The 72,089-nt window shown below is 41.8% G+C and overlaps 1 long non-coding RNA gene across 1 annotated transcript; it reads left to right on the forward strand.

Moving 5' to 3' along the window:
• Window positions 1-4,925: 4,925 nt before the first annotated feature.
• On the forward strand, window positions 4,926-58,061 carry LOC119874576. Its single transcript, XR_005370982.1, has 3 exons — window positions 4,926-5,251; window positions 52,793-52,923; window positions 57,709-58,061. It is a non-coding gene; the product is annotated as an uncharacterized LOC119874576 (long non-coding RNA).
• The last annotated feature ends 14,028 nt before the right edge of the window (window positions 58,062-72,089 follow it).

A 72,089-nucleotide genomic window follows, 5' to 3' on the forward strand; every position in this document is an offset into this window, starting at 1 on the left:
CATCTGTAAAATGAGAACAATAATTGTACATAGCTCACAGCATTCTTGCAGGGTTAAGTTTTACAGGCATACCTCATGTTACTGTGCTTCACAGATACTGCTTTTTATTTCCCCCACAAATTGCAGGTTTGTGGCAACTGTGCCTTGACCAACTCTTTTGTCTCTATTTTCCCAATAGCATTTGCTCATCTTGTGTCTCTTGTGTCACATTTTGGTAATTCTAGCAATATTTCAAACTCCGTCATTATTATATTTGTTACGATCATCGGTGATCAATGATCTTTCATGTTACTATTATGATGCCCATATAAGATGCAAACTTAATTGATAAATTTTGTATATTTTCTGACCACTCCATTGACTGGCTGGTTCCTCAGTCTCTATGCCTTTCCCCAGGCCTCCCTATTCCCTGGAACACAACAATATTGAAATTAGGCCAATTAGGAACCCTATAATGGTGTCTACATATTCAGGTAAAAGGAAGAGTCACACATCTCTAAACTGAAAGCTAGAAATGATTGAGCTTAGTGAAGAAGGCATGTTGAAAGTCAAGATAGGCTGAAAGCTAGGCCTCTTACACCAAACAGCCAAGTTATGGATGCCAAGGAAAAGTTCTTGAAAGAAGTTAAGACAGCTTCTCCAGTGAACATGCAAACAATAGAAAAGCAGAACAGTCTTACTGCTGACGTGGAGAAAGTCTGAGTGGTCTGGATAGAAGATCAAACCAGCCACAACATTCCCTTAAGCCAAATCTTGATCCAGAGCAAGGCCCTACCTCTCTTTAATTCTCTGAAGGCTGGGAGAAGTGAGGAAGCTGCAGAAGAAAAGCTAGAAGCTAGCACAGGTTGCTTCATGAGGTTTAAGGAAAGAAGCTGTCCCCGTTAACAGAAGGGTGCAAGGTGAAGCAGCAAGTCCTGATGTGGAAGCTGTAGCAAGTTATTCAGAAGATCTAGCTCAGAGAGTTAATGAAGGCGGCTGCACTAAACAACAGAGTTTCAACGTAGATGAAAAAGCCTTCTATTGGAAGGTTTGCATAACTAGAGAGAAAGTCAATTGCCGGTTTCAAAGCTTTAAAAGACAAATTGACCCTCTTGTTAGGGGCTAATGCAGCTGGTGACTTGAAGTTGAAGCCAACACTCATTTACCATTCCCCAAATCCTATGGCCCTTAAGAATTATGCTGTATCCCTTGCTTATGCTCTTATCAGTGGAATAGCAAAGACTGGATGATAACATCTGTTTATAGCATGTTTGCTGAATATTTTTGGCCCACTGTTGAGATCTACTGCTCAGAAAAAAGATTCCTTTCACCATATCACTGGTCATTGACAATGCACCTAGTAACCCAAGAACTCTGATGGAGGTGGACAATGAGATCAATGTTTTCATGCCTGCTAAGCCAATATCCATTCTGCAGCCCATGGGCCAAGGAGTCACTTTTATTTCCCAATCTTATTATTTAAGATATACATTTCAGTAGGCTGTAGCTGCCGTAGTTAGGTTGATTCCTCTGATGGACCTGGGCAAAGTAAATTGAAAAACTTCTGGAAGAAATTCACCATCCTAGATGCCATTAAGAGCATTCAAAACTCATGAGAAGGGTCAAACTGTCAACATTAACAGGAGTTTGGAAGAAGCAGATTCCAACCCTCATGGATACATTGAGGGTTCAGAGCTTCAATGGAAGAAGTAACTACAGAAGTGGGAATAGCAAGAGAACTAGAATTAGAAGTGGAGCCTGAGAATTGCTGCAATCTTATGATCCAACTTGAACTGATGAGAAGTCGCTTATTATGGCTGCACAAAGAAAGTGGTTCCTTGACATGGAATCTCCTCCTGATGAAGATGCTGTGAAGATTGTTGAAGTGACAACAAAGGAACATAAACTTAGTGGATGAAGCACAGCAGGGATTGAGAGGATTAACTCCAGTCTGGAAAGAATATCTACTGCGGGTAAAATGCTATCGAACAGCACTGCACACTATAGAGAAATCATTTGTGGAAGGAAAAGTCAAGTAATGTGGCAAATTTCATTGTCTTATTTTAAGTAGTTGCCACAGCCACCCCAGCCTTCGGCAACCACCACCCTGAGGAGTCAGCAGCCATTGATATGGAGGCAATACCCTCCACCAGCATACAGATTACAACCTACTGAAACTTCGCATGATTGTTAGCACTTTTTTAGCGGTAATGTATTTTTTAATGAAGATAGATACATTGTTTTTTAGACATACGGCTAGTGCACACTTAACAGCCGGCAGTAGAGTATAAACATGACTTTTATATGCTCTGAAAACCAAAAAATTCATTTGACTCACTTCATTGTAATATTTGCTTTACTGCAGTGGTCTGGAACCAAACCTATATCTCTTAGGTATGCCTATCTAAATGGCACTTAGAGAAAAACTTGGTAATAATAAAGAGCTTCTATATTAGCCATTATCATCATTTTTAATTTTTAAAGATTTTATTTATTTGACAGAGAGATAGAGAGAGCCAGAGAGCATAAGCAGAAGGAATGGCAGGGGGAGAGGGAGAAGCAGGCTCCCCGCTGAGCAGGGAGCCTGACGTGGGGCTCCATCCCAGAACTCCTGGGATCATGACCTGAGCCAAAGGCAGACGCTTAACCAACTGAGCCACCCAAGTGCCCCTGCTGTTTTCATCTTTATTACTATTGTTATTATATTCTTCATTGACTCAATGCCCATGTAATGGTGATGCATGTAGCTGCAGTTTATTTATTGCCACTGACATACAGTATTCCACTATACACACACACACATACATATATACATATATATATGTGTATATATAGTAATTATTGTGTTCATTTTAATGCTGATGGACATTGGGAAGCAATCTGTTTGCAGATTTTAGCTAACCCATTTTTAGCACACCCATTACCAGTAATGGGTATTACTGGTAGGACTACTTCTGTACAGGTCCTATTGCATAAGAGCAAGAGTTGTTCTAGGATTTTAGGGTATATTCCCAAGAGAATTGCTAGGTCATAGGATATGTGCACATTCAGCTTTACTAGAAATGTGAAATAATTTTCAGAAGTGATTATAGCAAATTACCCTCCCACTAGAGTGGGTATGAGTTGCTTCATATCTTTACTGATACTTGAAATTGTTTTGCCAATCCCTGGTGTGAAATGCTATCTCTTTTTGGTTTTCATTTCATTGCCTTGATTATAAGTGAGATTGATTCATAGGAGCTGTTTACACATTCTGGATAGTAATCCTTATGTGTCACTTATGTTGCAATTGTCCTTTCTTAATTTGTGGCTTGTTTCTCAGATTGTTTGTGATATCTTTTGATGAGCAGAAGTTCTTAATTTTAATGTGGCTGAATTTATTAGGTTTTGCTTTGCGGTTACGTGATGGTGATTTTATATGTCAACTTGACTGGGCCATGGGATGTCCCAATACAGACTTTCCTACCAAAAGTGGTTCTAGAAGAATGGAATTTTAAGGATGAGTTTCCTGAATTGGTTCCGGTAAAAATTCAAGTTTCCTTAAATTGGTTTCTAGAACTGGCTCTCTAATCCGATTAGATTTAAAGATGATAATGGCTCTATTTCTAGCAGTAAAGAGAGTACTAGTAGTTCATGGCATAATCTGTCAATATAGATCTCAAAATAGCACCATTGGATGCTCCTAATCAAACACTTGTAAAAAGCAAGAAGCTGAGTGACTGTGTATATAAAGCTTTCAAACATTTTTGTCAAACTAATGAATAGGACAAGATTGGCTCATTGTCCCTAATGTCACCAGATAAAGTAGTGAAAAAAAAATGAGCTCAGAGATTTGAAGTCTCAGTTCAAGAAGCACATAAATTGCTTGAAGGCTTCTATGTGTGCCTTGAAAGAGAGCCTTATTTCCTGTAGCCACAAAGCTGGGACTGCTGAAAGTCAAATCTATAATCTCATTTTGTAGCTGGCTGAATTATAACACAGGATGAAATCCCAGCTTTATAGGGAGTTCACTTTTAAAATGGGGGCAAGTTTCACTAGAAGGCTGTATGCCCTGCATCAGCACGCAACGCATGATATTTTTCTCTTATAGCCAGGATTCATAGGTCCAGGGATGGTGAAGATCAGAGTGGCACCCCTTATTGTTATCCCTAGTGACCTATTTCCATGACTTTATTGGCCCATATGGCCTTTATATGGCCTTCCATGCTCTGTTGGCCTATAGGATGAGTATGTCTGGAATACAGAGATTCCCTAGAGTAACTCTTTGTATTATCTTGCCCTGTGATTAAGGTCAATGGAAAGGTACCACAACCCAATCTAGGTGTGACTACTCATGGCCCAGACCCTTCGGGGATAAAGGTTTGAGTCACCCCATCAGGTAAAGAACCATAACCAGTTGAGATGTTTGCTCTGAGGTCAAAGGGAATATGGGATGAGTAGTGGAAGAAAGTTGCTGTAAATACCTGCTACAACCATGTGTCCATTTACAGAAACAAAGACTGTAAGAGTATTCTCTCCTTATTTTCTTATGAAAATGTTTGTGTACTATATAGAATACATTTATATATATATATGTATATATAGGTGGTATTTTTGTTTTTGTTCCCTGTCTTATTCCCTCATCATGTAACATAAGATATATTGACTCTTTATCATAGTATTTAAGCACTGTTAATTTTATATCATAATATTTAAGTCCTAGAGTATCAAGAAGAGTAAACATCTCTCACAGACTTTATCTCCTCTTCTGGGGAAGGGGTTAGTGTATTGTTGGTTGTAGGCAGGCCAGTTGAATTATGTTAAGTTGAATCATAACCTCGTTATTGTCTTTATTTGGAGATTAAGTACCATTTAAGGAGATGCGTATGGGTGCCAGACAAGGGGTGGACTTGTAACAGATGAGTTTATGTATCAGTTTGACTGGCAAAAGGGTGCCCAAATATTTGGCTGAGGATTACTCTGGGATGTTTTTGGACGGCATGAACATTTGAATAAGCAGACTGAGTAGATTGCCCTCCCTAATGTTAATGGAATTTATCTAATTAGTTGAAGATTTGAATAGAACAGAAGGTTGGCGCTCACATACGAAGGAACTTCTGGCTATTGCCTTGAGGTGGCACATTGGTTCTTTCCTGCCCATCAACTTGAACTGAAACAGTAGCTCTTTCTGGGTCTCAAGCGGACTGACATTCAGAGTGGAACTTACATGAGCAGTTCTCCTGGGTATCCAGTTTGCTGATTGCAGATCTTGGAACTAGTTGGCCTTAATTAGGTGAGCCAATTCCTTATAATAAATCTCTCTTTGTATACATACATCCTATTGGTTCTGTTTCTCTGGAGAACACTGGCTAATGCAGTTAGCCTTTGTTTTGTTTCAAGAAATTATTTGTTCTCTCAAGGTCTTGCAGAGAGTTTTCTATATTGTCTTCTAACAGTTTATGGTTTTTCCTTTAAAAAAAAGATGTTAATCTGGCTCAAATAATTTGAGTGAATGGTGAATGGTGAATTTTGGTGAATGGTGGGACGTATAGATCAAATTTCATTCTTTTCCATGTGATAACTGGTTTATCTAGAATCTCTATTGAAGAGTCGATCCTTTCTGCACTAATCTGCAGAGTATGCTCTTTCATGAATTAAATTTACTTCTAGTCGTTGGGACTGCTTCTGCATCCTATAACCCTTACTTTGGTCAGTTTGCCTAACTTGATTACTGCAGTATTAGAGTAGAACTGATAACTGCTTTGTTTTCCTTCCCTTTTATTTCTTCCATTAAGTACATTACATATTTTATTATTTATTTGTTAATTGTTTATCTCTTTTCATTAGAATTTAAGCTCAATGAGGGGATCCCTGGGTGACTCAGCAGGTTTAGTGCCTGGCTTCAGCCTTGGGGCATGATCCTGGAGTCCCGGGATCAAGTCCCACATTGGGCTCCCTGCATGGAGCCTGCTTCTCCCTCTGCCTGTGTCTCTGCCTCTCTCTCTGTGCGTCTGTCATGAATAAATAAGTAAAATCATAAATAAATAAGTAAAATCTTAAAAAAAAAAGAATTTAAGCTCAACGAGGGCAAATACTTCCTATGCTTTATTAAGCTTTATATCCCCATAGTCTAGAAGAGTGCCTGAAACATAATAGGGACTCAATAATTGTTTGTTGACTGACTGATGTCAAAATTGTGCTAAAGGTTTGACATACATTTCATCATTTAATTTTCTGAATAGTGCTTTGTTTATCCAATTAATATTTTTTTATCCAATTAATATTGATTAAGTATTTATTGTTATATCCATCTCTCAGGTGGGAAAATTGAGGATTAAAGATGTTAAATGATTTATCTACAATCAAGAAGCTAGTGAGCAACAAAACTATTTGATTATATCTTATACCAGAGTGTTATTAAATATTTGACTTTTATTGTCATTTCATGGAAGTAATTCAGTATTATAGGATTCATTCATAAGACTTCACCCAAATTTACTAGAATGATCTGATCTCTAAAAGTTATGCATAATATGTCTTTAGAAACTATCCAATTATTTGAAGAAAGCTAGTTTACCAGAGCACAGCCTGAAGTATGACCAGAGAAACATAAACCATAAGTGCTGGAAAAAGTCTAAGGTATCTTATAGTCTAACAACCATTGGTCAACTTCCAAATTTGTTCTGACATAAGAAGGGGCCACTTGTATAACACACATTCTTCCATGTAGATTTATATCCATAGAAAGTGTAGGAAAGAGTAAAGAAGTATGAAGAGTAAGCCATTGGTGAAAAATAATAGACTGTGATAATGACCAAAAGAAACAGAGGAAGGTGCCCATAACCAATGGTGGACTAGTAGCTGAGTATGGTAAATGGCAAATGCAAATAAAGTATTACTGAGGCTGAAAGGAGCATAATATTCATTCTGGTTGAAGGGGTTAGAAGAGGCACGGTGACTGGCAAGTCACAAAAGAAGTGAACAGTCCAAACACACATAAGGAAAAGGTTTTGACTATTGATGATGAATTAAAATGAGATGCCGTTTTCCATTTATCAAAATGCCAACTATTTTACCAGATGAAGAAAGTAATGGGTCGGTAAGAGCATAGGGGAATGGACATTCTCCTTCATGGCTGGTAGAGTTTAAATTATTATAACCTTTCAGAAAGAAAATTTGCTATCATCAAAAGCTATAAAAATGTTTTTCCCTTTTAGCCTCATAGTTTCACTTCTCAGAATTCACTGTAAGGAATCAGCTCATATATTTTTATCTATGGGTATTTATGATGGGATTATGTATAATAGCAAAATATTTGAAATAATCTAAGATAGGAAACTAGATGAATAAATTACTGTATATACATATGAGAGAATAACCTTAGACATTAGAAATGTAGAAGATTACAAACAATTTTGCTGTTATCCAATATATACATTTCTGAATAACCTGTATTTTACAATACCTCTCACAAAATAAGAGGGCCTGGAAAAAGTAGCAGTAGAGCAGACTATTCAAAACCTATTGTGTCAGCTGGGGTCAGATCCGAAATACAGAAACCACACCAGCTATTTTGCAGAAAGAATTTATTATGAGCAATCGCTTAAACAAGTATTGGAGAACTGAAAAAGTAAAAAAGGGGAAATTGGGATGACACAAAACAATAACAGAAAGACAGTGCTCTGATTCTAGGTTTGGGGTAACAAGAAAGGAAAATGGGCTCATCAGAAATGAGAAGGGACCCAGTGAGGTCAGTACAAAACCTTGGAGTTGCAGCGCTAGCCCACCCACGGTGGGGTCTCGGGAGCTCGGAGCTGTCCCGTGGAACAGGGTTTCAGATCTCTGAGGGGATACAGTGAGGTGGTTTTTGCTGCAACACTGCAGACTGAACCCAGCTGCTGCCCCAGAGGAGAAGGCTGTCGCCGGGGCGATGCTGACGGGAACAGCGAGCAAACAAAGAAGAATAAGACCTTTCTCTTCCGCAGCCTTTCCGTCCCTTCCTGCCCTCACCGTCAGAAACTCAGAGGGCCAGATGGCAAGGGGGACGTGTGGTTTGCAGAGCTTCAGCTCCGGCATCAGAAAGCAGAGCACAGAAGGATCCTTCTGCGCGACCCGCAGAGTTGTGAGCTGGGCTCGGGGGTGGGCTGCAGGTGTGGCAGGACCTGGGAACGTCATGGGACAGTGGCCCCTGCACTGGGTTATGTTATATGGCAAGTAGGGATGGGATATAGGCCCTCCTCGGAGTGCGGTGCAGCTGTACAGACTCTGTCGTGGCCAACTGGAGAGGGACTAGAGATCAGAGAGGTGCCCCCGTGGGCCCAGAAGAAGGAAGCATCCATGGGGTGAGCTGCCTACAGGGACCACGTAGCAAGGACCTGGGGGCAGCCTACAGGACCTGAGACTGGCCAACAGCTAGAAAAAACACAAGGGCCTCAGTTTCTCAAAGGCAACCTGACAACACCTTGAATGAACTTAGAAGAAGAGACTCCGAGCTCCCGAAGACAACCACAGCGGGGCTGACACCTTGGTAACAGCCTTGCAAGATCCTGAGCAGAAGGTCTAGTTCCGCCCAGACACTGGGCACGTGGAAAATGTGGAGTCCTAAATGAGTGGCGTTCTAAGGCACTGAGCTGGCTGTTAGGGAACAGATGCAGGTGGGTCTGGAGCTGAAAGACAATAATGTCGTAGCCCGCACGCCTCTCTAATGTGTAACCAAAGAACGGACAACCACCACAGAAAATGATCTCAGATGATAACCTGAGCAGAGCTGGCTGACTCAGGGTGACTGGGAGCTGCTTTGGAGACACTCAGAAGGTAAAAACCGGTGAAATGTAAACACTTGCTCGTGGTGCCAAGATACTAGAGGTGGAAGTGGAGTTTCGCAGAGCAGAGCTGCCCAGGAGGAAGGGTAAATCCGCCCAAGTGTGGGGTGCAGAGATGGTGTGAGGCTCCCTGACCGGGCAACTCGGAGGATAACTGCTCATTTTAAGGTTTCTTACGGTAGAGCTGGAAAGGACGGTAAACACTAGCAGAATGGATGACTCTTTCTTTTCCAGTTGAAGGTTATCCAATCTCTGAGGAAAAATTCTGCGTACGAATCCCCACAACGTCCAAGTTATATTAACATCAATGCCCGATTTACCAAATGCTTCTGAGCTCACTGATGTGATAGGGTAAAGGGGAGAGGAAGTGGAAAGAACAGGAGAGGACGTCTTTGGGCCACCATGCTGATGTGACACCTGTGACAAGAGGAAGGAAGGAAGAAGGTTGGGGCAGGTGGCGTTTCAGGCTGCAGGGTGGCTCTCAGTGTTAGCTGGGCTGCTGGGCAGCTCCCGAGCAGACACTGTCTGTCAGGGGAGTCCTGAGTTGTAAAGACCCAACTCTATTGTCCCAGCTATGATCAGTCATTGGCTGATAGCAGCCTGAGGAGAAGGTGGCTTCAGGTGACAATTCCAGCTGATTGGAAGATGTGGAAGCTGGAGCTTGTCTGCCCAATTACCTCCATCTCAGCAGGTTCTCTTGAAGGGACGTCAGAGCAGAAGACTTCCATGGCTAACACAAATACCGTTTGTATCTTTGTGAAAATAATTTAACACCCAGGTTCCTTCCCATGGGAGGAACTAAGATAGCTGGTGACAAAGTTCCTAATGGAACTGATGCCCATGATTTGTGACAAAAAAGATCCTCTAGAAGGGAAACACACATCTGACTTTGACTAGTGGACTTTTCTGGAAAGAAGGGCATGTTAGGTTCCATATTGATGATTCAGACCACACAGTGGGGGGTAGCAGAGCAAGGGTCTTAACCCATCTGGTAAAAACTGAATTAAAAATTAGAGCCAAGAGCAAATGTCTATTTTTAGTTCAGTCAAATAAATAGAATTTGCTCTTGATATTGCTTGGGTTTCTAATAAGCTGAAGCAGAAAAGCCTGCTGACGCAATAAATTTTCACCACCAAGCTAAAATGCAGCTGCCCTGAGACCAGAGTGATCAGTCCTTTCTGACCTTAAGAAAAGAAGTAAGTCATGATCCTGTTTTCAGACCGGTGAGCCAATCTGGAGGAAAATTAAGTAAACAGCTGTGGCTTTAAGTGACACATTGCAAATCTCCGAAAATGAAAAAAATTACCATTTCTCCAGTTTTACTTTTACCAAAAAATCATTTTCCAGGGATTCTATAGCTATCCAGAGTGCTTAAAATAATCTTTTCTTTCTGATTCTTTCAAATAGGTGTTTCTCCTTAATCGTTCTACTTTGATTTACTCCATATAGTACTTTAATTTGTGCGTGTGTGCATTGGTGCTTGTGTAGGTACAGCTTATCAAATTAAATACAATAGTACTGAAGCTTTTCTTTAATATTTTAACCTCACACAACATAGAGGTGTACAAGCTAAAGCTTTTAAAGCTTCCTTCCCATGCCCAACATCTAATACTTTTCAAGACATGTGGCGTTTAAAACAAGTAAAAACAAAACTCTTAAAAACAAAAATCTATGCATATACTTACAGCTTTAAATCTGGTTCTATGTTTAGTTTGTGAAACAAAGGTAAAAATTTTTAAAAAGTCATCAATTATATAATTTTAAAATAAAGCATTCCATTTTCATTAAATAATGGTTGGGGCGCCTGGCTGGCTCAGTCAGTGGAGCATGCAACTCTTGATCTTGGGATTGTGAGGTAGAGGCCTACATTGGGCATGGAGCTTACTTTAAAAAATCAAGTAATGGTTATCTGCATATATGCTTTATCTCACATTAATGTTATTCCCACGTGATTGTACACCAGTCTAGGAACTGACCAGAAACTGGGGTGCCATAATTTGTATGGTAAAAGCTATAGAATGAGCTCATGTGTTCAAGATATGCGGAGGAGGCCAGCGTGGTTGGATGGAATGAACAAGGAGGTGAGTGGTAGGAGACAGCATCACAAAGGTGAAGAGGGTTTAAACTCTACAAGAAATTATCATGATTTGAACCACTGGATCAGGATTCTCCTAAAGGCAGAACTACCTCTGGAGCATTACTTGAACATCTTGGCTCTAAAACTAGGCATTATTCCTCTGTTTCATAGAAAAGACAACTGTGGGGCAAAAGAGAGACATAACATAGATGCAAAAGAAAGAAAGATGGGTTAATTATAAAAGAGAATATATAAAACAGTTATTAAAACATTTGGAAGGAATATGCAAAATGCTGTTGTGACATTTTACTCTGAATTAAAGAAGTCAATGCAGCACAAATCTGAGGAAGGCAAACTGTTATGTATTTATTCATTTTTTAAAAAACATCAAACTTCTTGCTTCCATATTTTGGGATAGCAGCAATTAAAAGGGGCTACTGATAAATCTTTGCAATTCCTATGTTGTTCGAGTTGCCGAATCTAACCATCACTCCTAATAGAGTTTGTTAAGTTTGTATCTTAAAAAGCATTGGCTTGAAGAGCTCACATGATGACTCAGGGTCATAAATAATCTTTGCCTAAGAAAAACAGGATAAATAAAAAGCTATTTTCTTTTCCCTTTAAGTTATCTTAATTTCCTGAAATGAAGAATAAAGTCTCACGTGTCTGTCTTCTAGTTAAACATGGTGAGCTTTGTGCACTTATTTTCTTCCCTTCTCTTCTTAGGCAAAGAATTAGAGAAACAGTACAGAGATACCAGCCAACCCTTGACCTCCCCCCTGCCCCTCCAGGCCTGAGATTAGGTAATTTCCTGGGAGGACTCAACTGGCCTAAGGGAAAAGTCTTGGTGGTACTAATATTTGGGAGCCCCCTACTAAGAGAGGGATTTTAGCCTGAAAACCCTTCAGTGACAGCTACCTGTTAACAAGCAAAGAGCTTCTATTTGAATTTTAGCATCTCACTGTTAAGTGTAAATTCTCACTAGACTGTCAATGGTACCAGGGATCTGAGAAAAGGCTCTTACAGAAAGAGGAACCAAAACAACTAGGAAAAAACAGGGCTTTCAGAAACGGGAGATAATGCAAGTAAGAGAACAGAACTAAAACAGAAAAAAAAAAAAAACCCAACCAAACAAAAAACAACCACAAAACACAAAAGCTGTTCTCAGAGAGATAAAAGAATGTAGCTTTCATGACTGAGAACAGAACAATAAATAGCAAGTTTAGAAGCAGAACTTGAGGAAATCTTGTACAATATGGACAGAGTTGAAAACAGGAGGGAAAAGATAAGAATATTCGAGAATCAGTCCATGAGGTTGAATATTTAAAATGGAGCCAAAATGAAAAGGAGAAAACGGAAGGGAGAAAATCATCAAAGAAGTAATATAAGAAAATTCCCTAGGACCTAATAACATTTTTTTTTTTTCCATTCTGAAAGGGTGCATGGAGTGCCATTTCAAAGAAAGCCCACATAAAATGACATTGTTCTAAAATTTTTGAGCCTGGGGAAAAAAGACAATGTCCTAAAACCTTTGAGAGGGAGAGAAAAAGACCCAGAGAGAAAGGTCAAATATGAAGGACCAAGAGTCAGAATGACATTGGTTTTTCTTAACAGCAATATTGGATGCTCACCAACCATGAAGACATATATTACACAGTAGGAAATCAGTTGATAAGGTCAAGAAAAGAAAACAATAATAGTATAGCATTAGAAATAGAGAAGTAAGCAATGCAAAAGCCGAGTTGCCAGTGGCTGCCTGAGATCGTAGACGCAGAGGCAAGAAGAAAAGGCAGCTCTGAGAACTGTCTCGTTAAAACATTGGTCACAACTATAGCTATGTGTTACTGTGCTAAATATTAACCTATAAAAAAGAATAATCTGAGATATTTCTTCCCCAATTAGTTCCTTTTAAATAAACATTTTATTTCATTAAGCTTTTAGACACATTCAAAATATTTTCTTCGGTGATCCCTTCCTTTATCAAACATCACATCATCTGTCTGGCCATCTAGTTCAATGCTGGGAGATTACTGTGTAATCATTTGGATAAAGAGTTGGTTTCCTTTCTCAGAAATCGTGTCTTTCTTTTTTAAGAATATTTTAGTATAGTGGCTAAGTGGGGGCTGGAGACTGGCTAGGTTAGATTCCCACCATGCCAAATATTAGCTGTGTTACTTGAGAAGAGACCTGAACTCCTGTGCTTCCATCCCTTCATCTTTAAAGATTTGAGGGCAGCTAATGTATAGAGTTGTTGTAATACACTGAGCTAATATATGCAGAGTTTTATTAGAATAGTACCTGGCATGGAGTGCGCGCTCTATAAATGCTAATTTTGATTGTTATTACAGGCTACTTTTTGATTCAAACTTAGTAGTGATTTCTGGGTCTTTAAGAAACATAGGTATACATTTATTTTGTATTTTTTTCATAGGTGTACATTTAAAGTAGGAATACTAATCGCACGCACACATACACACACATACGCAGGATGGGATGTATCTAGCAGGAGTACAATGTGGTTTTCTTGGCATATCCAAGTCTTTGCTTAGGTAATATGGATGTTCAAGCTTTTCATTTTTACGATCGAATTTCAATAGTGTTTGTAACACAGGCAAGATTCTGTATGCTTCATTACAAATTCTCTTAGTTTTGCTTTGAGATCTAGGGTTGAAATATCTGAAATAGTTCTGGTCATCATTTTGGTTTAAAAACTATCGTATTTTTTGCTGAGATACAAAATGAAGGTGTGAAGAAATCTGTTATTCTCGAAGCTTTTCTGTCCTTCCTGGCTGGAAAGCTTATTTCCAGCTTTGGGCTCTGAATAAAACCCATTATAGTTATATCGTATGTCTTTTCAATCAACAGCATTCATTTGTTACTTGTTTTTAAGAAATTTTATTATGCCCATGAGGAATGCAAAGACATTTAAGAGGAGCGCCTAACTCTTACTGAATTCATGGTCAAAGAGAAGAAAGGCAAATGTATCAAGTTAAAAGCAATTACAGAAATGCCACTAGAAAGAAATGTTTAATTTCCAGTTGAGAAGGTGGCCGGTAATGAGACAGTCGTTTCATTTTGTAATGTGGATTTATAATTATGTCAGAGGAAAAACCAGTGGAGAGCGTATCTTAAGATGGAGGATTAAGAAAAAAGTTTGGTATTTTGCTTAAACTGTAAAGTGTCTGGATTTTGGTTCTAGGTTAACAATTTTCTAAAAATCTGGAAATCTTATGTGTGAGTAGGGAGGGGGAGGTTTGGGCAGGGGAATGTGATATACTAGAGCCTGCTGCGAATGCATTGCTTTAGAGACTGGAATTCAGTTTAACCAAGGTCTCCTGTGTGGTCCAAAGACCTAAAAGACACGTTTCTCCAACAAAGCCCCCATGTATTTGGCCAATATAGTTAGTGGACTTTTTTGGGGGAACTTGTGTGAGAACCATGGAACTCCCCAGGCTCAAAACACAATCTGGCTTCTAGGAATTGCGTGGGCTGTCTCTTTTCCCTGAAATTTTCACCTTCACAGTCCTCTTGACCTTCTGGTCTTGAGATAGACATCACTTCTTTTAAAGAGCCTTTGCTAACCTTTTCCATTCCCCGACCATAATCCTTGTAGCAACTGTTACTTGGTTTATTAGGACATTTAATTGTTCTTTTTAAGTTGCCTCTTGCCCTAGCTTGTGTGTTCCCTCCAGACACATCTATTCAGGTAGCATGTCTTGTTGAGACGTTTTGATATATTTGGGAAACTTTATCTAAATAACAAAGGACCAGGTCTTTCATAGAGTGGTTTACCAAACAGGATCTATAACAATTTTTAAGCTCTGTATATGCATTTTAAATTTATAGACCGTGTTTGCGAAATATTCAGAATCTTTCCATTTTCTTCTTTCTTTGCTATACCTTCTCACAAACAGCACAGTGGAGACCTTGAGTTTGTGGCATATTAGTCATGTCTGTGTAGAAGATCTATTATTACCTTGACTCAAAGTTCTGAGAGGATAGAAAGTCAACTGGCAATGCTCACAAGTTGGAGACGTGCTTAGTAAGAAAAAATTAGTGGTTAGCAATCTTTAGATGTTCTTTGGAATTCTATTCTCTGAGTTGGTTACGTTTAGTACTCTCAAAACCTAAATAGTTATGTTGGACGTGCTGAATTAACTTAATGGGTTAGTTGCGAGTCCAGGCACAAACCTCCAGGGACCCCATGTCTGGTTGACCATGGCCACTCTCCTCTTTCCTGGCTCACGACCAGCACAATGCAATCATGCTGTCATCAGGTAAAAGGGCCTTGCAACTGATTTCTCCCAATCCTTATAGCTTTTTAGAGACATAGGTTAAAAAAAAAAAAAAGAAAAGAAAAGAAAAAGGAGTCTAAGTGTCTCAATGGTCCTTGGTAAGTTGTCTATGAATGTGCCTGCAGGACATTTGCAGCCTCTGAGTCATGTCTGAGGACCCAGAAATGTCTGACTGTATCATCCATGCAGCAAGAAGTAAACTCAGCAATTTACCAGTTGAGCTTTATTAGCTGGCTGACTAACCTACTGTTTTTCCTAGAACAGTCTGGCATGCAAGTTGTAACAGGGCCTGATTAAAATATGATTAATTAAGTTTTGGTGGAAAATGCTCACGATGTTCTGTTCAAAAAGTGAAATGACTCAAAGATGACTTTTTAGTGTGGATAAAATCAGGGACATTGCCCTAGTAATGTACTCAACCAGTGGTGGACTTAAAGCCACAGCTTTATCAAGCTATTAAGAGTTGAAGCCTGGAATCAGTGACAGCAGCATGATCTATGATTAGCTTCAAGATGACGTGTTTCAGAGTCCATGTTCCAAGACAGGGTAACATTATTTATAGGTATGTGCAAGAGTGAAATTTTAAGAGCATGGGGAAAAAGATCAACAGCTATTGTCAAAGTTAATGAAACATAAACCCACTGCACATAAAACTAGCTTTGGCACACATGTATGGCTCACATAAAATAAGGACAATGGTAGCTATGGCTGCTGAAGGGAACGGTCAGTTTTTCCCAATTAGGAGTCACTAAAGGCAATAAACAATTCTGAAATAAACTGTCAAAAACAATGATTGACTTTCCATTGAATTCCCTGTTATCAAGAAATGTAATTCTTCATGTTTTTTTTTCTGCATCCAAATACATTGAAGAAGTATTGTTAATATTATTTGAAAAATAGGGAAAAAACATTAATAGAGCTGGTGTGTATCACTTAATTTTGTTCTCCAAAGTATATTGTAAGCTTCTTAAAGTCAGTATAGTACATTTTGCTTGGTTTTGTGTCCCTCTACCTCATTGTTCTATCTCTTATATTTACCATAATGTGTGGTATAATGTAAACACTTTACTCATTAATTTTTTAATAAGCTGTTATTGAACACCTACTACGTGCAAGAGTGATGGTAAGTGCTAATGACTCACTGGTCAATGAGATATTGACTTAAATGAGTTTGGAGGGGGCAGACAGGCAAAATAAAGAGGCATTTCAAGAGCATGTATTTAGGGTCCTAATAGAGCCAATAATGGGTGCTGTGAGGATTATGGTTGGGGTATGGTAGAGATTAGGAAAGAAGACTGCAGACAAAGGGAACAGCCATAGGATGCCTAGGGGCCTGGAAGACCACATTTTGAGCCTGGTGAGCTCCATGATGAGGACAGTGTGAACTAGGACTTGAGACTAACTTGTTGGATTTCTTTTCACTTACAAGAGATGCTAAAATTGATGTGACATAAAGGAAAACATCGTTCAACCCATAATTTGAATGCATGTTTGATGTACTCAAAGATCTTTATTCATATAGGTGGGATGAAATTTTTAGTGATGATAGGATTAATTTTTTTTTTAATTTTTATTTATTTACTTATGATAGTCACAGAGAGAGAGAGAGGCAGAGACACAGGCAGAGGGAGAAGCAGGCTCCATGCACCGGGAGCCTGATATGGGATTCGATCCCGGGTCTCCAGGATCGCGCCCTGGGCCAAAGGCAGGCGCCAAACCGCTGCGCCACCCAGGGATCCCGATAGGATTAATTTTATCTTGATGACATTTATTATTTTTCTACTTAAACCTCCAAATAGGTATGCGACTAAATCTCAGTATTCTTGAAAGGGTGCAGTATGGCCAAGACATAAGGCATATCAGATTACTCTCCTGGAGGAGATTAGTCATGAAGAATTGGGCTGGAGAGTTAGACAGGGTTGAAATAGTGGCAAGTGTTACTCCAAGGAGTTCACACTTAACTTAGGAAAGCTATTGGATTATTTTGTTGTCGTTGCTGTTGTTTTAGCAAGGTCACTCTTCTAGCAGTTGGTAAATGGAGAGAAGGGGGAAAGATTGGTGATAGTGCAAAAGAGTAAGAGATTATAATGTATACAAAATGAGGAGAGTCTAAATTAAGGATGTGGAAGAGTAAATGAAGAGGAGAGAAAGAATATGGGATACATAACGGAAGTAAAATTGAACATGTGAGGTGAGCAAACAAGAGTAAAAACACCAGGGATTTTGGCTTGGGAGATAAGGTGAATGTCAGAGACATTAAGGTCAGGAATAGGCGGTCGTAGCCAGAGCGAAGATGTGAATTCTGTTTTGGACAGTGTTTGAAGTGCTGGGGCAGCTCTGTCCCAGATGTGGATACACAGCTGTGCCCTCAGAAGAGAGATGGAACTTGATATAGTGGATTGAGCATGCAGGAGAAAGGACACAATCGGGCTGCCGGGTACTACCGAGCCTGTAGCTGACCTACGGGGAACATTGCTCTTCCCCTGCAGAGTTTGATACCCATATGGAGTCAAACACAGGGTCAGACAGACAGCGATGGAAATACTACCTTGATTGCTGATAAAGTTGGCTGAACATGGCTGTTTCTGAGGCCAAAGCTTTGTGAATATTTCACCCAGCAGTTAGACATAGTTGCTTACCCTGGCTTTTGAAAGGAGAGTGAATCAGAACATTGGCTATGCATGCAGGCAGATTAGATAAAAGGTGGGCTTCCTCTCTCCCAAGCTCATCATCAAGTAAGCCACTCAATTTTTTTTTTTTTTTTAATGGGAAAGACGTGAAGACAGGCTGAAAAGAACTGGAAATGTTAACTCTAGGTGATGTTCCTTGACATGAAAACTGGGGGTCAGGATACATGGCCTACATTTGAGAGGAGATCATGGCATGATGATGATGATGACTATATGAACATGTATTGAGTAGTTACCATTTGCCAGGCATGGTTCCAAGTTCTTTATAAGCATTGACTTCTTAAATCTTTACAATAACCGTGAGATATAGGTAAGGAAATGGAAACTCAAGTAAGTGGCAGATCTGGGATTTGAATCCAGGCAGCATGATTCACAAATTGGTCTCTGGAGAAATAATATTCCTAGAAGGTGGAGGAGGAGGAGAATAACAAACAGAAGAGTGGCATGGTGTGATCCAAGACAGGAGGGGGTCATGTGGTCAGCATCAAGTGCAGTCGGAGATGTAGCTGCAGAGCTTCAGCTCCATGCTGTGACTTGTTCACTGTTGACGTGATGAGCTTCAAAATATAAGGAAACAAAGCAGAACAAAACAATTGTTTATCCTAAGACTGCAACATGGAGAGAGCAAATTGATGAGAGCATTAAGGTAAATACATTAAGATCTTGAATCAATCAATTTCCTATATTCTAGTGTTGTTGTTGTTGTTTAATTAAGTCTAAGTGCAATGGTTTCCTTTGTGTAGACACAGCCTTTAACACTCAATTTGACCTGGATGGTGTTAAATGGATATTCAAGTTAAAAAAAAAATCTAATTTGGTTGCCTACAAAGATCAAATGAATCATTTTCCATTGCGCTTTGTACAACCCAATGTGAGAATGTGAGTTGATACTGAGTTATCAAGAGATTGGGATTTGGCTCCTGCCTTTGCCTTAAAGAATTAAAATAGCATTTGTAACCCTAGTTCTTCTCTCTCATGGGGTGACTAACGTATACATCCCCCATAGTACCCTGCAGTGCTATTAGAAGGATGCAACGGATCATGAACCTTTGAACTAGGTTTGGAGGCTCCCTGAGTTTCATCTTTGCTGTCATTGTCAGTTGGGGACGCCAGTAAAAACACCATCTCGTGAATGAGATTTCTTGGATCTCTGTGCTGTGAAAAATTGGGAAATCAGTCAGACGTCCCTATTACTTTTGTGAAATATCTGTTTTGAAGAACCCTGTGGCTTAAATTGTAGGGCTTCAGTGTGAGATCTAGACATCTTCACATTGAACTGCGTGCTAAGGCAAACATGTTGAAATCTCTTGACTTAATGAAAACACAGTTCTAAATTATACTCAGTGAGGTAATAGTTTCCTTCATTGCGATGCAGTGTGCGCTGCTCTTAGGATGCTGCACCTGGGCCATCTGTCTGCAGTTTCTTCTGCTAGTCTCATTTGGAGATTTCAAGATGGTGTGTATCTCCTTAATTGTTTCTTGATAGAGAAGTTAAGAATACCGCAGCAGGCCCTGGTCTCCCAGAACAAGTAAAAACGGTCTTGTAGGCTTTTGTAATTTACAGCATTCTGCACCTCTGAAGATCTTTGATATCAACATCTGTAAATTTTGAAATTTCTGTCATTTCTCTTACCTGCCAGATTTTAATTCACAGGCAGTAGGTGCTTCTGACTGTATAGAAAATTAGCAATGGTGTGCCATCTAGGTTCTTAAGAATATGCTTGAAAAAGTGCTGATGGCTCTGGTAGCGAAATCAAGAGTGGAAACCTGCTTACTCATCCATTTAATGTACTCTCTCCCACTCTGTTCTCCCAGGTAAACACAACAGAGCACTTGGCTAGCATTTGGTTTGCTATTAAATATGTAATACCATTAAGCATTCATTCACTAGTCAACACAATCCACATGCAACAGGCCTCTTGCATAGCGATAGTGCTCAACCACATAATGTTTACAAAAAAAGGTTGTTTCTGAATATGAAGACCTCTTAAGAAATAATAACAAGTTTTAAACTACCCAATATAAGAAAAATACTATCCTCATGGTAATGATGAGCCTTCTTTGGCTCCCAAGTCCCAGAAGATACTTCTATATATGCATATATCCCCCACCTCACACTCCCACACAGTCTACCACCATAGTCATCTAAGTCGGCCCAGAAGCATACTTTCTGGATAAAAATCCAGAGGAAGGGGTGCCTGGGTGGCTCAGTCAGTTAAGCATCTGCCTTCAGCTCAGGTCATGATCCCAGGGTTCTGAGATTGAGCCCCTTTGGCTGTGTGTGTGCGTGTGTGTGTGTGCGTGTGTGTGTGTGTGTGTGTGTGTGTCCCTGCTCAGTGGGAAGTCTGCCTCTTCCTCCCCTCCTCCCCCTCCTGCTCATGCTCTTCTCTCTCCTTCTCAAATAAATAAAACCTTAAAAAAAAATCCAGAGGTCACAGACCTTTGTCCCTCTCCCACACTCAGCAATAACATAGTTCATGCTTCTCCTGAAGAAGAATGAGGAGGGGCTGGAGAGACTGAAAGTGTTGCTCTAGGTGGAGTTCCTTCACTTGAAATCTTGAAGATGGGGTAACTATGCGTTCCAAAGACCAATGTTTAAGAGCAAGGCAGAAAAAGAAAAGGAACATTCATATGATGATGTGCTCTGTAGGTAGCTTGTCCAAAGTAAGGAACAATCAAGATTTCCCCCCAAGTTCCTTTATCCTCTCCTTCCTGAGCTCTGCCTTAGTGCAGTTGGAGGAGGAGCAGTCTCCTCTCATATATTCTGGTATGAGAATCATAAACCTATCTTGGTGTTTCTAACATGTTTTGGAAATTTCAAACCCAATCTGGAGGAAGGGAACAGGCTCTGTACTAATGTCTCAACTCTCTCTAGCTTTCTTCCGCATCTTTCCCTAATCCAAGAAGGGTCTTTTCTCCTTCTAGTGGGGAGTAAAAGGCTATTTTGTACTATCCTGCATTCTTTCATGTGCTCTAGTTAACTTTTTAAATCTCAGTGTTCTAGTCTTCCATCTTGGTTCCTCGGGTTACACAAATTCTTTTTGGAGCAAAGCTTAGCTTTCTCAAGTGAAAGCCTTGTCTCTACATTGGGCTTTTAGAGCTTGTTTTGTAAATCCAAAAGATGAACACATCCTCAGGTGCTATTTCGTAGTGTATGAATGATAGGACTGTGTAAAACACAACATTCCCCTCCCTCACACTCCCCATACAGAAAGTATTAAGTCTATTACCTTCTAGATCACATCACTGCATCATGACTTCCTTCCTGATCTAACTCCCATTCTAGCCCCTATCAAGTAGCCTTGATGATGTGATATGTATTTGTCTCAGAACTAAGCAGCTCCGGGGCAAAAATACTTCCTTGTCCTACATGCTGAACTGAAGCAAGGTCAGGATCTCCAAGCCTAGAGGGAATTTCTGTTCTGGCTCCTCTATCTCAACTTTGTCATGTATGCAAGACTCTTGAAACACTTTTAGAAGGATAAAGAAACATTCTTTCTTTATTTAGGCCCATGTCCTGTGCCCATTGGGAGTAAACCCAAGACCAGCCTCTTAGCAAGACCTGAATGCTCAGTAATAAAATTACTGAAGATGAAGCTCCCTAATTCAGGGAAAGCTTTAGAGAATGTGTTTGATTTTCAGAAGCTTCTGAGATCACATCCTGGCTATGTGACCAGCACTTACTAGCATAATTAATTCTTCTGGCAAGGAGTTAGTGGAAGTGGTGATTTTACATCTGAAATTTGCATTAAGGAAAGAGTTTTAAGAGTGAAGCATGTAAAATATCACGCAGGACAGGCCTTCCTTCGCCCTTCTGGACACACACCTGTCAGCTGGAAGCCTGGGCTCTGTTCCAATTTTAAATGCTGGATCACAGATCCACTGGGTCCAGACAGGGACATTCCAAACCCAAAGGCCACTCCTCCTCCTTCTGCTCAACCTCTCTGAGGAGCTGAAGAGGCAAAAGCTATTTCTGTTTGGTCGTAAACTAGGATTTAATCTCTATAGATGGCATTTCTGTTCCTAACATACCTATTTGCTTTTGAGGCATCCATTTCTTTATAATCATTCTCCAGGACCCTCAGAATAGGTGCTCCAGCTGGGTGCTGTCGAATCGCCATGTGTATGTCTTCAAAGTGTGTGGTTATTTGTAAGTGCTTGTCTCATGCCTGTCTTCTCCTTTGGGCCTTGAACTTCATGAAGAGTCACCTTAACATCTCCAGTCCTTAGCTCAGAGCCTGGCACCAGCAGACGGGGCTGAGAAGGTAGTGGGATTTTTTTTCACTTACCCTTCATAACACTCTTTTGAAATAACCCCTGTCACCACTCACAAACATCGGATATTAAAACTTCATCTGTCTACCTGACAAGATATGACCTTAGGTTGGCATTTAGCTTTTGTTTCTTAACCCATCAGAACATTTAAGATACTTGTTGGCTATGAAATGTTAATAGTCTAAACATCGAACAGGTCCTTCCATATATTACAATATTGGCCAACTGGGACTTGTTCTCCAGTGAGTTTAATAGGGCAAAAACATGTTTCTTTTCATATTCCCTGAGAAGGAAATAAATGAATGTCCCCTGTAGTACTTATGCCCTCAGGAAACAAAAGAAGTGATGATTTTACCCTTGGGCTCAGCAGTTTATAATTATCAATAATGTTAATGACTAAATGACTACAGAACACTCTCCAAAGTCCATTAGTAAAGGATTTTCTTTTAGATATCTCTTAACTGGCATCTCTGAAAATTATCCTTTCAATAATAGAGTGTGGATCTTATTTTCCTGAATTTCTCCCTACATAGTTATTATATTTTCTTGTCTTTATCTCCTTCCTTTCCTTTCCTTTCTTTTCCCTTTCCCCTTCCCCTTTCTTTTTCCTTCTTCTTCTCCTATTATTGTTATGTCTGAAGGTCCTTTTTCTCTTTACTCATTGCAAAATCACACTGTAGTTACTTTTTGGCATACCTGTACACCACACTCCTGGGCTGCCTGCAGCCTTGCTAATGTTTCCATTTTTTCCTTTGTAAGCATAAATATCCCTTGTCCTTTACAGAGGGCTTCACTGCCTGCAGAAACCTCATCCCCGTAATTCTAGGAGCCTTTTACTTCCCTGGGTATTTCTGACCTGAATTTTGGCCAACTGCGTCTTACAAAGTCAGCAGGTTTTCCCCAAATATTATCATTCAGTGTTTCCTATGTGAAATCCTGTCCTTTCGAGTGTACTTGCAAGAAGGAAATAGAAAAAAAACAATGTGAGTATTTATATAGGATCTTTTCTCCTTACAGCCAACTGCTTGTGAATCCTTAGACAATTTCAGTGAAAGTAAAGTAAACTACTGATAGGGGCTGGACAAACAGAAGTTAAGATGGTTGAAGTCTTTTCTAGTGTTCCATAGGGAGTGATCGGGGTTGTGTGAGCTCCAGACAGCTGCTTGAGGTAATTCCCTTGATGTCAGGGAATCTGAATAAATTTCTAGAATTCAAGGCATTGCTATGCCCTGTGCACAGAGGAAAAGTACAAAGCATGCAGATTGCCCCCAAGGTCTTTAGGCAAGGATCCAGTAAGTTCTGTAGAGTAACTTAGTCCTGGGAAGGGTTGAGGTGGGAATGGAAACTGACAATTGACACCTACTTTTCAAGCAGTAGGTATCTGAAAGGGGAGGGTGGGCCAGTTCCTGGAGACGGAACAATAATTTTTCAGAGGTTATTATGGTGGGTGAGGAAAGGGTCAGGAAAGATTTGAAAAGACACATTGGACTCAAGCTATTATTAGAGAAAAGAAATGTTGAATATGGGATAGAAAAGTATTATTGAGTCCTGTTGAAACCTAATCCTTAAAAGACTGAAGAAAAAAATCTTTGGGTTCATTGCATTTCCATGAAAATATAAGATACGTTTCTATTTCTCAAAATTTTAACTTAATTAGTCGAGAGGACATATTTCTTAAGGAATATTTATTACATAATTTTTTTGGCTTTCTCTCTGAAATTCTGTTCACATTGAAATAATTTTGAAAATCACTGACTTGCTTGACTTTTTCTATTCTGAGTACTGATTTTTGCCCTAATTGTCTTCAGATATCTATCTATTCACTTAAGGGGATTTATGATGGGAGAAATGTAAATAGGATGAATGTGAGATCATTAAGCTTTTGACATGCAAAATAACATGCTGCGAGATAATATCCTTTCCAATCAGATCATTTTCTTGAATATTTTGAACCTCTTTATTTTTCCCTTTAAAATATCAACATCTAATCCTTGAAGAATAATCTCACTGAGTTCTTCAACTGTACAGAGAAAATACCCTTATAAGCCAAGAGGTTGGATTCAATAAGAGGAGAATATAATGGAGGGGAAAGTCCATCCCTTCTAGGTCCGGGCTTGCTGAAAATGGAGGAGAAGAGAAAAGAATGTACAGTGTTTAGGTTTGTGTGTCCTAATTTTTCTCCCCATGTTTAGTGTGTTAGGAGAGATTCCAAGGGGATGGAGCTACTGTGGTCATTGTACCTTAGGACTCTGGAAAAGAGGCTGCTTCTTGTGGGATGGTCACTTACAACTTGGTTCTTGGGTGACATAATGGATCTTAGATACAGCTGAGGGTGTGGATGGGGATGTTGCTCTTTCTGGGGGAAGTAGCTACTATATATAAGTTAGGGCTGCAGAGTAGACTGCCTTGGTGTGGTCTGAATGCAAGGCTTGGCCTTTAGAGAGACCTCATGAATTAGTGGGAGTCAAGATGTGTCTTAGTGCAGGAGCTTGTCAAGGGCATTTCATGAACAAAATGAGTGGATCATGTGATCTCCATGACTGGAGGCCGGAATGATATCTGGCAGCTTTAGATACTAACACCCAATCTTCTCCATCACACCAGGAGGTTATGTGAACTGTACCCCTCCTGTTTATACACTCAGACACTGGCTACTTGGGATTCTGTGTGTATGTGGTACTAACACCCAATCTTCTCCATCACACCAGGAGGTTATGTGAACTGTACCCCTCCTGTTTATACACTCAGACACTGGCTACTTGGGATTCTGTGTGTATGTGGATGCACGTGTGGTTTTCTAAGAGATCATGAGCACTACTAAGGGGTCTGTTAAAATTACTAGGTTGGTCTAAGTTTCAACTATATTGGATCTTTCTTTCTTTCTCTTCTTTTTTTCCTTCCTTCCTTCCTACAATTAACAGGTGGTAGGAGCTTTGGAGGAAGGCCACATTTATTTTTTACATCTCTGATTTCCCTTTTCTGGGTTAGTACTCCCACTTTTATTTTTTTAGGTATGAACCAACCCTCTCTTAAGATATCCTGTTGCCAACTGTATGCCTTCTGTCATATGAAAACATCTGATAAACGAGACAGCAGTAAAGTGTCTAACACTTTAGTGTCACTAAAGTGACTAACAAAATTTTACTTCCTTCAGAAATATTTACATTTAAAATAAATTCAGGAAGGGTTCAGTGCTAAAATCAAGGAAAAAGGAGGAAAGAGCAAACTTTCAGGCTTCTTGGGTCAATAGAGCAAAGAATTTAGGCAAGGATTTTTCTATCAAAGCTCAGTGCATATGTGTATGCTGAGATGGGGGAACGAAGTACCTACAAAATGACTGTTATCTATTCCAGACCACAGGAACCCCTATTATTGCAAAAGCTTTCTTTCTCCATAAAATAGAAGGTGTTTGTATAGGCAGTTGTACTCAGGAGCAGCTCGGTGTTAGCCAGCTGTCTGGGAACAGGTGCCAAGTGCGAAGCAGGGAAGGAAAGGACCTGATCAGAAGAGACAGAACTGGCCCTGGCCTTCACCACGGGGGTTCGTAGTGCATCTCATATGAGGTGTCAGCAACATTGTCTATTGTTGCTTCCCCGCTGAGAAGCAGCAATCAACGTCATCAATCTGGGGATGGGTGAAGGGAGGTGAGGGAGTCGGAATATTTCTGGGACACAGCTTTAGATATCTTTAGCTATTTCCCAAATAAAGTCTGGAGAAACTTATAATGTAAGTCACAGTTCAGTGTCACAAAGTGCAGGTCCGTGTCTGTTGTTTGGCCTTGGCTGGCTGTGAAAGATGGACCTTAGCCTCAACTAATAGCATGGCAAGTATGAGCATCATAGGCACAGTAGAAAGAATAAAGCAGGTTGTTAAGGTAAATAAAAATTTGTTGTGTTGAAGGTGTAAACAGTTGGTCTGTCTAGAATGGATGGTATTTCCAGGTTATAATTACAGAGGATTACATATTATGGAAAAAGGACAAAGAGGTGCATTACAGACCATGTATGAAAGCAGGTGTAGGCAAAATAACCTTTAGTTACGTTGCCTTTGCATGGATGTTATTTGTTACATGATTAACACAGTATTAGGACAATATGGCCTAGAAAAGTGATTTTTGTCTGTGAGCTTTGGTGTCAGAAAGTCCTGGGCTGAAGCTGTGGCTCAGCCTCCTTTATTGGTGGAGTGACCTTAGGCACGTCACTTAAAGTTTCTGTGAGACAGTCTCATCTGCAAAAATCGTGGTAACAATCATTATTACAAACTATTCCTTAGACTTCTAGACTAACCAGGTCATTGACTAGGGAATTATGAGAGACTCAGAAGTAAATCTCTCATTCTACTCTGCTTGCATTCGGATGAGAGAACTGGATCCAGTGTGGTCTGTTCCTTTCTCACACACATGTGCACACACCCATGCACACACATACACACACATGCACAGATGTAAAGGAGTTGAGGAGATTCCAGAGAAGTGAATTCAGAGATGACTAAAGTTGGTAAGTGCTATGGAGAAAAATAGGGCAGAAAAGAGGAGTAGGGAGTATTGTGGGGGATAAGAAGCTACAATTATTTTTTTTTAGAGGCTACAATTTTAAATAGCATTTGAAAAAATCCTGAAGAAGATAAAGGATTGAACCATGTGAATAGTTGGGGAAAGAATGAGGTAGGGAGAGAATAGCATGTACAAAGATCCTGTGGTGCTTGGCTTGTTTCAGAAACAAGGGACCCATGTATTGGAATGGAGTGAACAAGGCAAGACTTTGGACGTAGCAGGATATGAGATCAGAGCACTAATAGGGACACATCACCTAAGACCTTGCAGGCCATTCTACGGGTTTTGGTTTTCCCTATTACTGAAATGGCACGCGGAGAGGGAATGTGTGGTGTAAGAGAGAGAAAGACTGTAGCCTAGGGTCCTGGAAGGATGAAGTTGATGTGTACTGAGATGCAGAAGTCTTTTGAGAAGAAGGTTTAAGAGGGAAGATCAAGAGCGCAGGTTGGGACATGTTAAGCTTTAAATGCCTATCGGACGTCTAAGTGAAGCTATCGAGTAGGTGTGTTTGGGTGTGTGAGTCTGGAGATCAGAGATGTCCTGCCCAAGGTTATAAATCTGAGAACTATCAGTATAGGGATGATGTGTAAGGCCCTGAAGCCACATGGGATCATTGCAGCAAGTGTCAGAGAGAGAGATGGTCCCGGGGCTTAACCCTAGAGTACATCAATATGAGTAGATTGGAGAGAAGAGGAGGAACAGGTAAGGGAGACGGAGGAAGAAGAGGAGCAGCAGGTGCGTGTGGCTTGCCAGACATTAACTAAATTGAGTGTTAATGAGGGGATAAGTAAAGAACTGCCTCAAATACTGCTGAAGTCAGGTGAAAGCGGAGAACTGAGCAGTGAATCTTCATAGCTTAGAGGTAAGTTGGGAATGAGGTTAAGAGCCATTTTAGGGGGATGGTAGTTGTAAAATAATCGGGAAAATATGTGTGGGTCTCTGCCTCTGGCTCCTGGCACAGAGCTAAGCACTTTGTAATTTTCTACGTTATAAGAGCACTAGGTCTGATATTTGGTCTTCAACCCGGGTTCCTGACACAGAGCCCTTAAATCCCATGGGATTTTTTTTGGGTGATAAGAGTGTCTCTTGTTCTCACGAGGTGACTCTGGGTGGCCTCCTGAATAGCTAGCTCCTGGATGGGAGCTGGTTACCCGAAAAGAGCGGGTCACGATTAGATGCTTGGAACTTTCGGCTATTCCTCACCCCTGCCTCATTTCCTTCAAGAAGGGGCAAAGGGCTTATGATCAATGATGCCTAAGTGAGAAAGCCTCCACAAAAATCCCCAAAGCATGGGGTTCAGAGAGTCTCTGGGTTGATGAAAATTTTTCAATGCTGTGAAGATGACAGATCCCAGCTCCACGAGAACAAAAGCTTCTGTACTTGGGACCTTTCCAGACCTTGTCCTGTGTAGCTCTTCATTTGGCTGCGCAGCTGTATCTTTTATCATATCCTTTAATAAGCTGGTAAATCTAAGGAAGTATTTCCCTGAGTTCTGTGGGCCATTCAAGCAAGTAATGGAACCCAAAGAGCGGGTTATGGGAATGCCAAATTATAGGTGGTTGTCAGAGATACGGGTGACAACTGGAGACTTGTGGTTGGTATCTGGAGAGGGGGCAGACAGTCTTGTGGGACTGAGTCCTTAACCTGTGGGATCTAATGTTATCTCCAGGTAGACAGTGTCAGAAATGATTTAAATTGTAGGACATTCAGCTGCTGTTGGGGGATATCTTGGGAATAAAACCCCACACATCTGATGCCAGAGCGTTGTGAATGTGGTGGTCGTCTGAGAGTGAGAGAAGCACACAGAACGCGTGTGTTTCCCCTACTCAGTAGTTGCAAAGGCTGACCAGAGTGGGCTCAAAGATTGAAAAGAGGAATATTGAAGACTGAACTCTTTTGAGGTATTTTGTTGTAAAGAGAAGAGAAATAGAGCAGTAACTAGAGGAGCATTCTAGACCAAACAGAATTTTTTTAAGATGGAGGAAAATAATTATATGTTTATGTGTTATTGGAAAAGATCCAGCACAGAAGGAAAATATGATGGTCCTGGAAAGAAGTGGGAGAGACATGAAGCGATGTTTTTTGAGTAGATCAGAGGAAATGGGATCTAATCCATAGATAAAGAGTTGGTTTGCTTTGCTGAAATCATGGACAATTTATCCAACGTTATTAGAAGAGACAATTTATGGGCATAGATACAAGTAGCTCGGTGGATATAATGGTGGAAGGTTATGAAGATTTTCTGATTGCTTCTATTTTCTCAGAGAAATAGGACTCTTGGGTCTTATTTGAGAGGTTGGAGGAGTGGAAAAGGGAAAGGGCCAAAGGCACACAGCAGGGTTGCCAGGCGGCACTAACAGCCTTCCTAATGCTAGAGGAATCATGGGTTTGGGCACGTGCTTTTCTTTGGTCCCATTTGCTTTGTGTGGATGCAGACAAGGTAAAACAGTTGAGTCAGACGTAACCCAGAGTAGAAGGTTGCCAAGTAAATATGAAGTAGGAGAGAAGGAATTTGAAAGTATATGCAAAAAACTGATGGTAATTACTGGTCAAAGATTTCAAGCTGGTCAGAGGAGTGAACGAGGAGATGAGAGGGGAAGGACAGTGAATGATACTGAGATCTCTGTCGACCATGGTGGGTCCAAAATTAGCAGAGCTGGGAACCAGAGGGAGTTAGCCAGAAACAGTGGTAGGTAGTGGTGGTTTAAACGCTTACGGAGGCTATCAAGATAAGGATCTTAAATTTTGTTGTTAAATGGAGAGAAGAGGTGTGGTAGGATCTGATTTACTGTTCTTTTCTTTTCTCCTTTTCTTTTTTCTTTTTAACTCACTCTAGCTGCCCTGTCGAGAAGTGTTGTAGGTGCAGCTGGAGAACATGAGCAATGGTAGGGGGTGATGAGAACCAGAGAGACCTGGGATGTGTGATAGAATGAAGCTAACTTCGTAATGAATTGGGTGTGGAGGTGAGCAAGAAGAGAGAATCCGCTATTATTCCTAGACTTTTTGGTCAATTGGGTGACGGTACTGTAATATTGGGGTGAAAAGAAGCATTTCCTTTAGGAGGGAAGCAAGGCTTCTCGAAGTTACTCAGTTTGAGATGCTTATTAGATATCCAAGGAATGTCAAATAGTGTGTATAGAATTCTAAAGCTCAAGAGAGGGGTCAGGGCTGCAATCTGAGGGTAAACAAGAGGATGGTGCTTAAATTAGTGGGTGTGCATGAGCTCACTCAGGGAGTGAGACTAGGAAGAGGAAAAAAGTACTGTGTGCTTATGAGTGAGCACATGGAGGAGTATCTTTAAATAAATAAAAAGCAAAGTTACTAAGCAATGAATTCGACTTATAAAAAAGACAAGCTCCTCTTTAATTCCCTTGGGAAGAGAAAACAAAACCACGTTCTGGGACTTGGGGCAACTCAGAAGCTGGGCATTTGGGAAAAATGACCTTTCTGCCTCTATACGTTCCTCTAGTCTTCTATGCAACACCTGCTTTACCCAGGACAGACGTTATCAGAATCACTAAGGAAGCTATTCCTCCCCCTTCCTCTGTTATTATGGTAATAGAACAGTTACTGAATGGTCTCAGCATATTCTGGTATTTGATGGATCGACTACCATGTTTTTTCATATCGACGAGCTTAATATTTTGACTAGCTGTATAGAACCATGAAGGCAAAGGTCAAAGTTGTATGTCAATTAAAAAAAAAAAAGGCGAGTCACTAAATGCAGCCTAGACTTAAGCAGAGGGAATTCCACAAGGATATGAAGACCAGGAGGGGGATTGTGGGGGCCTCTCTGAGGCTGCCTACCACAATGACTTGTGCGTAGGGTTACACCATGAAACCATTGCCGCAACCAAGATAATTGCCCTTTCCATCACCCTCGCAAAGTTTTATTATGTCCCTTTATAATTAATTCCCCCTTCTACCTCGAATCTCTGGGAAGTACTGTTCCACTTTTTTCTGTCACCATAGACTGATTTGAATTTTCTTGAATACCGTTGACTGGAATTATACGGTGTATATTCTTTCTTTCTTTGGCTTTTCGTTCAGCATAATGATTTTGAGATTCATCCATAGTGCTTATATCAATAGTTTGTTCTCGTTATTACTGAGCAGTATTTCACTGTATGACTCTACCACAATCTATCCATTCACCGACTGGTGGATATTTGGGGTTGTTTCCAGTTTGGAATTACTATGAATGAAGCTGATGTGAACATTTGTGGAGAAGTTTTTGTGGGAGATGATTATTAATTTTATGTGTCCACTTGGCTAGGCTGTGGTGCCCGGAGGTGTGGTCAAACAGCAGTTCTAGGTGTCACTGTGAAGGTACTTTTTAGACGTGATTAACATTTAAATCAGTAGACTTTAAGCAAAGCAGATTGCATTCTGTTGTGTGGGTGGGCCTCATCCAATCACTCGAAGGCTTTGAGAGCAAAGACAAGTCCCTGAAGAAGGGATTTGTCTCAAAACTGCAATATAGAAACTTCGGCTGAGTTTCCAGCCCTTTGCCTTATGGGATTCAGAGTCAAGACTGCAACATCAACTCTTGCATGCCTGCCAGCCTGTCATACGGATTTCCTGCTTGCTAGCTCCCACAATTATATGAGACAATTCCTTAAAATAAATCTCTTTCTCTCTATTTTGGTACAGAGAGTGGTTCTAGAGAAGCGGAATCTTAAGGATGAATTCTCTGAATTGGTTCTTAGGCCTCTGGAATTGATTCTCTACTTCTATTAGATTTAAAGGCACCAATGATCCTATTTCCAGCAATAAAGGGAGCATCACTAGTCCATGGCATCACAAATCACCATTGATGCTGCCACTCAAATACTTATAATAGATAAGGTTCTGGGTGACTATGTATTTGAAACTTAGCATAATTAGGTGGGGCTGGCATAGCGAAATACCATAGACTGGTGCCTTAAGGAACAGAAATGTATTTCTCACAGCTCTGGCGACAAGAAGTCCAAGATCAAACTGCCAGCAGGTTTGGTGTCTAGTGAGAGCTCTCTGCTTGGGTTGCAGATGGCTGCCCTCTTGCTGTGTCCTCACACGCCCTTTCTTTGGTGCATGTGGGGGAGGAGAGAGAGAGAGAACAGGCTTGCTGATGTTTCTTCTTATGAGAGCACTAATTCCATCAGACCAGAGTCCTGCCCAAATGACCTCAACTAACCCTAATTACTTCCCGTAGACCCCATCCCCAAACATCATTAAGTAGTTATAGGATCTAGGGCCAGCTAATCAGAGCCATACAGGGTTAGGGCTTCGGTCTATGGATTTGGGGGCATGTGGGTGGGACACAAACATTCAATCCGTAGCCACTTCAGAGCACTTTTGTCAAACTAAATAGTCTAATAAGATTGTATGAAGATTGCATGGTTGTTCTTAATTATGCTACCTGCATAAAAAGTCTTAAGGGTCTTTAAATGTTATTAGAAATCTTTTTTTATTATCTTTTTCTGCTATATATATATATATATATATATATATATATATATACAGTACATATATATATATGTACTTGTTTGTCTTCATTATCAGGCAGTGTCTTCTCTGCGCTGGCAAAGGGAACCCCCTGCAGCCAAGGCTTGCTTGGTACCGCCATATGTCATTTTTAAAAGAAAAAATGGCTCTTCTTGCTACTCACAGTTAAACAATATTCTGGGGAGGATTTTGATTGGCCGGGCCTGGATGCCAAGCCCATCCCCAGGTTAATCACTGGAGGAGGTATTATTCCGATTGGCTGGCCCAGGCTCCTGTAACTACCTTGGAGCTGGCGAGCTTGGTCAATCTCACCAAACCCTGTGGAGTGGAGTGATTCTGCAAAAGCAGAAGAATTCAATTAACACAAAAAAAGAGACAGTGGGTCCACGGCAATTTCTATAACTCCCCCGGGCTGCCTCTGTTTCCTTCTCCTCTCTTGTAAGTGGTACATCCTTAATTAAAGTCATTATTGCATTTTAATTGTGTGTCAGTCCTATCTGATTCTTCCTGTGATTATAGAGCCTGTGTGGGCAGAAACTATTTATTTTCTTCTTCATATCTCCATTGCTTAGCATAGTTTTCGGTTCATAATAGGGCTTAACAAATATTCATTACTGGATTATATCTATTTAATTTTATCTAGTTGACTGCTCTCTCGCTGGAGCCTTCATTGTCCTTGAACACTAGGTTTTCCCATCAGGTAAATCCTTCTCAGGTGTCCTTTTTGAGAGACAAAGCCTTGTAAGAAAAGAAAAAAATTTCGTTATTTACCTCTTACCGGAGAATCTTTTTCCTTTTTTATTTCAAGTTTCTTGAACTGGGAGTAAAGACTTTCTGCCTCCCCTCTTCCTGCCACCCAGTGATTAAACACTTATTTTTCTCTCCATTGTTACCAGTTACCTTCTTGCTGTAAAATCCACTGGCCATTTTCCAGCCTTTCTGGAAAGGTCTTTCTTTACCAGGCCGTGGCACCTGGCATGGATCGCCCTTTGGCTTTCATTGTTCTGTGGGTGTTCCCGATTCATTTCCTAAATCTTTGCTTATTACAAAACAGTTAGTGTCTTTGTAGAATGTGCTAGGTGCCATGGAGATAAAGAGGACAGATCTTACCATCAGAAGCTTTTCCAATACAGTGTATACCTACCTGGCTAGAATATTCTGCTCACTGAATTTTGTAGCCCTGGAGGTGTGCACCAGTCCATTCAAAACAGTGCTGAGACGGTCTTGCTGAAGTCATTCCTGTGCTCAGGTGCCTCCCCTGGCTCCTCCTTTGCCGCTAACTTTCCTGCTCCACTGGGGAGGCCAAGGTCTCCTTTTTAGGCCCCAGCCCCCCCGGATGGTCTGCTCTCTTCTGCTTGCTTCACAGAGTACCGTCTTCGAGGTGACCTTAATTTTCTTTTTCAAAGATTTTATTTATTTATTCCTGAGAGACGCAGAGAGAGAGGCGGAGACGCAGGCTCCATGCACGGAGCCTGATGCTGGACTCAATCCTGGGACCCCGGGGTCATGACTTGGGCCGAAGGCTCAACTGCTGGGCCACCCAGGGGTCCTGGAGGCGACCTTAGGCTCCTGCCTAAACATTTGCTTTCCCCATGTGGCCCTTTGGATTATTCGGGCCCTCCCCCCTGTAACAAGCAGGCCTTAGTTTGTCTGACATCTCAGCCTTTTGAGGGGCATCCCCCCAACTCCACGTCTGGTTCTCCCACGAGGCCTTGGTGGGCCTTCCACGGCAGAGGCGCTTGCCCCCTCTGGGCGTCGGGAGGACTCTGGTGGCGCTGATGGTTAGTGTCGCGCTGATGGTTAGGGACCCGGGGGGCCTGTTCCGTGGCCGCCAGGTGCTGGGGGCGGGTGAGCGAGCTCTGGGGCGGTGCCCAGGGTGCTGCCGATGGCCCAAGGCCCGGTGCTCTCCGGGTCACAGGAGCGGGGCCAAGGTCGGGATGGACGCGGCCGAGACCAGGGAGCTCTGGCAGGAGGGGGCAGGAAGGAGCTGGCCCGCCCGTCTCTGGGCCAGAGAATCCCTTGCCTTCCACAGAAGGGGGGTCACCGAGTGGCACCGGAGGCTGCTGGGCAGCCGTCGGATCTGGGGCGCGGTTGCTCAGCCACCTGACCTTTGACCCCGACCACTAGGCAGGGGCAGCGGTCCTGGCCTGGCCTTGCTCCCAGCGCGGCCGACGGCTCCCACTCTGCCTGCCCAGTGAAGGGGACCTTAAGTGATCCTTGAACCCAAGGGGCGCCTTGCCAAGAACCAGAATAATCAGCCTGACTTAGTTTCACCCGAATCTAAGAACAAATGAGAAGCGTGTTCTAGGGGCGGCGGTTTGGTGTTAGATCGTCGGTCCCATCTCCCGGGGAACCTATGGCAGGTCCCGGCTCCCACTACCCCGTGGGCTCCGCAGGCCTTTCCAGGCCGCTCTGGGGCCCGCGCACCTCCTCGGCCGGGCTGCCTCTCAGGGCCCTTCGGGCTCCCCCGTCTCCGTGCACCCCAGCTCTTCCGCAGCTCTGCTGTCTGCTGGGGCTCTCAGCCGTCCCCGTCCCCCTGTCCCGTAACTCCCTGTTTCTGGTTGACGTTTCTGCTTGGGAGCGCTCCCTCCCCTGCGCCCCCCAGCCCCAGCCCCGCCCCAGGAGTCTCTGCCCACACTCCTCCTCCTCCTCCTCCTCCTCCTCCTCCTCGTCCTCCTCCTCCTCCTCGCAGGCAGGCCGCAGGCCGCCCCCTCCAAGCTTTGCCCCACCCGCTGTCTGGTCTTTCCATTTTCTCATTCGCTTTTCAGTTCCAAGCCTGCAAATAACTGTCTTTCTGGTGCTGCTGCTGTTTGGCTCCGAGGAGCCCCACCTAGTTTATGCTCACGGCCTTCGTCCTGAAGCACACGCGGTGCGACTCAGGTCACCCTTCTGTTGGCTCACGACCCGCTCGGTGACAAGAGCTACCTCTTTCCTGCCCCCGCACCCCCCACCCCGAGGAAACCCTGTATTTTGGAAGCAAGACTGGTATTTGACAGAAGAGCTCACAGGGCCCGAGCCCCAGGAGCCACGCACGCAGGCATGCAAGGCAAGGCACAGACCCCACAGGGTTCCTCTGGGTGGCATTTTAAGTCTCTTCTCTTCCTTTATTTGGCAGCTTTCCAAGGTTGCAACAGAACCATCGTCAACCTGCAGAACCACAAAGATGTGGCCCTTCTTCTTCCGGGGATGGAGAGCTCCCTTTAGGCTCTCCACGCGGCTTCTGAAAGAACTTTGCGATGGCATCACAGTCCAGCAGAGTGGTGCCACGTGCTTGTCATATCTCACGTGTGTACACAGCTCTGTTGTGCCTAACGTAGGTGATGCTTGTTCCTCAGTTAGGTTTTTACATGCAGCCAACTTTGGTCTTCGACAGACCATTCACCTGTGAAGTCTTATATTAAAACTCGTCAATTTAGAGTCCGTGCGAGTCAGGCCAATGGCTTTAAAACATTTATGGGGGAAAAAATAGTCCCCTTTCATGAACAGCATGAAGCGTTCAGACGGATTCCTCGAACTCAAATGCCGCAGGAAACTGTTCTAAGGTATAGGGAATAAATGAATAAATGAGTAAATGCTAATATGCATGGAGTAGGGCTGCCCGTGCATTTCATTCTGATCTTCGGGGTAATTTAAAACCTGCCCCCCCTTTTTTTCTTTTTGCAAAAGACTGTCCATCAAGTTCAAATATACAATGGTTAATGTGGATAAAAGACCATCAGGCATTTATATGAAACTACAAGACATCTTTTCAGCAGCCAGCTCAATTTGGGATTTAAATCCAAGCCCTTCAAAAGAAATAAAAAAAAAAAGACCTATTAACACATTACACATTCTTTAAAGAAGAAAATCAGTATTTTACTTTTTTGACAGTTGAATGAAAGGATTTAGACATATTTCAAATGGAGGGAAAAAAGGCTTTAGTCCCTTTGTGGAATAGGAAGACAGATGTACTATACGGGGAAGACTGCACAGAGACCCGCGAGGGAAACCGCGGAGCATGTGTCCTCAGCACCATCAGATCAGAACACGGTGGCAGCTTGTCTGTTGATTTCTTTTCTCTCGGCCCGAGTCACCTCCCACGAGCTTTACAAGCGCAGGGAATCTAAAACCAGCGTCTGAGCGGCTCTTCCTTCAGACATGTGCTAATTTATTAGAGATGATTTTGCAGTTGGCACATGGAGGGGAGGATGTATCGCTTTAACCAGATTGCAAAACTGCAACACAACAGTGAGCCTCACGTTAGTTAAATAAATAAGGGGGCGGCAAGCAGACGGGGGCATGGGGCTCGGAGAAGAGTCACTTTTTGTCACGTACGATAGATCATGTCGTGCCTGCTGTTCGGATACAGAATGAATATATATTTTAACAAATGCCCTTTTATGTGCACACGGAATATAGTAGGCACTCAACTAGTGGTTGAATGAAAATACCATTTATTATGTATGTATTATGTAATACTGCACGAATACATCATGTAGAAAGAAAAATTTGGTTTAATGTCATCAGCCACAGAGCTTATCAGCCAGCGCTTTTGATGTTTTGGGCCAGATGAATCTTTGTCGTTGGGGGTTAGCTGTGTACTGTAGGGTGGTTAGCAGCATCCTTGGCCGCTAGGCCCACTAGATGCCAGTGGCAATCCCCCCCTGTCGTGACAACCAAAAATGTTGCCAGATATTGGCAAATGTCTCCTGGATGGCGTGTCTCCTCTGGTTGCAAACCACCGATGAGAAAGGAAGCTACAATGAACACATTTGGGTTTTATCTACATGGCTCTCCATTCTTTCTCTTTTCAAGGCCAGTTTGTGGTTGAGTAGGAAGGATGGGTTCATTTTAATTGTTATGTTAATCTCCAAATAAGGCCACATTCTGAGGTACTGGGAGTGGGACTCCAATATACCTTTTTTAGGGCGGATGCGGTTCAAGTCCTAACAGTAGGATTCCAACTATTGTGCATTTAGTGCCAGAAACAACTCTCTGGCATTTAAGCACTAACTGCCTCAACTTCTACTCTCTGGTTGCCATGTTTGTCACATCTCTGCTTCCTGGGGAATGAAAATGGTATGATGTCTTTTGTGTGAATTTTCATGGCACCCAGAAGAGTGCTTGGCAAGGTTTTGTTTGAATGGAGGAGAAATGCTCCTTTCTGCAGAAGGGGAGGTGGTTTGTCACATTAGCTCTAACTGATGTCGATTCACATCAATGGACTTGTCTATTCTCTTCTTAAATCTAACTGGTTGGCACAGGGCTCCTGTTGAGTATTTATTATTTTTCTACTTTTTTTTTCATTTTTAATTGAAAAAAAATTAAATGCACAAACATTTGTAAAATGAACAGAACACATTCAAATAGGACAAAAGGATGCATAATCAATGATCTCTTCAATTCTCTGGTCTTCCCCAAAGGCGACAATTGTTGACAGTTTCTTATATATTCTCCCAGAATATTCCCATATCTAGAAAATATGCTGACATTATTTTCCATGTCATCTGATTGATCCCTCTTCAAGTCTAAGCCTGAACTGCCCAGACTGCCCCCTCTTACTTCCTCCCCTCCCACATGAACACTAGAAAAATGGCAAGAAACTAGACACAGAGAGCACATCCTCAAAGACCAAGGTTCAAGCCTGTGATCTGTATAGGTATGAAATAAAAGCCACAGAGAGAGGGTATGCATAAAACCAAACATTTGCTAAGAGCAGTCTGAAGGCGCTTTCTGGATCTGCCGTGAGCCAGAGCCACAGACAGTACAGAATGCGGAGAATGCAGTGGGAGCTGTGAGACTGGCTGCAGAGATCCTCAGGAGGCCTGGATAGGAGCGGATGCTGCTTGAGAACCTGGACACTGTTGAGAAGTTCTTGAAGAGCCAAGAACAGTGCCAGCAAGGCAGGCTCTTCTGAGCGCCAGCATCATCTCTGGCTCAGGTGTCCCCATAGAACACATTGCCTGGAATGATTTGCTTCACGGTGAAAGATCCCATAGTGCAGCAAGAACCTCCCAAATCCAAGTGGAGGAGGGGGAAAAACTGCCAAAATTCTTAGTTCTGACTGAATTGGCAGAAGTTGCACAAACTAGAAAACCCTAATGAAGAGAAACCTGTAGCATCTGATTTAAGGTTCAAATATGAATATGGTGCCTCATTTTCAAAGACGAAGACACTGCTTTGATATCTATTGAACAGAGGCATGGAGTTATTTCTTGGTAATACAGAGTGGATTTGTGCTAAATCTGCCTCTTCTTACCATGTTCCTATGGTACCACTACCATGTAGTGGTTGGCATGGATTGGCAGTTGGCAGCAAGAGACTTAGGGTCTAAGACCCTAAGACCCTGGGGAAGGACGATTACACCTGACAGCAATCGACCTCAGGGTCTAGGGAAACAGCATTAGCTCGCTGTCTTCATCGACTTAGCTAGTGCTATCAAAACCATACATATTTAAAGCTCAAAACACAAGTACTATGGGCAAAAAAATGTCTTTTAATCTAGTAAGATTTGTGGAAAGTTTTATCTAATAACTAGAAAAAATCAAACAGAAGTAATGTTACATTTTGCTTAATGGGAAGTTAAACATTGCAAATAGGATATGTTTTCCTGGCACATTTTTATTAATTTTTATCCGCATATGCAACCACAGACCGAGTAATTGTAAGCTTTGCTAGCTTGCATTTTTAGAACTCTAACAAGGAAGACTATTATTATTTTGCTTTCATTCAAACATCATAATTTTTCAGGCTAAACTTAAAATTTTATGGAAAAAGGTTTATAGTAGGCTATTGATAATTCATGCCCAAAGCAGCCTTAAAAGCACTAGACTATTTGAAAGTCTATCTTCTGAATTTTCCCCCCAAAGCTTGTCTAGAATTATCAGCACAAAGAATCCCCCATGTTCAAAAGCTTTAAGATGAAAATACTTAGTACCCATTTATAAGTCATTGAGGGGCACCTTGGTGGTTCAGTCAATTAAGCATCTGCCTTTGGCTCAGGTCATGATCCCAGGGTCCTGGGGTTGAGCCCCACATTGGGCTCCCTGCTCATTGGGGCATCTGCTTCCCCCTCTCCCTCTGCTCATGCTCTCTCTCATTGTCTCCCTCTTTCAAACAGATAAAAACTTTAAAAAGTAAGTGATTGGATTTTCTTTATCTTGTAGACTTCTGGAATGGTGATAGAACTTGTGAACAGCAGTTAGTTAGCCTCTCACAGGCAGTTGAACATCCTGCTGGGGTCCCAGTACTGGGAAAATGCCCACTGACAACAGCAATTGCTGCGTTCGTGACTTGTCTAACTCAACTAATTGTCCTCTGGGATAAGCTCGGAAAAACTCAATTGGTTGTCCTCTGGGATAACCTTGGAAAAAATGCACGACCTGTCCAAACCATTTTGCTAGATGGAATTCTAAAGTGGGCTCTGAGACACGTCCTCCCTGCTCTCCTCCAACAGGTGGACATTTCCTATACAACCTCTTCTGCTTGATGGTGGGCAGCACCTGTGAATATGATGGGCTAGTCACTTCCATGATTCTTTTATGCTATGTAAGACCTTGTGTTAGAAGTCTGGAGGGAGAGATGGAAAGCCAGAAAGGCTCTGTCCTACTGGCCTCGAAGATGCAATCTGCCACAATGTAGGGAAGGCTGTATGGCAGCAAACCATGGGTAGCCTCCAGGAGCTGAGAATGGGCCTCAGGTAGAAGTCAGAAATCAAAAGAGTACCTCAGTCCTGTAACCACAAGGAGCTGAACTCGGCCAACAACCAAGAAGCTTAGAACACCCTCGACCTCAGATGAAGTCCCAATCTGGCTGACAGTTTGCAGTTTTGTGAGACCATAAACAGAGGGCCAAACAGAAATGTGCTGGAGTCCTGACCCTCGGAAATTCTGTTAATAAAGGGGTCTTCTGTTAAGCTGCTAAGTTTGTGATGATTTGTTACGCAGCAATGGAAAACGAATACAAATCATTCTTACCTAGAAATCCAAATTCTATCATGTATTCTGAAAGTTTTCAGGTTACATATGGCATAATGTGGGGCACCATCAGATAGGCTACCTAAGATGAAATCTCGTTTAAACAAAATATTATTGGATGTTAGTCATCATGTTATCTAAGGAAATAGGAAGTTGAATACCTAAAGCAGAACAATATGAGCATGGCACAGCATTTCGTAAAGCAGGACACTGATAATCTCCATCGATTTGAGAGCTCTCTGAGTGAAATACTTTATTTTGGACTTTGTTGCAAGTTATTTTTTAATGGAAAAGAGAGAAGTGGAGATTTAGAAGGGGAAGACCTCCTCATGTTGAGGATGAAATAATAGGAAAGATGTGCCTTTCAAGCAACTCTAAAGAAGATGATGATTCTCATGCACAAAGACCTGGGGACAGGCTGGATGCTTGAGTTCTAGAGAGGGAGCTTGGCGAATATGGCCTCCGGTTTTTTTTTTTTTTTTTTTTTTTTTGTGTGTGTGTGTGTGTGTGTGTGTGTGTTTTAATCATTCTCCGGTCTGGGCTCTGGGAAGGAGTTAAACCTTTATAAACATCTGTGCTCAGATGGGGAGGAGACCAGAGGAAAATCAGGAATGTGTTCACCTAAGTTCTTGGTAAAATACATTCACAAGATGTTATCCAACAGTTTCTGTCTTGAACACATCAATGTTCCTTTCATGGTGAGTGAGTCACCACCACCTGCAGCGTATGAACGCTTGTCTAGTCTACTGCCATCTTAGGTAATTAACTATCCTGTCAAGGCCTCAGTTTTCCTTCCTGTGAAGTATGGAATGACCACACTTACTTATGCTGCTCCCACAGATAATGGAGCCAACAGTGAAGGCATGGGTGGTGAGTAGATAGGAAAAGAGTTGATCTGATTGATGGCCAGTGAGAAGTTAAAGGAAGCACCCACATTGCAGAAGTTGAACTTTGTATTTTGGCTGAGGAAACCATAAAGAGTCGAATGAGCAGACAACACTTTTTGTAGGGAATAGTGCAAATAGAAAACAAGTGTTGGGTGATGATAGCGGAGTAGTGGCAAGATGTGACTCAGCAAATTGCAGACAGGAAATGGGTTTCCTCCAGGTGACAATGTCTTTATCTGATGGTAGATAGTGTTGGCAGAGGGGAAGAAGGCTCACTGGGGACATGAGGAAGGAATTGCTGCCATCAGTAAATATTTTGGTGACAGGGTCCTGTGGATACTTGTAAGGAAGGAAAGGTGAAGAAGTCGGGGCCACAGTCCAGTCATTAGAGAAGTACTCATTGTTTTGAAAAAAGAAAATGGTAATAATAAATGGAGATCTGCAAAGAGGACTAGAAACATGGAAAAAATATGCTGTGATAATACTAGTTTGAGTCCCTAGTGCTGGACCTATTTTCCAATGAGAAGATGGAGGTAATCTCAGGAGAAAATCAGCAGGGTAAATGAAAAGAATTTGGTCAGTGTGGAAGGTTGCTTAATTAGTATTTGCTAGCTGACTTTCCAAAGGACAAAGAATGTGGGTACGGCTTTTATAAGCAGTTAGGAAGGCAGGGCACGGTTGTGCTGAAGACAGGCTATGTGGTCAACTCTGCACACTTGGCCTTCTTCTACTCCTGGCTGCTTGCCTTTTTGGTAGGTAGATAAGACCTCAAAGCCCAATTATTTTGCTAGTCATAGAAACGCATATAAAAGTCTGTTGAAGAGGAGGTCGTAATGTTAAAAATGAGGCGTGTGGATAGAATTTATCCATGTCAGTATCATCCTCCATCATTGTCATTGGAAATTAGCTCTACTCTCTTTAGTAAGGAAGATGCATAGAAAAAGTCAAACCAGACTGCGCTACACATATCAGATATAAAGGATGTTACACAATACCCAGTTTTGGTCATTCTGACAACATTTTCTTGACTCCCGAATAGGAGATAAAGAGAATCTTCCAAATACAGATTCATTAAAAAGTAGAATAAAAAGTTATGACATTCCAAAAAAGAGTGGGATTTTAGAGACAATTTTAGTCTAGTGCAAGTATTTAAAGTACTTTGAAAGCCAGGGATGATATTTTTTTTTTTTTTTTAAAGAGGTGAGGCAAGGAATGGAGACTATACATTACATATATCCATGAATGTAAACAGTTGCAGGGCATATTTCAAATTCCTGTAAGATATTGTGTTGTTGAGCAAACTTATTCATTTACTCTGTTGCATTTCTTTCAGTTTGACCAACCATTCGTCCTTATCCCAAGAAGTACTCTCATGACCAGAACACCGCCTTCATGACTATCTTAAAATGTCATGGCCTCCATTTTGACCAGCCTCAGACCTGGGCCAGTCATGCCATGTGCTTTCCCTTCTCTCCCTCCCGTCCCATAGAACATAGTGGAGAAAGACTCCAATCTGTGAGATGCTAGCTGACTCTAATTCCATATCCCTAAATGGGCTCTTCATGGATGCACAATGTCCTCTTTTTTAAGTTACTTTAAAGTTCCCTAGCTCACGTCTGAGAAAGGCTATTCTCAAACTCTCATGTAGCTCAGGTCCTCAGCCCCACCTCCGTATCTCCAATATCAGCAGAAGACTTGTGTTCCTTACAGGTGTCACGTACTAACTAGATGGACGTTGGCTGTTAATTTCAAAGCTGTCAGGAAGTTTGAACATCGTCTTGTCTAGCTCCTCAATTTACAGATAAAGAAACTATGGGTTAATTCCCTAGGTAACATGGAACACTATTCCAACAGGTTATAGGAATTTATAGGATTCCATCAAAAAGCTGTTGTCTTGACCTGGTAATTCACTTTCGCTAATTTACCACCCCTTAAATAGAGAAAATAGCAATAGACCAGATTTCTTCCCTGCTCCCTAATTTTTTTCCTAAAAAAAAAAAATCACAATGTTATCTCTAATATCTTGAGTCTAATACCTAATATACCATCAAAAAGCTGTTGTCTTGACCTGGTAATTCACTTTTGCTAATTTACCACCCCTTAAATAGAGAAAATAGCAATAGACCAGATTTCTTCCCTGCTCCCTAATTTTTTTCCTAAAAAAAAAAAAAATCATAATGTTATCTCTAATATCTTGAATCCCAAGTCCTGCTTCTCAAATTTACTTTGCCGGTTGGTTGCTTTGAGGTGATTAAATTGCATTCTAAAAATCATCCTCTTGAAAATGCTTTCTACTGCCATGTACTACAGTTCTGAAAGGAAAGAGTTTAAAAGTGTTTTTGGGGTGCCTGGGTGGCTCAGTCGGTTAAGAGTCCAACTCTTGTCTTGCTCAGCCATGATCTCAGAGTGGTGAGATTGAGCTGGCATCTGGCTCTGTGCTCCGCAGGGAGTCTGCTTGAGGTTCTCTCTCTCCCTCTGCTCCTCTTCCACTCTCTCTCTTTTTCTCTTGCTCTCTAAAATAAATAAATAAATCCTAAAAAAAATAGAAAAGTGCTTTTAAATATCTGAATATTGGCTATTAGGTAGAGGAATGTTTGCTCTCATCTGATTCCAAAAAGCAGAACTTGGGTCAGTGGGTAAAAGATACAGGGATGCCCATTTACGCTCAATATTCAATCAATTGGCAACTATTTCTGGCACCTACTATATACCAGGCATTATTCTAGAAGCTGGGAATACAGTGGTAATAATATACAGCCTCTCCTTTCTTGGGGCTTATTTTCTGTGCTGCATCAGATAATCAATGAAAACCCACATCGATCTGTATCTTAATGTCGAGTGACAAGAAGCAATAAGAAGAAAAATAAAGATGGGTAGGTGAGGAGAGTGTGACCGGCAAGCCTCTCCGACAAGGTGACATTCAAGCAGATACCTCAGTGTAGTTAGGGAGCAGGTCATGCAAAGGCCTGCAGGGATGTTGTTCCCGTCAAGCACTGGGAGGGGCAAGTAGTCTTAATTTGGGAACACAAGAAATTGGCTTCTTTGTGATTTTGTGGATCCACCATCCTAGAATTGTTTAGTGTCTGGATTACCTTCCAGGGAGTTTAAGAAGATACTCCCACATTAGTAGGTGATGGAAACTAGTCAACCTTGAGACTTTTTTTCCAGCCTTCAGATTCTGTATGTTTACCTGATAAAACCATATGGCTTAGAACTTAAAATAAGAAAAATTTAGGAGAAGAAAAGATGCAAAAATGTCTTTGGGAGATGTGAACAATAAAACTATAGGTTGGAGACTATTTACGTATGACCTTGCTCCTTGTTGACATTCACATTTGGGGATCAAATACAGCTAAATATAAAATAGGATGGGGGCGTGATGAATCAGAAGTTAAAGTAATTTAGGTCATTCAGTTACGCACAGATGCATAACTACTCGCCAAATGATTCAGAAGTCATAGGAAATGACTTATAAGGGCTGATACCGAGCTTTGTATGGGAAGTAATTTTATAAGAAACAATTGTTTATAACTCCTGCATGATGCATCATTTTAAATTAGAAAACCAGAAATGGTTGAAGAAGTATTTATAAATTTCTTTGAGCTCTTCTAAGGCAAGTGTTGCCACAGATTTTCATTTTTATTTCAAATTTTTCCTTTAATTTTTTAAAAGCCAGGCAGCACATAAAGATACTTAGAATCACAATTTATTTATACCGTTGGAGCCTAAAAAAAATGGACTGATTTATGTTTTTGTGTGTGAGCCTGAGTAAAAGAAATATATTTTAAAAATTAAATTGAAGAATGTTGATTATTTCCTAGAAAACTTCTAGAATTGTAACATTTTATCTTTTGGAGTAGAAAGTGCATGCCATAAGTGATAGGTAAAAATGTGAGCATATTTCAGCATCAGAACTTGGCATTAAAAATAGCCTTACATGGACAATATTTGTACCTCATGTCTGAACTTGAATCAAGTAGTTTTGCAAACCAGCAGGAGCTCCATTGTTTTATGCAGATGTACCATCTTTCTCCCTCCAACTCGAACACCCATCAAAATCAGTGAAAACTATGCATAGAAATTAGGAAGTGCACACAGTGGGAGGGAGAATAGAGACCAGTAGACATTACAGAGGAGGAAAATTGAGGGCCGAAAGTGTAAAATATTTGTGAAGCATCACATTGTCAGTCAAAAGAAAGTGCCAGGAATTGAACACACAAGTTTCTCGTCTCTGGGCCAAGTCCAAGCTAATTCTCCCCCTTAACTGACATTTATGGAGAACAGATGTGGTGCCACTGTAGTGTATGTGAAATTAGTTCTGCTTACTTCTTTTCTGAACACATATGTGTATTACACATGTATATTTAGCTAAAGAAGGACCATATCTTGCCAAGTTCTCATCCAACATATTTTTCTAGTAGCTTAGGGGATGACTAGAAGAACTTGGGAATGAGGCCAAGGGATGATAAATGAGAGGGGTCAGGCCAAAATGGAGGTGGGGAGATGTCATGCTTTTAACACGCATGGTTGATGGCATTGTTCCTGCTCTGCCTTTGTGTTTTCAAATGAGGGTATTGCCAGGGAGACCAATGAACCTGAATTGTATGAAATGTAAAAGATTACAGAAGAGAAACAGCTGCTCAAAGCCAAGTTTGCTTTCAGGGCATGTCTTTCATGGAGACCACAGGCCTTCAATCTAATGAAGAGTGAGAATAATTTGAACAGTGAGTGAAATCAAACAATTAACAGAGCCACATGGGGCCTGGCGTTACGGTTTAGGGAAGCATCCTGTACTTAGGGTTAGCAATTCACAAAATGATACGTATGCATCCCACGCCTCATTTGTGTAGGCTTGTGTCTTGTGTCCTAACGCTGGCGTGGGTATAGGAGGGGAAAACTCATGTTGAGAATCCATCTCAAATTCATCCACAGTAAATGGCACTTAGATACCATTGGCAGATTGAAGCTGTGGGTAATCTAAAGAATGTTTGTCATGTTTGCAAGGAATTTCTGACCTCCTAGCATTTGCACAGGCTGTTCCCTCTGGAAAGAAAACTTGTGCATTCAACCTACATTGGCAAACCCTTGGTTCCTTTCAGATGCTGCTCTGGACATTTCTCCTAGAAAGCCTTCTCTGGGCCCCACACCGGGTCAAGGGTCCTGTCCTTGTCTGTATGTAGCTCTTACTGTACTTACTGCAGTTCTTGTTGATGTCCTTGAAGACAGGAATGACTGTAACCTGACATGCTGGCAGTTTTGGTGGCCTCCAAACCTGGACGTCTTCAGATTTGCTGGAGCTCAGGGTCAAGGGGAGGAGGGGGGGAAAAATGAAAGTTATTTGAAGGGGTCAGATTATGGAGGATCTCAAAAAACTCACATAAGGACTTTGGTTATCATCCAAACATCTACTCAGTGTAAAGCAGAGCTCATCAACATCCTAAAGCATGTAGTAATTTAGCCGAAGCAGAAATAAAAAAAAACAAAATCAAGTGATTAAAAATATATTTCATGGCAGATATCAGAAACTCATGGGGCCCCATTTAGTTCTATTGGCACTTTATCTTTCCAGGCATATGCTCTGACATTTTATGGGACAGGAGCCAGCTGTTGTTCCTTCTCATAAAATGGACCCTTCGGTGCTTGAGAGATGGAGACTGTGGTGCTGAGGTGTGTACTCGCTCTGCAGAGCAACCTGTCCTGTCATTTTGTTCTTCTCTGCGTGTTCCGGGAGCAGAGGACTCCGAGGCAGGGGGCACCGTTTCCCTTAAGGGTTCTCTCGGCCTCGCCCCTGCCAGCACCTTCTTCTGGACTCAACCATCTGCACTCGGGGGCTCACTTCGCTGAATGCTGACAACTCTCCCTGTTCTCGGACAATATGAAAAATTGCAACTGAAAGGTTGTCCTTCTCTGCTTTAGGTTCGCCTATGAGAGTCACCATATGATTACCTTCTGGAAACTTTGTCATGGTTCTGTTTTAAAGAACAAAGACTTTTCTTTGTTTCTCTGACTTCTGGAATTCTCAGCCGGGTGTATCTCTTTTGTTTATAGCAATCTCAAATGGTAGGCAGTGCCACTTTGGTTTTAATTTTCGTAGGCCTTGTCATCTGGTCGGGTAGGTTTTGTAGGCAGCCAATTATGGCCAGCTCTATAATTTCCTTCTTGCTACTGTGGCTTAGGACCATTGAATTAGCCATAAATCTTAGCATGCCCTTTAGATGACAACGTAAAACAACAGTACAGTTGGTGGGAACAATAGCCCATAAAGGGTAAGTAATACTGGAACCCTGCTGGCCTTGACATTCTGACAGAGCAGGATACCCTGAGGAAGCCCCAGTGGAGCCAACCTTTATTGGCCCGTGGACGGGAAAAGAATGGGAGAATGGCAAAGTCTGGAGGAGCCATTTCATACATGACAAGATACATTAGGGAGGAATAAATAAAGTCACTCTTGGCTTCAACTTGCAAAGTGACAGTCGAGATCACTTCATCTACGGCAAGTGTAGGGTGGAACTTACGCTTCGTTCTTTGATGATTTTGAAGAGAAGATAAAGTACCATATATGTAAATTAAAAAAAGCAGTTTGATCATCACATCTTGTAGAGCGTGAAGGCCAACTTGAGACTAACATACATAGTATTTTGAAAAAGGTTATTCTATAAAGTCTGCTTAACTTTGAACTTTAAGATAACTTTTAAATTAGCTTTGACTTCAAAAATATTTAAATGGGAGAACACATAAAATAGAGGTGGATAAAGATCCTTCTATGCATTTTATTGAACTAATTTTTTTCCCCACTTAAGAGTCTTAGGAGAATAATTAATTTTTTTGGCACCATTGTTACACACTATGTATAATCGATTCAGTACTGTGTCAAATTGAGGTCCCAGTAGTAAGGGGAATACGTCTGTCTGCCTGTAGGTTAAACTTCCGTCAGTGGACTTAGGCACCGAAGTGGATCATGTCCCTTGTGTTAGTTTCTTGTGACCGCTGTAACAAATTGTCACAAACGTAACAGGAATTTATTCTCTCACAGTTCTGGAGGCCAGAAGTCTGAAAGTGGGGCATTGGCAGAGCCAGTGGGGAGGACTCTTTCCTCGCCTCTCCAGCTGGTGGTGGCTCCTGGCATTCCTTAGCTTGCGGCAGCGTAACTAACCTCCGTCTTTGATCATATGACCTTTTCCCTCTGCCTGTCTGGGTCCTTTTCTGACTCTTGTAAGGACATTTTCCCTGGGTTTAGGGTTAACCCTAATCTGGTATGATTTCATCTTGTTCCTTAACTAATGATGTCTGCAGAGATCCCATTTCCAAGTAAGGGTACAGTATGAGGTTCTGGGTGGGCAAGAATTTTGAGGGTGATAGTGTTCAGCCCATCATAATAATCATGAATTAAATCTGTCAAAAGGTAAATTAGAATCATTTGGCGTGCTCTAGACTTACAGGACTCTAGGTCGTTGCCTAATAAATGTTTATCCCGTCACACTTGAGGAGTTCTCGGGATAAGGAGGAAAATCAATGTTGGAGTGCAAATATTAAAAACATTAGAAAGTAATAGATACCTCACATTTCTAAAATTAGACCAGAACTTATTCATAAAGAGATCACATTCACCTATTTTTCTTTTCTATTGACTTTTTGGTGGATCCTCATGTGAATTCTTTAATTCTGATCTTACCAAAAATTTGGAGCAGATATCTGAGGTCTTTTTCTGTACTAAAGTAGATATAGTAGAAGAATGACCCGGTGCAGATTTGAGCTTATACTTATGTCTGACTATCTGAATGTCTTTCAACACAATTATCAGAGTAGATATAGCTATTTCTACAGTTCTTAAATACTATATTTTATTCATTAATACAGTTGGAATAGCACACTAGTATTTTCTAACGTTGATATTTAAAAAGAATTTTGTAATTCTTTCTTTCTTTTTTTTTGTAATTCTTTCTTATAAGTGTGCTACACAATGTACAAAGTCATGAGTATATTTTCTAAGGATGGATGTTGGTAATTTCAAATTGCCCCGTAGTTTGTTGGTGCAGTCTGTGTGCGTCATCGAGACCCTTATGAAGTCAAGAACGTGTGATCTGAGAGTTTCCTTTCTTACTCATTTTTATCTCTTCACTTACCTGTTGTTCTCAGTTGGTTCCATTGAATTAGAACTGATCCACATGGGTGGTCTTGAGATAATTGATAATTGTGCAGTTAACGAAACAGAACATCGTTTTCAGTTCTATTCTGGTGAATTGTAGTAGACTGTGTGCGAATGTGTGTAAGGATAGGTCATTGTCTATACTGTATTTCTCACAGTGTCAGAATATTTCTCAGACATCAGAACTGAATACATTAATTATTCCTAGATACTGAGTTTAGGTACAGGCCTGTACCTAAAATAAATGTCCGTATTTCTATAAAACTGTCAAACTCCTTTGCTCCCTATCTATGAATGGAAGGGGTGGTGAGCTCTGCGTGCCTCGTGTACATTCTGGTATCCTCTACAGTGCTGAGCATAAGACCTTTGTGACAAATGTACATTCTTTCAATACTTGATGAATGAAAATCAGAAACGTCATTTTAGACAGAGCAAGCACACACAGACATCAATGGGTAGTGATGACCTTGAAATCTCCAAGAAAAGGAGCCTCTCATTCAGTCTCCTAAATTTAAGCAGTGAGGAAAAAAGTCAGTGGTTGGCTCAGAGCTCTGTTTTAGGCATACGATTACCAGGACTTGCATCCAGTTGCAGGACAGCATATTGGACTCCCAGAAAAAGCACCTATTGTCTGCAAGTGGGCGATTTCTGGTCCCGGGTGCACTTTCTCTTGACGTTTTCTTGGGGGGAGAAAGACCACTGCAGAGGCCGGGCCCCCACTCCTGCTATGGGTCTTGGAGGGCAGCTCTGCTGTGCTGAGGACTTCAGCACCTTGCATCCTCCCCCCATCCCAGCAGTCCTCCCCGGTGCAGCCCAAGGGGGTCTACTTGGGGCAGCCAGCTCTGTGAGGCCAGGTGCCAACCGGGCTCCATCCCAGTGGTGAGAACTTTGTGTTTAGGAGCTGGGTCCTAGGTCGCCAGGGCACATCCGGAGGCTGGGGAGGCTGTAGTGTGGCACGGAGGGGTCCCGAATCCAGGCGGCCTATCTCCCTGCTGGTGCCAGAGATCCTAGGGAAGACCCAGTTTGGTATGGTGGGTGTGCTGTCAGAAGCCCTGGTCAGGGAGTTAGACCAGGGGGCAGCGACCGTTCTGATCCTTCTCTTTAGTAGCAGTGATTGCTCTAGACTTCGGGTTTGGGTCCTGAAGGCCAGAGCCTGCGGCTAAGGGAGGTAGAGTCTGCGTTTCTGCGATGCTACATTTGCCTTGTGACAGGCCCTGGGTTGCCTCACAAGAGGTGGATCCACCACCTGGAAGGAGGAGCTGATTCCTGCTTCACGGTGGAGTTCCTCGTGTAACAGAAACAGGGACACACCTCACTCAAATTGTGTTTTCTCTGCAGTGGGCCTGCTTGCCTGACCTGACGGCAGGATGTAGACGCTGCCGTCGGTGGCCGATCGGCACTAGAAGGGGGTCCAGAGCAGCCACCTCTTTGCCCCACTTGGCTCCCTTTGACCCCCTTTGTCTCCGGATCCCTTGGCTGCCGGTGTCCCAGCTGCAGGAGGGGAGCCTCCGCGCTTGGTTACGTGGCCCCTGCTGGCGCTGAGCCTGGGCTGTTCACACCCCTGCGGGCCTCGGCCCACTCTGAGCCCACTCAGGCGCGCTCTTCTTTCCGGTTTTATCATCAGTGTATTGGAAGATCATAGGCAGTAAGGACCACCGAAAGTCGGACTCTCTAGACACTGTGATGCTAAGAGGCAAACAGGCTCTAACCTCACCATTTCTAATAGTATAGGAGCTTGGCTTTATTTAGTAACATGTTTCCTTCATTACAACATTTATTTGTAATTTTTTAAACTTTTTTTTTTTAATATTTTACTTATTTATGAGAGATGGAGACGGAGACAGACAGGGAGAAACCCAAGCAGACTCCCCCGCCTGAGCGGAGAGCCTGATGCAGGCTCCATCCTGGGACTCGAGGATCATGACCTGAGCTGAAGGCAGACGCTTACCCGACTGAGCCACCCGGGGCCCCACGACATTTTATTTTTATATAGTGAGTATCCCTCACTTTTCAAAAGATCGCATTAGGCCACTTTGCTTTTATGAAAGATCTACATTGGTACCTGTTTTCGTTAACTGAAAGAAACCTGAAGAGGATTTTTTGCTTTTATGAAAAAGGCTCAGAGTGAAAGCAGTGCTCAGCACTGGTTCCCCGGGGAGCCCTGATGGAGGCAGCAAGCGCCCCGGTGGCAGTGAATGTGGCCCTGCTCCCCTGGGAATTAGGCTCAGCCGCCAGCTGCCAATTGTGTGTGCGAGCATCTGGGCTCTGCCTCCGCTGATTTTGTGCATCCCTTCGCAGGAGGTCTCCTAAGGTGTCAGAAGAGCTTAAGACAGGTTATACTTTTTGAATCTGGCAACACTCAAAACATTCTCTGCCTTTCCTTCTTTGCTTCCTGTCATTTTGGTTTATGAGGGCCTTCCCTGGAGGACTCTACCCCCGGAGAGGGGCAGAAACCAGCGTTAGGCCAATGTCAGGTAAGCCACGTGGTTTCATCTTGTGCGCTCGATGTGGATATCCTTGTCATTAAAATAACGTATTAATTGAATTTAACATTGTTGTGTTTGTAAATGTTCTTTGGGACTTTGTACCAGTTCGGGATAAGGGAGAAATGTTGAAGATGGGGCCTCGTAGTGACCCTGAGAGTGGGTTGGTGACTGCAGCAGTCACTGCCTAGATAGATAACATCGGCGTGTGGACAAAGGGCAAATGCAAATCGAGAGAGAGAGAGAGAGAGAGAGAGAGAGAAAACCAATCACAGGAAGGAAGAAATATTTATGCAGAAATATTTAGAAATCAGAGGACTATGTTATATTGAAATAAACTTGTATCTTAACATCAAGAAAATTTAAAATAATGTGACAAATTTCCTTGTGATCCATACACAGTCACATTACTAAGCTCATATAACAGAGTTAAGCAAAAATACCTAAAGACCTGGAAAAGACCATCTAATTGCAGGTTATCTGCGATCAAATCCCTGTCCGCTCATGATCCCGCATAATTCAGGAAAGACTTATTCCCTACCACATACAACAGCTGGAAAGGGTGATACAGATTAAGGAAATCATTGCGGATCCCAGAAGATTTACACTTTGAAGATAAAATGAGCAAAAAATACCTCAAGTACTAAGCGGAGCATCATAAGCACACAAGACACGCAAATACAATCTTCCTTAACTTCCAAGTAAGATTAGTCAGTTCTGGTTAGGGATCAAAAAGGACTTCATGATGGGCCATAGCTCCCCTCCCCACCACCACGTTCAGACACAGATAAGTAATTATTGCCGAGAAACATACGGAAACATATATAACCTCACTAATAACCGAAGGAATATGAGTTAAATGCAGTGGGAAGAATTTGTTTTAAATTCCCAAGTTTATCTCTCCCTCTGTCAGGCTTGTGGCTCAGTAAGGCCCACCTTGGCCACCTATAGAAGATCGGAGCCCACATCACTCTCTTTTCCCTGCCTCGACTTACTTTCTTCATAATCCTAACACAGTAGGGAATTGTCCCTACACAGACCACGTATTACATCCTACACTACATGTACACTATATGTATTTTAAATATATAGTATTTTACATGATTTATATTGAATACAAAATAAATACAATTTTGAATAAAATACAATTTTGTTTGTTCCACAGATAAAACATGTAAACCAGGAAATGACAAATGTCGACCTCATCTGTGAAATGTGAGCTTGAGAAAGGGAAGGAGTCCGGTGTACTCCTGTTCACTGCCGTATCCTCAGCTCCCAGAGCAAACCTAGTAGAAGGTAGGTGCTTAATAAATTTCTGGAATGAACGAAAAAAACAAATGGCTTAAAGCAAGTCTTCCATTTTTTCCGTCCACACGGAGAGCCAAGAGATCATAAGATCTCCAGATTAGAAATCCAATTAGTGGGGAATGGATTCGTGCTTAGGTCTCTGGCATTTTCTAAGCCCTAATTCTCAGAACAAGAGCACGGAGGGTTCTTGGGCAGTGAGAAGTAATAAAATGATCCTTGCTTCTCTCTCAGTATTCCTCCTTAAGCACATGTCACCTCAGAAACCTTACAGTGAGGAAGCGCTGCCCGCAGAAGGGGTTCAGGCCTTCCCAGTGCCCCCAAGACCCCAGTGCAGCCAGGGAAAGCCTCCACCCCTGACAACAATAGGATACCTTGCCCAACAGCAAACCGGCTACGGTTAACAAGGCCCGAGCGTGAGCCCGCAGACAGCTAGTGGGAGTGACTTGGCCTGGAAGTTTTAAATCGTTTTATGACATTTAACCAATGTCAATATTTTTCGTTTTAGAAATTCCTTTTTGGGGAATGCGTACTTGTCAGTAGCCTGAGACGGCAGTGTGCGAAGTGGTTATAGGCATAGACTTTGTAGGTCAGAGCAGTTGAGGCCGCACCCTGCCTTCTGCACGCACCCGTTGGCGTTGGGCAAGTGACCTACCCCCCTCTAGGCTGTTCCTGCCTCACGTATGGAATGGGCCTCACGAGAGTGAGGGCTCAGGGAGGTAATGCAGGTATTTAACACCGTGACTGGCACGGAGGAAGCAGTGAGTAAATGATGGCAAGTATGATTGTTAGACATGCACAGAGAGATTAATTTCAGCATTATTTGCCGTTGTGGAAAATTAGAATCAAACTGAATATCAAGAAATAGGGGGATCCCCGGGGTGCGCAGCGGTTTGGCGCCTGCCTTTGGCACAGGGCGCGATCCTGGAGACCTGGGATCGAATCCCACGTCGGGCTCCCGGTGCATGGAGCCTGCTTCTCCCTCTGCCTATGTCTCTGCCTCTCTCTCTCTCTCTGTGACTATCATAAATAAATAAAAATAAAAAAAAAATAAAAAAAAAAGAAATAGGGAACAGGGTAAATACCTTTTGTCATTCCGGGACTCGATCCCTGGACCACAGGGTCATGACCTGAGCCAAAGGCAGACGCTCAACTGCTGAGCCACCCAGTGCCCCTAATTATTTTAAAAATCCTTTTGTATTTTCCAAATTTTAGGCGCTAGGTATATATTAATTTTGATAAAAGAAAGATATGAATAGGTCAAAGTAATAAAAAAAAAGCCTTTTTAAAGGAGGTGGTGTGGAGAGACTGATAGGAATGAACATGGAAAACCCAGAAAAGTTGGGAATCCCAGGTGTGTCTGGCCAATCAGAGGAGTCTTGTGTGACTTCAAGCAGCGTGTAAGTAGAAGCAAAGTGGCTTTGAGTTTCTAGATCGAGTTTATGCACAAACAGTTGAAGTTGGCAAATATTTTCAAGGAGAAGAGTACATTTCTCTGAGATTCATCCGACACAGGATAAAGAGATACGACTTTCACTTTGTCTGTCCTGGGTTTGAGGTGTCAGGATGACATAGATAACATTTATAAGGAAAGTGGAACTATGGGGATGGTAGCTTTTGCTAAAGAGGAACAACCGAAGCTACTGTGGAGATGCAGTGAGTGAGTACAATCTCTCCGAATGAAGGAGAAATGCAGTCTTGGTGAAAACATCAGCATTTAGGGGAAATGAAAAGGAAAATGAATCAGAGAAGGAAACCCAAAAATGTCTTTCGCGGGAGCAAGAAAGATACTGTATTCCAGAAAATAAGGAAAACCTAATATGCTGTTGAGAGGCCAAGGAGGGCGAAAGAGTGAGAAAAGGTAATTGGACTTGGTGCTAAGGATTTATCCACAATTTCAGAAAATCGGTGGCAGGAGAAGCCAGATTGTGAACTGTGAAGAGTGTGTGGATGTGAATCAAGGTTAGGAGGAGACTACTTTCAAGAGGTTTGATGATTGGGAAGGTGATTTCTATGGTGAAGGGATGAGGGTGTGAGGTACAGGGAAATAAATCAGCAGTAAAGAAGCGTATGAGGGAGAGAGGCAGAAAGGGCTGGAACAAATCCCAGGGCATGTTCAGAGTGGGGCCAAAAGTGAATAGCGTGAGTGAACTTCGGCAACGAGGAGAGGTATTACCTCTTCCCCCTCTGATGGCAAAGCCAACAAGAGGATCGCTGATACCCAGTGGGGATTTATAGACACGGCGCGAGATGGGGAAAGCCAGGGAGCTTGTTTCCTAGGGTCTCAGTTGTACTGCTCACAGAGGCAATGAGGTCCCCTGCCTAGGATCAAAGATAACGGATGGGATTGGCTACCGAAGGATAGCAAAGGGCGTGTGAAAATCACGTGGGAGGAGGATGGACATCGTTCCACCCAGGGAGACGACATGGTGTCCAGGTAGCAGCGTGCTCATGTGATCTTGGAGCACTTGGGTTTTTCCCATTGAGGTTTGTCAGTGTCTCTGGCAGTTTTTAGGGGCCTGGGACCATGATCAAGAAATGAGATTAATAGGCAGCATGGGGGCGCCTGGGGGCTCAGTGCTTGAGCGTCTGCCTTCGGCCCAGGTCATGACCCTGGGGTCCTGGGATCGAGTCCCACATTGGGCTCCCTGCATGGAGCCTGCTTCTCCCTCTGCCTGGGTCTCTGCTTCTCTCTGTGTCTCTCATCAATCAATAAATAAAATCTTTAAAAAAATAGGCAGCATGCATGTAGTGACCTGCAGTTTATAAAGTGCATTTACACATGTTTTCTCACGTAGCGTAAACTGGTAGTTAGATTTCAATCAAGACTGGCACTGTGCGAAGTGGGAAATTTCCTGTCCTGCTAGCGACTTTAAATTGTTTCCCCCAAATGCACAGAGAAGCCAATGAAATGATGCCAGGGATGAGGAGACTAGGGATCATGATGAGATTAAAGGGCATATTCTGTAGCAACAGCAGGAAGCGTGGGAAGTTAAGATTTTGTGGTCACAGAGAATTGCATTTTGTTTTATGACGTATATTACAGAAAAAAATCTCCCAAACTTATAGCTGGCTAACTCAAAGGAAAAAAAAAAAAGACTTCTTTCATTGATTTCTGCAGATATTTTATCATATAATAAATTTGTATGATTAGATTTATATTTAGGCTCTGAAATATTAAAATGTAAAATAAAATGTTAAAATTTTTCTTTTATATAATAACCTAATATTTCTGGCTTCTCTTTGATCAAACAAATTAATCTATAGCTATATCTTTATTTGAATACATCTATGTCTATAGTTATGTCTATGTCTGTATCTCTATCTATATACCTATTTTTAATTGATTGATCTTACATTAAACCTATTAACATTACATTAAACATTAACTTAGCTGATTTTTTATTGTCTATAGCATTCATATCCAGAAATAAAGTGTGCATTCTTTACTTCTCCAAATAAAAAAGAAAAATCCCTTAATATTTCAAATCATATGACTCATATTTGATGTGTGTTTTCTTAAAAATCTGGATATCTTATTCTTGGAATAATTCTAATAAATTGTTTTATTTTCTTTTAAAAATATTTTATTTATTTGAGAGAGAGAGAGCGTGAAGGGGAGGGAGGAGCAGAAGAATAGAGAGAACCGGACTCCCCACTGAGCAGGGAGCCCAACATGGGGCTCAATCCCAGGAACTCTGAGATCATGACCTGAGCCAAAGGCAGATGGTTAACCAGCTGAGCCACCGAGGTGCCCCTCTAATAATTTGTTTTAGTTGATTTGGGAGGTTTTACAGATAAAATTATAATTAAAAATGATTGCTTTTCTTTCCGTATTTACAGTATTTCTGTTCATTTTCTTTTATAACCAGAACTTTCATTTGTTCATTGATTGCAAAACCAGAATTTTAAACACATGATTAATAAATTTAAGCTTCTATTTTTATTTAAAGGAAACACCTTTAAGATGCCATTTCAATATTTAACGTAGGTATTCTCTATCATGTTACTGAACATGGGGAATGATGTATTGGAATTTATCAGATAACTTTTCTGGCATAGTCCAGTATTTTTAGGAAGATTCTTCTAGCCAAGAAAAGCCCACAAGACCACCTGAGAGGAAAAACCTGAGTGACCTAGGCCTGCGTTTGTAGATCTGCCTCCTGACTATCAGTCTGCTGGCCCTTACTCGGTTTCCACCATCCATCTCATCAACAGTGATTCTCATGTTCTCTTTCCTCTTGGTACCAACTTTCTTGAGCACAATCTGCTATTGGCCGTTATCCCAGCTCTAATCAGCTGCCTTTATTCCCAGACTCTGCTGCCATTGTTTCCTCTTGCCTCCCCGCACTCAGAGACAAACACAGGCCAGCGACCTCTTCTCAAGGGCTCCTGGAACCCTCATGCCAGTCTTCTGCTCTCTGGGGCTTCTTGACAGGTCCTAGGCATGTCTTAGTCTGTTCCTAAATCTCTTCAGCATCTGCTAAATTTATTATATACATTTTTTCTTGTTGAACTAAAATGCTACCTAAAACTGCTTCTTCCTATTGGGAAATTCTTGCATCTCTGAGATAACCACACTTAGTTATAGTGGGTTATTTTATATCGTATAATTAAATTCTGTATATTAGTTCATCATTTTAAAAATAGATTTTTCACACCTATGTTCATAAGTGAGATAGAGTGTTTTGGCATTAAACAGATTTGAGTGTGAAAGACCACATTTGTTTTGTGAAATAAATTAAGTAATTTCAGACTTTTTTTTTTTTTTTCTAGGCTTCTAAGTGGGAATTACAAGGAAATCATCAATTTGAAAGCCTGAATGAAAGATTTTTCTACAGGGCTTGTCAGGTTTTAATTGACTTCCTTCCCCAACTGTGGTTGGGAGCAGTTCTTGGATGACTTTTTCACTTTGTCAGTGAAATAGTTTTTTGTAAGGTTTCCAGCTTAATTCTGGAGAGTTCATATTAAATTTTGCTAGAAATTTATCATTCTCATTTTGATTTCCCAATTTATTATATTTGTATTCATATTCTTTAAATTTTAAACCACAATTTTTTTAGAACTTTAGTTGAATTGCCTATTAAATAGTAAGAGAATGTAAATTAAAAAATTATTTTTAATAAAAATTTTTAACTGCATTTATTGTATTTACATTCAGTGTTTTCATTTTTTTCTCAATTCTGGATTTTTCTTCAATTTAGTTACTTTATTAGGAAATATTTTTAAACATTTACAGATATCTTTCTTTTAATTTACAAATTGATATATTGTAGTCAATGTATTAAAAGTAAGAATTAATATACATATTTATAAAGATTTTATTTACTTATTAGGGCACACACGTGCATGCATGCACCTATGAGTGAGGGGCGGGTAGAGAGAGAGGAAGAAGCAGACTTCCCACTTAGCAGGGAGCCCAACAGTGGGCTCAGTCCCAGGATTTCAGGATCTTGACCTGAGCTGAAAGCAGACACTTGACAGACTAAGCCACCCAGGTGCCCCAATATACCCATGTATTATATTTAGTTAACTTTTTTTGTGGTTTAGCGGTTGGTTATATCATGAATATAGATATACACTTGAAAATAAAATGTATATTGTATATATATTACAATAATATAAATAAAACTATAAGGTGTTCTTTTATAAATATATAGAGTATATATTTAATAAAGTATAAAATAAAGTAGCATTCATAATAACACCACACATTTTCTTCTTTGATGAGAATTGTTTAAAAATTGTATAAAATGTTATCAGACTTCGTGGGGTGAGGGACAAAAACCTGTAGCGGTACTGCAAATGGTGAACATGTCAATGTGCGAAGGCTCACGTTTTCTGCATCCTAACTATCAGTAATAAAATAGCAAATATCCACGAACCACACACTGGAAAAAAGGCTGAATTTTCTTTCTCTTCTATGGAAATGGTAGTAAAAAACTTTGCTATACTGGAAGGGTTCTCTGTCAAAGAAGTTCATCCATGAACACCTCCAACAAAGAAAGCTTTGGACCTAGATGGCTTCAATGGTAAATTTTACCAAACTAAAAGAAGAAATAATATCATTCATACACAATCTCTTCTAGAAAACACAAAATTCAACTTATTTAATGAGCTTAGCATTACCCTGATTCCAAAACCAAAGATATTACAAAAAAAAAGATATTACCAAAAAAAAAAAAAAAGCTAAAGATCGTTACCTGTTATGATCACAGATGCAAACATCTTTAGCAAAATGCTAGCAAATCGAATTCAATAGTATACAATATAATGCAGCATGACTGATGGGTTTATACTGAGAATGCAGGACTAGTTAAACATTAAAGAAATCAATGACTATAATTTACATCAACAAACTAAAGAAGAGAAATCATATAATCAGAAGAGCATTTAACAAAATTTGACATCCGTTCATGAAAAACCTCTCAGCAAACTAGGAATAGCAAGGAACTTCCTCAATCTGACGAAGGGCCTTGTTATAGGAAGAGGAAATTTGGATACATAGAGAAAAAGCCGTGAGAGGACACAATGACAAGGCAGCTATGTGCAAGCCAAGGAAAGAGGCCTCAGAAGTCAGACCTCGGACACTGTGTTCTTGGACTTCTACCCTTCGGAGCTGTGAGAAATACCCTCCTCTGGCTCGTGTCATCTAGACTGTGGTACTGTGTTACGGCAGCCTGAGCAAACTAATACAGGCATTCACACACACACACACACACACACACACACACACACACACACAAAAACCAACAACCCCAAAACAAAAAAACCAAACAACAAACACAACAGCTAACGTCAGACTTAATGGTGAAAGATTGAATTACTAAAATTGAGAACAAAGCAAGGATGCCCTCTTTCATTGCTACTGTTCAAAATCATAGTGAAAGTCCTAGGCAGAGCAATAATGTAAGAAAAATCAATTAAGTAGTATATAAATTAGGAAGGGAGAAATGATACTCTCCTTATTTATACACTCCAGAATTATGTACATATTCCTAAGGAATCTGTAGAAAAGCCCTCATGACTAACAAGTGAGTTTAGAAAGGTCACAGGATACATGGTAAATGTACAAAAAAAATTATATTTCTATATATTAGCAATAATAATTGAAAACTGAATGAGAATGGTACCAAAAAACCTCCAAAAATATAATGCCAAAAAATAAAATCCTTTGGTATAAATCTATCAAAATACATACAGAATCTGTATGCTGGAAAAACCACTAAAGACTGATAGAAAAAATTTTAAAAAGATGCAAATATATAGAAAGAAATCTATGTTCCTGGATTGAAGATCCAGTATTGTTAACCTCTCAAATTTCCTCAAGTGATCTATAGATCTAATGCACTTCCAATCAGAATCTGAAATAATGTTTCTTATGTACCTAGTAGCAAAGTGATTCCAAAACTTATATGGGAAGGAAAAAGAACTAGAACAGCCAAAAGAGCTTTGAATGTGAAGAAAAATACTAGGAAAACTCAATTTTAAGACTTATTATAAAGTTACAGAAATCAAGAGTGTGTGGTACTAGGGTAGCACGTAGACACCTAGGATAGGCACATTGGTCAACAGACCAGAATGGAGAGTCCAGAAACAGAACCCCACTGATATGGTCAAGGGCTTTTAACAAAAGTGCAAAAGCAATTCGATGGAGAAGAGAGTCTTTTCAAGTGCTAAGATAATTAAGCATCCATGGGCAAAAAGACAAAAGCAAAAACAGAAAAACATAACACACACAATAACAAACCCCCAACAGACCTGTGCCTTGCACTCTATACAAAAATTAACCTCAAACAGATCATAGACTTAAAGATGAAATCTCAAATTGTTAAGTTTTTAGGAGAAGACACGGGGGAAAGTCTCTGTGATCTTGGATTATTTAGAGCTCTTAGAATTAATTATTTGGTGTCTTTGCGATGACAGAAGCACAATTAAAAAATGCATAAGTCGGGGATCCCTGGGTGGCTCAGCGGTTTAGCGCCTGCCTTCGGCCCAGGGCGTGATCCTGGAGTCCCGGGATCGAGTCCCACATCAGGCTCCCGGCATGGAGCCTGTTTCTCCCTCCTCCTGTGTCTCTGCCTCTCTCTCTCTCTATGTCTATCATGAATAAATAAACAAATCTTAAAAAAAAATGCATAAGTCAAACTTCATCAAAATTAAAGATTTCTTTGCAAAAGTTGCTTCCAAGAAAATGAAAAGACAAACCAAAGACAGGGTGAAAATATTTCAAATCTCATAAAGATGTAGTGAGTTTACATGAAAGCTCTTAAAAGTAATACTAAAAAAGCAGACGCTCAATTAAAAATGGGTAAAAGATCAGATTAGACACTTCACCAAAGAGCACACGCAGCTGACAGATAAATGCATAAAAAGGCCAGTCATTAGACAAACGCAGATTAAAATGGTAAAACAGCGCTACATACATATTAGGATGGGAAAAACAAACAGATGAACAAAAACCCCAGACAAGTGCTGGCGAGAAAATACAAGTGGAGCTCCCATATGCTGCCCGTGGAAATGCAAAAGGAGGGACAGACACTTCAGAAAATAATTGCGAAGTCCTGTGAGCGGTCAACACACACCTACTACACGACCTGGAAACTATGCCCCAGTATTACACTCAGAAGAGATAGCGTGTGTTCCCACAAAAAACCTTACAGGTATTTTATTGATAATTCTCCCCGCTGGAAATAACCCAAATGTTCTTCAAAGGGGGAATTCATAAACACGTAGGGCACTTGCACACGTTGCGATGCCATCCAGCAATAGGAAGGAGAAAACTCCTGCCGGATGCAGCGCCACGGGGGAGCCTCTAATGCGTTCAGTCGAATGGAAGTAGCAGGCCTCCAAGACACCAATTCCAATTCCAATTTCTGGAAAACGTAGAGTCATGGGAAGAGAGAGATGGGTTAGTGGTTTTGAGGGGCTGGTCATGGAGGGCATTCCTGGGGGGCAATGGAACTATTCTGTGCCTGGGTTTTGTAGTGTCGAACTCAGAACTAATCCAGTTAATGTACGTACATGTTACGGTATGTGAATTAAAATGGATTAAATCAAAACAAAAAAATCATCTATGAAGAGATGATCAAGAATAACAGATATTTTAAGAAAGAATAGCAGATATAAAAGAGAAGTATTATAGAGATGTTAAGTAATTAGTAGAGTTGGGTTTTTTTTTTGGGGGGGGTATTTTTAAAATGATTTTGGTGTTATTTTTTGAAATTTGTTACGCTAGGATGTTCTTTTTTTCCACAAAAAGAAATTTGGGTCAATTTATTCTTGTTTAAAAAAAAAAAAGATTGATCTACAGTGTGACACTTAATATTAACTTGTGATCCTTAAAAAAAAACATTGTCAAACATTTTGAATTCTTTGAATATCCTAATTTAATTTTACTTTTTAATTTTTTCCTGTGAAAACCCTCATAATCGAAGTATTTTCATTTCCCAGAATTCGATCCCGTCACCTGGGATTACGCCCTGAGTCAAAGGTAGATGCTCAACCGCCAAGCCACTCAGGCGTCCCCAGCTATACTCTTTTATGACTTAATTTTAACACAAAAAGTTTAATAATGATATTTGTTAACAACATTTCTCCTCCTATCAATCTTCTCATCCTGCAGAGGTTCAATAGTCATTATATATCTGTGGTATAATAGTGTCTTCACATGTGTGTTCTTTTTTTTTGTTTTGTTTTTAAAGATTTTATTTATTTATTTATTTATTTATTTATTTATTTATTTATTTATTTATTTATGAGACAGAGAGAGAGGGGCAGAGACCCAGGCAGAGGGAGAGGCAGGCTCCGTGCAGGGAGCCGGCCGTGGGACTCGTTCCCTAGACCCAGGGTCCACACCCTGAGCCCAAGGCAGCGGCTCAAGGCTGAGCCCCCAGGAGCCTCTTCACCTGTGTGTTCTTTCTTAAATGCAATCATTAGTCCTCTGGAATGCACATTCATGATTTTTTTTCACATTCATGATTTTTATAAAAAGTTATTTAGTATTTTCCAAAGTTTTGCTAAACCTGAAAATATCTTTTCGTTGTGCAAACAGATGAATGATAGTTTGTCTATATTCAGTCAATGTGGGTGATACGTTATCCCATATGAACAAATATGATTTTGTGCTTGAAACTGATATGAATTTGTTTTTTATTTAAATTCCTTATTTCTTCTAACATGCCTGATTTCCATGCTCTTCGTACTCAGTGATCTTATTACTCCACCAGCGGTTGGTTTTATCTCATTCATTTGGATTTATTTGGGAATCTTTATTATTTATTGGCAATGTGACTGTGGCATAGTTGGGTCCCGGGCTGCAGGGGTCCTCAGCAGTGCCTCAAGGTCCAGGCGAGGGACCTGTCCAGGCAAGCAGTGGCCAGAGCCAGGGGTGTGCGCACAGTGTGTCTGCGGGCGGTGCAGGTGCCCGTGTGGGTGCAGACCCCAGGTAGGCAGCAGGGGGCCCGGGGCCATGGGCAGAGCCAGGGGTGTGCGCACAGTGTGTCTGCGGGGACGGTGCGGGGCCCCGGGGGGGCGCAGACCCCAGGCGGGTGGCGGCCGGGGCAGGACGCATGGGCGGGGCCGACGGTGGGCTCCCCGCAGCGCAGGTGTCTCCGCGTCCGCATGGCCCTGCCCTCGGGGTCTGGGGGGCACCGGGGTCAGCGAGGGCAGCTGGCTGATCGGGGTCTGGGGGAGGCTGGGCGTGTCCAGGGGCGTCCCCACTGTCGCAGGTCCCCGGAGGGAGGCGATGGCGTGGGGGGGCGCAGCCTGCGTGGGTGGGGGGGGCGGTGGGGGGGTCGTGGGCTGCTGCAGGGATCCCCGCCGTGTCCCGCGCTAGTGGGGTGCTGGGCCTGGGCTGACCCCGGGCTCCAGCAGGGCTGTGGCAGGCCCTCGAAGTCCCCGGTGACCCAGGGCAGGGCCGTCGAGGTCCCCAGTGGCCCAGGGCAGGGCCGTCCAGGTCCCCGGTGACCCAGGGCAGGGCCGACGAGGTCCCCGGTGACCCAGGGGCAGGGCCTTCCAGGTCCCCGGTGACCCAGGGGCAGGCCGTCAAGGTCCCCAGTGACCCAGGGGCAGGTCATCGAGGTCCCCAGGGGCCCAGGTCGTGCCGCTGGCCGAGCCCGCAGGTGTCTGCAGTGGCTGCACTGCCCGCGGGGTCGTTGGTTGGGGCGGGTCCGGATTTGTCCTTGGAGGGGGCACGGGACCCCCATCACTCCTGCTGAGCGGCTGCTCTGAGAAACCCCTGCTCTTCTTCCTGATTTCTAGCCGCCTCGACGCCTGGGCTCTGCCAGGAGCTGAGCAAGGCCTCAGCAGGCCCTTCACGCGGTGCCAGGACCGCTGCGGAAGCCCCTCGCTCGGGTCCTCTCTTCTTTTCCAAGTGCGGGCTGCTTTCCTGGCTGGGAAGTTCCAGCTCTGAGCAAGTTGGGGTGGGGGTCAAGTTGGTGTGGGGTCAAGTTGAGGTGGAGGTCAAGTTGGGGTGGGGCAAGTTGGGGTGGGGGTCAGGTTGGGGTGGGAGTAAGTTGGGGTGGGGCAAGTTGGGGTGGGGGTAAGTTAGGGTGGGGGTCAAGTTGGGGTGGGAGTAAGTTGGGGTGGGGCAAGTTGGGGTGGGGGTAAGTTAGGGTGGGGGTCAAGTTGGGGTGGGGCAAGTTGGGGTGGGGCAAGTTGGGGTGGGGGTCAAGTTGGGGTGGGAGTAAGTTGGGGTGGGGCAAGTTGGGGTGGGGGTAAGTTGGGGTGGGGGTCAAGTTGGGGTGGGAGTAAGTTGGGGTGGGGGTCAAGTTGGGGTGGGGGTCAAGTTGGGGTGGGGGTCAAGTTGGGGTGGGAGTAAGTTGGGGTGGGGCAAGTTGGGTGGGGCAAGTTGGGGTGGGGAGCAGGATGAATCAGGCCAAGGGAAGCTGTTTCCCTTCTCTTCTTGTTTGGTTGTTGTCAGGCTTCTTGCTTCAATGAGCTGCGTAAGTTTCTTTTTTCTATGTTATTCATGAGAGACGCAGGGAGAGGCAGAGACACAGGAGCGGGAGACGCAGGCTCCATGCGGGACTTGATCCGGGGACCCCGGGGTCGGGCCTGGGCTGAAGGCAGCCTCTCAACCCCTGAGCCCCGGGCCCGCAGCTGCAGTTTGTCCCCCACCTGCCGGGCCCCCCCAGGCCTGGTTTTGCCCGCGGGGAGCTCTCTGTTCGTCTGTGGGGAGAGCGATGTCCCCACATCCCGCTTGATGGGAGATGTCCCGCTGTCTCCCCCTTCCCCACATCACAGACTGTATAAATCCAGTCTTTTGTCACCTGAAATTCCTATTATTTTTATTGCTTTTATTCCTAGGATTTTTATGGCTGAGGAATACTTACCTAGGTCCATGCTTAGTTTTGGTCAATGATATATATCTGAATATAATTTGTTCATCTTTTTAGTGATGGATATTTTCTTACTGAAATTATTTTACATGGATTTTTTGTCACTGCTACTCCTTCAGCCATCACTGCTAAAGCTGCAAAATCATTTATATTACATTTATTGATTTTTCTTGTGAGTGTAAAGTCAAATATTAATTATGATTCTGAGCCATAAAATAGCGACGATTTCAAGGCTTGATGATCTGCTGACGCTTCATAAAGGGCCAGAGGCTCGCACGCTTTTGCGAAGTGGCGCTTCTGTGTGTCGTTTGTCTGTTTTCTTGCCCTTGCTTTCCAGGTGCCCGTTAGTGAGTCCTTCCTCTTCTCTAAATAATGCATTCCTTCGGATATTGTGAGTTTCGTTTGTTAGGAACCAAGAACAAGTTAACCCAATTTATTATAAAAACGCCTAAACTAAGAGTGATGGCTTCTGAGCGGGAACCCGAAGGCCTCTTCTCAAAGTGATGAGTACCGAGTGGTATTTGGCGCCAACGGGCCGGAGCCTTATTTTCTTATGTACTATTATTGGCTTCTCTTTATTTTTATTTTTACTTTTTTTTTAAATTTTATTTATGATAGTCACAGAGAGAGAGAGAGAGAGAGAGAGAGAGAGGCAGAGACATAGGCAGAGGGAGAAGCAGGCTCCATGCACCGGGAGCCGACGTGGGATTCGATCCCGGGTCTCTAGGATCACGCCCTGAGCCAAAGGCAGGCGCCAAACCGCTGCGCCACCCAGGGATCCCTTGGCTTCTCTTGAGATGTTTGGGACCTCACGTACGTATAATGTTAGCTAGTATTTTTTCTTTCTTTTTTTTTATAAATTTATTTTTTATTGGTGTTCAATTTGCCAACATATAGAATAACACCCAGTGCTCATCCCATCTGGTGCCCCCCTCAGTGCCCATCACCCAGTCATCCCCATCCCCCCCCCACCTCCCCTTCCACTGCCCCTAGTTCGTTTCCCAGAGTTAGGAGTCTCTCATGTTCTGTCTCCCTTTCTGATATTCCCCCCGCCTAAAAAAAATATATATATATATATATATAGTATTTTTTCAAATGTGTCCTCTCAGGCCTCTCTGTGACCCCTCGGTTGATTTCACTACACAAAAAGACAAATCTCCCTCGACAGAGAGGCTGCATCTTCCATCTCACCTCTTGAAAACTGAAGGGATAAGGAATGTTGCATTTACTGCTAATTCCTCCTGACAGTCTGACTCAACTCTTGGAGAGGAGCATCTCCCAGGGAGCACGGCTCTGTGCCTCAGGAAATGTGCCGGGACTTCTGCAAGGTCGCCTCTCGTATCCACGTGACTCAGCTGCGTGTTTGTCATCTTCTGGATGAACAGCACAAGTCCCGCCACTTAGAATTGAAGAAGTTTTGTGTAAGGCCCGAAAGGAACTGATAGTGAATCACCAACTGATTTTTTAAGGGGAAAAAAAGAGTGAAAGACAGTCAAGGTCACTTAGGAAAGATTCCGGTGCCGTCCAGAGTATCACAGGTTTCTGCTAAGGGAGCACCTTCCTCTGCAGGCCTTTTCCCCCCCTGGGCTGCGTTTAGCATATGAAAAAGGTCCAGTTGCAAAAGAAGACACCAGTTGTTCTAGTAACTACTAGTTAGTAGTAGTAGAGGTCTTCAGGGATCAATGATGTGGTTTGTCTAAGACAAAATGAAAAGAAAAATATTAATGAATGAATATATTAATAAAGGAAAGATGACAGCCGGCTGTGCATCTTATATACCTTATCAGACCTAGTGTCATTAATCTCAAAAATTCGAAGGAATGGAAGGTGGGTAAGGGAAAAGAAGAGTGACAAGACCACTAGCTCAGCTAAGAGATTGGGGATGGTGAGAAAACACTAAGACACAAATGAAGTCGAGAACAGGAACTAATAGTCAAGAGATCCTCTTATAGGAACCAAGGACGATGAAAAGATTTGAACTGTTTGTATCAAATATATTATTAGCAAATTGATTTAACGTGACATTTATGGATATGAGTTTTGGAAGCAGATAAAGTGGTATTTTAATCATAGATCTACGTATGGGGCACCTGGGTCGCTCAGTAGTTGAGCATCTGCCTTTGGCTCAGGTTGTGATCCCAGAGTCCTGGGATCGAGTCCCACATCGGGCTCCCCGCATGGAGCCTGCCTCTCCCTCTGCCTGGGTCTCTGCCTCTCTCTGTGTCTCTCATGAATAAATAAATAAATAAAATCTTTAAAAAAAATCATAGACCTACAACTTATAAGTTTTGTTATGTTAGGGTATTAGGGGTGTTGGGAGAATTAAATGGCATCTTTTTTTTTTTTATATCTGTGAGGATTTAAAAAAATCTGTACACAGAAAATTCCATCATAAGTACCATAAACATTAAGGAAAATTTTATATAACAAGAATATTGGAGACTGGATCATTCCAGGGTTAATTCAGTGGCTTAACAGAATTATCAAATTCTCTGCTCTGCCATTCTCATCTTTTTGACTTATTTTCATAAACTGTCACTATAGTCCTAAGAGGCTACTGCAGATTTAAGAGTGAAATAAAGGTAAAATAATGTCCAAATAAGGGAATAGTTAGTTCTTACTAAGCTCTTATTATCAGTGAGGAATATCTTTTCCAGAATCCCCGCAGCAGATCCCCTTTGATCTTATTGGTTAGGACTGTGTCAAATGCCACTTCCTGGCTGGGAGGACAAGAGGTTGCTTCAGTGAGCTGTGACCTGTCGCGACATTGCTCCTGTGCTTGGAGCGGAGTCAAGCACCATAAGCGCAGGGTGATGGTGGGACACTATTTCAAACGGGTCCTGTTCCTGTGGAAGCAAGTGACTGTTGGATAGGCAGCCAAGTGCGTCCGTCAGAGTATATGACACCTTACTATATGATACGCTACTATGTGATGCTCTACTAAAATGCCTGGCATAATCAATGTGAAATAATTACTAGAAATTATTAGGACTTCGGAAAACATTTAAATGAATGTTTATTGCATTAAGAATATTCAACTCTGCTGTAGAGAATAAGAGAAATCAATCAGGAAGATAAATGAAAGTCGCTATTGATAATAAGTAAGGAAGTCAATTCTGAGGCATAACTAGACGTAGAATAAGCCAAAAGAGTTAATAAAGAGAGCATTTATATATGAGACATACATACAATAAAAGGGGGAAGAACCCCCCAAAATTACTGAACATTCGTGACTTTCAGGTGATAGCACCACTGGGCATCCATTGGTGGCACCCATTCTGATCCTGTGTATCCTTTCCCAAAACAAACACATCGAAGCTATGGCTGCTTAGCGAGTTATTGGTGAGTTAGAGTTGTGGCAAGTACTTGTTTCTGATAGAAAAAGACTGTATTTATTCCAGACATCTTTCATCTGCCAAGCTCTGTTACTCAGTCTCAATGTTGGTATTTATAACCTTGCTGGCTGCTGAGGGGGGTTGGGGGGTAAGAAGGAGAGGCAGTGAGGAGCGTACATACACATTGCCTAGCGAAACACTCAGGTAGTGTGGTCCTTCTACACCATTTGTACCCTGTCGTGTGTGTGTGTGTGTGTGTGTGTGTGTGTTTATGTTTTATTGAGGTATAATTGACATACAACATATCAGTCTCAAGTGTACAACATAACAATTCAGTATTTGTATATATTATAAAATGATCACCACAGTAGGTCTAGTTAACATCTGGTCCTGAGTGTTTTAACGTATCCCATATCTTTCTCTTGGTTCTCACTATTTGTTTTAAATTTATTCAATAAGCTGTGATTTGAGTGTTTTAATTTGGCCAATGACTCTTTCTGGAACAGTTTGCCTAGTAGTAATAAACTCAAAGGCTACCACAACATCATGGTAATTGCCTGTTGACACAATAAGTCTATATGGAGACCAGGAGGGGTGGAGAGTCAGTAGGAATCACTTTCTTCAGGTTCAACATTTTATACCTTGGAGGATATGTAGCGGTGGACGGATTTTGAAATTTATGCCTACCTGTGTCAAAACATAAATCGTATGATCGTAATTCTAACTAATACTTCATTTTTTTTTCACTGACATCAGTTCATTGTGAGTAAAGAAAGGAGATAACTTTATGTTACTTATTTTTAAAAATATTTCATTTAAATTCAGTTTGCTTAGAAATAGTATAACAGGGAACCCTGGGTGGCGCAGCAGTTTAGCGCCTGCCTTTGGCCCAGGGCGCGATCCTGGAGACCTGGGATCGAATCCCACGTCGGGCTCCCAGTGCATGGAGCCTGCTTCTCCCTCTGCCTATGTCTCTGCCTCTCTCTCTCTCTCTCTCTGTGACTATCATAAATTAAAAAAAAAAAAAAAAAAAAAGAAATAGTATAACACACAGAGCTCATCCCCCCAAGAGAGGAGAACACTTTAAAAAAACTAAAGTGATAGTGTTTTGAGGTTTAAAAACCTTTTTAGTTACAATTCATATGCTGATTCTATTCCTTTTATACAGAGGGTATTACTTTCTGGTCAGGGCACTCTTTGATAATTTATTATTTTTTTCTGATTCTTTTATAGAAGGCTTTTAGCCTATAAAATCAAAACTGCTTACTGTGCTTCATGTTTAAATTATGGGAACTTCAGAGAAAGAAGTCTGCTTGGTATATTCTGGTCAGGATGGCTCAGTGATTTCGTGTTTTTCTCCAAGTACATAGCAATTATAGATAAATTATAAAAGAGTTTGTCAAAAACTAGATAAATCTTACTGTGGACCAATGATGGAAGGGGCTGACCTATAGGGATTTAGATCCACAAGCATGTAATAGTAACTTTGAGTTCTATTCCTGCATTGCAAATGGCACTAACAGCTTCTTGGGGACAGTGATGAGAGCTTTGCACACTGTTGGGATTTGGCCGATAAGAGGGTGTTAAGGTACCTTCAAAGATCATTGTGATCAGGACTGAATGAATGAAAATACCCATATGCTCTGTGTCTAGATTTGATATATCACTGCCGCACAGGTGACCCAAAATACTTTTACAAGACCTGGTACTGAAAAGACAGCCCTTGGGCTGGGTAGGAGAAGCATAGAGGAAACAAAAATAACATCAACGTAAATGAAATTCTCTGATTCACAATAAATCTATTAATATAATTTTAAAATGTATGAGGAAACCCAATATTAAGCAAGATAAAAACGCCGTAGTTTTTGTTTAAGCAAGTAAGCAAAATATACAGTCAATACATAGATTCATTCTAGATAACATTAATTTTAAGGAACATTTTTTACAATAAGTCTGTTTAAATGCTCTCTGTAATAGGCTAATTGGCCCCAGACTAGATACCCACCGTAAGTGATCATAAAACAGGGCAGATGATATGAAATTATTCTTTTCAGAGTCTGGATAAAAGGTGCAGGAAGGCGATTCCTCAGTTGTGGGTAATACACAACAGGAACTGAATTACAGCCCTGACTTTCTGTTGGGAGATACTTTCTGATCTACTGTGCCAGTAGGGGAACCCAGTGGTCTTGCCGAGCTGGTGCATCAGAGATCAGGGTTTGGGATAATGAAGGAGCTGGTTTGTCTGAGGAAAGTTACCAGAATGAAGGACACTACAAAGAAAAGGAGTTCATAAAACTTCAAGTTTCACGTGCTCAGGACAAAACTCCACAAGAATAGGCAAGCAAAAAAACCATGATTGAGAATGAAAACTTCTGGGAAGCTGTGAAGGCAATGGTTTCTGCAGCTGGCAAACGGCTGGGAGATACCCAATTTCTGACTAATCAAAAAGAGGGGCGAGATCTCAGGGAACACTCAGAATCTCAGTAGAGTTCTTGGGCAGACCACCCTTTCGGAAGAGAGCCAATCTATCTCTAGTGCAAAGATGACTTGAATCCACCCTAACAAAGTTCACAAACAAGCCTTTTAAAAGATTTGGCAGAGTTACAAATAATTAACTGCCTGGCAGAAAAAACTTTAAAACTCAAGGAAGACAATAAAATTTAGACACGCAACAGTGTACACCCATAATATCCAGCACACAATAAAAAATCACTATATACGTGAGGAAGCAAAGAAATGTGAGTGACCCACAGCTAGAAAAAAAATAGCAGAAGACCCCAACTAGATGCAGTGTCACAGAAATAATGTACTTAGCAGACAAGGCCTTTAAAATAGCTCTTACAAACATATTCAAGAAATTAAAGGCAAGGATGGATATAATCGGGGAACAAAAAGAAACAATAGAAAAATGGAAATTATAGTGAACCAAGTAGAATTGTTGAACTGAAAAATATGATACACAAAATGAAAATATCATCATTTCTATAGCTATAAACTTCAGTGTCCTTTCAGTTCTAAAAACAACAACAAAAAAACAAAAACAAAACAACCAACCAACCAACCAACCAACCAACCAACCAACCAACCAAAAAAACACAATCTCTTTTATGTGATCTTAAAAATGAAAAGGAAATATAAGTATCTAGGAGTTAATCATACCACAAAGACCTTGGAATCAAGAATTAGAAAACCATTAGAAACTAAGCAAGCTCTCCTCGCAGCCTCTCGAACTGTGATCTAATGGCCTTGTGTCTCTTTTTCCTTCTGTGTGTATCTTCAAAACTCACTCTGTGTGTAGCATGGTTTTCTCCACAAACATGGCTGTCCCATGCCACCCACGTTTAAATATTCAGTTCCATCTACAAACTAGGGAAACTATTTTCTCTCGGTCTCAATTCCAAATTCCTATGAGAGAGAATGTAAGTCAGATGTCTATCCCTGGCATAATCTTCTAGGGCTGTGGGAGCCAATTAGTGTTGCC

The sequence above is a fragment of the Canis lupus genome, chromosome 15 (assembly GCF_011100685.1).
Source record: "Canis lupus familiaris isolate Mischka breed German Shepherd chromosome 15, alternate assembly UU_Cfam_GSD_1.0, whole genome shotgun sequence".
Taxonomy (NCBI): domain Eukaryota; kingdom Metazoa; phylum Chordata; class Mammalia; order Carnivora; family Canidae; genus Canis; species Canis lupus.